Genomic DNA, 72089 nt, shown 5'->3' on the forward strand with positions numbered 1-72089 from the left:
TCCTCCTCCCCGCGCTTTCCTCTCTCCTTCGGCGATCTGCAGCTCCGGCCTTCTTTTCTTTTTCGGCCACCTGGTGGTGCAAGCTTGGTGTCAGTAGACTCGTCTCCTCCTCCTGGACGCGACTGCGGTGATGAATCGTCGATTTTTGGCCGAAAAACGGCGAACCAAGGCCGAGAAGTTTACTGTAGCAGTTTGGGATTTTCGTCGATTTCCGGCGATTCCGGCCATCTCCGGCCACCAAACCGGCGTCGAAGGAGCGGTTTTTCCCAAGGATCATGTTGCCCCTAGCCTTGAGCCACGATTTGCAGTGTGGAGGTCGAATCGAAGGTTTGAAATTCTGAGTTACTATTCATGATTCGGGTCCAAACTTCTCTTTAATTGTTGAGGTACTTCCGCTGATTTTCTAACTTGGTCACAGTTGAAAGAATTAATGGGTGTGTTGAGAAGGTGCTATTGCCAAATTTTGGTGGCAATCGGAGATGGTGGCGGTGGCGGCGGCGCCGCCACTGTGGGCTGCGGTAGCGGCGGCTAGGGTAGCTTTTTAATTTCAATTTCTGGCTAGTTAAATTCTATAATTATCATAGAGCTTGTATGTGAAGTTTGGTGAATTTTGGAGAAGCTTGGAATTAATTATGAATTTTTGAAGTTTAGGGTTTCGATTATCGAATTACGAGAATCCGACCGTTGGATATCTCTCGGTTCTGCCTTGGAACCTTTAAATTAACGAAATGGTATTAGTGGTATAATTTGGGTTGTATCCGAGGAGAAGTGGAGATGTAATTATGAGGAATTGATTTTAGGAATTGTATTAATTTGTCGAATAACTATTCACGGAATATAATTGTGTACAGGGCGACGTACCGAGCTACTGCTCGACGAAGGAAACCGTTTGTGTGGTCGCCTAAATAGTACTGTGAGTGGACATTTGTTTTTAAATTAATTCCGCATGCAGTATTATTATTATTTTCTTCCAATTGAGATTTAATTATGTTTTGAATATTTGAGATTTAGTTTATCGAGATTTATTTATGGATTACGAGATTAGTATTGAAATTCCTTCCCGTGGGCTTTTAGTAGATTTTTGAGTTGGGATTCATGAGTTTTTGAGTTGGGAAATGATTTTCGGGAAGTGACTGATTCGGAAAAATATTATGAGAATTATTGTTTTCGAATATCAGTTTTTATGAAGATATACGAGTGCGAGGGATTTTAGCAAATATTTGAGCATGATTGATTTATCGAGATTTATTGGGTTTTGAATTCCGCACTTATCAGACTTGGGTTAGATGGAGCTTTCTTTCCGAAAGAAATTATTGAATTATAGAGTATGTGATTATGCTTTCGAGGATTTATTGAGATGTTAAGGTTTGAGTTAGCGAGTTATTACTGAGTTATGCTTTCGGTGAATTATTATTGATTTATTGAGGTAATATCGAGTTTCTTTCCGAAAGCAAGTGATTGAAAGAGGTTATTTTCAGTTTCTTGAGGAGGCTATTCAGTTTATTAAGGAGGCCAGTTTTGGCGCATGCGTATCTTACCTAGTTGGCAGTCCCTTCTAGGTAATAGTCTGGTTGGCAGTCCCTTCCAGACTACAGCTCGGTTGGCAGTCCCATCCGATGCGTCACCTGGTTGGCAGTCCCTTCCAGATGACATGAGGTAGTTAGTCGGCAGTCCCGTCTACTACCTGTGGTTAGTCGGCAGTCCCGTCTACTACATGTGGCTAGTTGGCAGTCCCATCTATCCACCGCCTCCTATTCCGGTTGGCAGTCCCTTCCGATGCGTCATCTGGGTGGCAGTCCCTCCTAGATGGCATGAGATGACTAGACAGCAGTCCTTTTTAGTCATCAAACGAGCCTCATGAAAAGGATGTTTTTATAAGGATTGAGGATGAGATTTTAAGAGGTTTCAAGATGTCCTTGTTGCGTGATTGAGATTTCAGTAAAGAGGATGATTAAGAGTATTTTCAAGATTGTTACTGCATGCGAGGTTTTAGAGAATAACTTGGGAAAGCATTAAGTTTTACTTATTCATTTGAAATTACTTATTTTTCGTCCACTCACTCTAACGGATTTTAAATGTTTTCCCCTGGGCCCTTCTGTTTTAAATGCCCAGTTTGCAGGCCAGTTTAGCTTGAGGTCGAGCGTACTTGGGATTGAGGCATAGCTGTCATAGCTTCCGCATTATATAAGCATCGGTCATTTATCTTGCTTTCTATTCTCTTGTTCGCCTGTATATTAGATTGCTCTGATAACCTATGAGATTAATATTCTTAAATTCAGAATTGTTTATGAAATGAGATATGTGAGATGTTGTGATATAGGGAGCAGGGTGGCTCCAGGAGAATAAGGATGGATGATTTAGAAGTGTGGATGTTTTTCTACAGGTTTTGGGTTGTCCATTTTTAGGGGAAGTTCTGCCAAATTTTTTGGTAGAATTTCTTCTAAAGTGGGCCCTGCAGGGCCTCTTCGGATTTCATGGTGAAATCCGGGGCGGGTCCTGTCACTTTGACCATGGCGTTGTAGAAACGTGATACCCGTTGCTTATTTTGCAAATTGTGCAGATGGGCGTTGTGTCGTTTCTCCTCTAGGAGGTCCCTGTCAAGATTGATGCCTTCTCAGTTGGTTTCGGGGCAGTAGCCTTCGACCCTAGCAGTAGGTTGAGTTATCTCCATAGGTAGAACAGCCCACAGAATGGCGTTTCACCAGTGGCGGAAGTTGGGGTAGTCCTGATGGCCCACAGAACTTCCTCAAGCTTCTCCGCCCACTAACCCTTGGCGTCGTCGAGCTTCTTTTTTAGCAGCTTCTTGATTATCTTGTTTGCAGCTTCGACCTGGCTGTTGGTTTGGGGGTGAGCGATAGATGCAAAACTCATCTTGGTGCCCAGGTTAACGGTGAAAGATATGAGTTCCTTATTGTTGAATTGTGTGTCGTTGTCTGTGATGATTGTGTGGGGGACACCATAGCAGCAATAAATATTCTTCCAGAGGAAGTGAGTTACATTAGCGGTAGTTATTATCGTCAGTGGCTCCCCTTTATCCACTTACTATTGTAGTCAATGGCGACAATGATGTACTTGAACTGGCCTTTGGTGGTTTGGAATTTTCCCATCAAGTCCAAGCCCCACGTGGAGTGAATCCATGGACCAATGATGATCGACAGTGGTTCCGCCGGGGCATGTGGGAGAGCAGCATATTGTGCCGGGGCATGTGGGAGAGCAGCATATTGTTGACATTTGTGGCAAGATCTTGATACCCTCCTAGCGTCATCGCTGAGCGTAGGCCAGAAGTAGCCTTGTCGCATTGTGCGATTGGCCAAGGATCTGGCACCCGAGTGGTTTCCACATTCCCCACCGTGTATCATTGCCAGAACAACCCTTCCCTCCGTTGGGGTTAGACACAGGAGGTTGGGGTGGGTGAACCCCTGGCTGTAAAGCTTGCCATTTTGGATGTTGTAGCGGGTTGATCTCCGCTTGAGCTGTCGTGCTTCGACCTTGTCCTCTGGCAATGTCCCATCGCGCTTGTATTCGATGATCTTGTCCATCCAACTGGGATTGACCTCAATGTTGAAGATCTCCGCTAGGGTTTTTGTGATGCTTGGCTTGTCAAGACATTCCACCCTTGTGTTCGTTGGACTTTGGTGTGGCTAAGTGGTTGCTAGTCTGGCCAGTGAGTCAGCTTTGGCGTTCTTTTCCCTGGGGATCTGCGTGATGGTGTGGAATTTGAATTTTTTGAGGAGCGTCTTGACGTAAGCCAAGTATGCCTCCAACTGTTGGTCCTTAGCCTGGAAACTGTCGTTGACCTGGTTGACGACTAACTGAGAGTCGCTGAATATGTTGACACAGTCAGCCCCTGAGTCGATGGCGAGGAGTAGGCCGGCGATGAGCGCTTCGTACTCCGCATGTTGTTTGGAGCTTTGAAGTTGAATTTTAAAGCGTATTCCACGTTCAGTCCCCCTAGTCCTTTCAAAATGACTCCGGCGCCGCTAGCCTTGGCGCAAGCGGAGCCATCCACATGTTGGTTCCAGTCTGACTGTTAGGGAGCTGGTTCTTCAGCGGTTACCATTTCCGTGCGGGGTTCAACTTGTCGCTCGGTGAGCTCAGCAATGAAGTTTGCCACCGCCTGGTCTTTCATGGCGGTTCTTGGTTTGTAATCAATGTCAAACTCGCTGAGCTCGATGGCCCACTTGCTGAGGCGTCCCGAGTGTTCAGGGTTCTGCATTACCTGCCTCAGCGGTTGATTTGTTAAGACATGAATTGTGTGGGCCTGAAATTACTAGCGGAGGCGTCTAGCGGCGACGATGAGTGCGAGAGCCTAGGGGAGATATCTTGTTTCAGCCTCGTTCATGCCTCTGCCGGCGTAGAATACGGGGAGCTCATCCTGGCCGTCCTGCCGGACAATGGCGCAGCTTACAGATGACTGTGATACCGCTAGATATATATACAATGTCTCTCCCTACACAGGGATATAGAGGAGCAGAACTGCTGCTAAGTACTCTTTCAAGCTTTGGAACGCTGCCTCACAGTCTGGGTTCCCGTCGATGACCTTCTTGTGGGTTGTCTTTAGGACTTTGAAAAATGGGAGACATCTGTCAGTGAGTCTGGAAATAAACCGAGAAAGGGAGGTTAGTTTGCCCTGGAGGCTCTGAACGTGTTTCTTCCACTCTGGAGCCTTCATGTTGAGGATGGCTTGTACATTGTCAGGGTTGGCCTCTATGCCCCGTTCACTAACTATGTAACCTAGAAATTTGCTGGCAGTGATGCCGAAAAAGCATTTTTCTAGTTTAAGGCGCATACTGTAGGCCAAGAGAATGGCGAATATGATTCTGAGGTTTGCCACGTGTCCGCTGGCCTTTATGCTCTTTACCAACATATCGTCCACGTAGACCTTGATGATTTTGCCCAAATGTTCAGCGAACATAGCATTCATCAGCCGCTGGTAGGTTGCACAGGCGTTCTTCTAACCGAAAGGCATGACATTGTAGCAGTATAGGCCTTTGTCGGTGGTGAAGGAGGTGCACTCTTGGTCACCAGGGTGCATCTTGATCTGATTGTAGCTGGAGAAGGCATCCATCATGCTGAGTAGCTCGTGGCCAGTGGTTGCATCGACTAGTTGGTTAATGCGAGGTAGTGGGAAGCTGTCCTTGGGGCATGCCTTGTGAGGCCCTTGAAGTCGACACACATTTGCCACTTTCCGCTGGGTTTTTTGACCATGACCACGTTGGAAATCCACTGAGGGTAATTTACTTGGAGGATGAATCCAATGTTCCGGAGCTTGGTAACCTCCTCCCCTATTGCACGGTATCTCTCCTCATCAAAGGCCCTTCACCGCTGCTTGACAGGGTAGGTGGGTGGCTTGATACTTAATTTGTGTGTGATGATCTCGGGGGAGATGCCTGGCATGTCAGCGTAGGACCATGCAAAGACGGCGGCGCTGTCACGTAGAAACTGGGTAAGCTCAGCCGCTACCTCTGGGTCTAGCTAAGCGCCGATGCGGACTGTCCCCTCAGAGTGCTCGTCGGAGATGCTAATAGTCCTTAAGGATGTTTCTGGGTTGACAGGCTCTTTTTTGACATACTTCTTCTCGTCATCCTTGGGGTCCTCAAAGAAATTTGGTGCCGCTACATGATTTCCCACTGTTAGGATTTCATGACAATGTGCTGATCGTGCCACGGTTGTGGAATAGCACTCTTGTGCCAGTTGTTGACTTCCCTTTACACAGCTTGTTCCATTGGGAGTAGAGAACTTCATGAGGAGCATGTGCCCGGCGATGATGCCTTGAGCTTGTTAAGTGTCGGTCGACCAATGATGGCATTATATGAACTGAAGCAGTCCACAATGATGAACTCTGTATGGATTTCCCCAGTACGTGGACTGGCGCCGATAAATAGTCGCATATAGTCAGTACCCAATGGTTGTGTGACGTCACCGGAGAAGCTAAGCAATGGCTCATGATCCTGTAGTAGTTTTCTATTTTGTCGAAGTTTGTCGTAGCACCTGTTGAAGATGACATTTACAGCGGACCTGCTGTTGACAAGGATCCTTCCCACTGACCATTTATCGAGTACGCCGTCGATCAAGAATGGATCGTCGTGGGACAGATGTACTCCGCGCTCCTCCTCCTCTGAGAAGGTGATGGGCTCCCAACCAGATTTTGGGAGTTTAGCGGACCTCTCATAGCGGATATTGCACACCTCCTTGGGGTGGTTAGCACGTGCATAGCCCCTTTTTGTTCTGTGAGACATGTTGGTGATTGGAGCACCACCGTCGATGGTGTTGATACGGCCCAAGGGCTCAATGTTGGCGATCACAGGGGGTGGTTGGTGCACCTTGTCACGCCCCTGATTTTACACACAAGAAAATCGATATATATAACCCCATAATTATATATGCGTGAACGTCCAGTCATCAATACAAAATACCTGGAATCCTTTTCCCTTTAACTTACACAGATATTGATGCACTGAACCCTCAAAGTTAATATACACTCGCTCCATAGAGTTATATATTACAATGCTTACGAATTAAATTGTCAACAACAAAGTAAAACGTAAATGCAGCTCAGAGTAACTATATAACGGAAGTCCTTATCAACGGTAAAGTCACAAAGATGGCTTCCTACCGTAAAGCTGCAACAGCACCACCTCAGCTTCAGCCACGATTTCCCTGACCTGCAGGATTAACCCCTACACCATTCCATTGAATAGTGCACCGGGTTTCCACACAACAAAACCCGGTAAGCTTATGAAGCTCGTATGAGTAACTCAAAACCAATTACACAAATTTCACAAAAGCCTCCTGCTCATAACCTCAATCCTAGCATCCAATTACACAAATTCCGGTCAAACAAGACTTCCTCAAGCAATGTTTGACGCCATCCTAACGCACTACGGCGAATTTCATAATCACACTCGTTTCCCATTCCCCCCCCCCCTAGGAGCTTTTGTCATCAACATGACATCAAAGGTGAAAAACAAAGAGTCACCTTCCTATCCTCAACACAGAGTACAATTCGTCACCACTATGCTCTTAAGATAAATCAAACCATCAATCAATACAATCAAGGAGAAATCAAGGCAATCACATATCAAAACAAGCAAAACAATTCATAATAACCCCTGCATATAATTTAGTTCAGGAGGTCACATTAAGTCAACAATTCAAGACAAGTAGTCATCGAAGTCCCACACTCTGACGTCTGTAGGTAGCCCCAACCATCACAGCAGTCCTCTCGATCTTTGTTAACTTAATAACAATTCAGCTCCGCTACCGAGCAGTCATCACATTGATTATCGCACAGATTTCCACCGGTCATCACCTAGATTTACATCATCCTACTGATCATCACCTAGATTTCAAGGATCATCACATAGATTCACGCAGATATCTCCAATCATCGCACAGATAGCGATCATCACATAGATTTCGCTGGTCATCACATAGATAGCGATCATCACATAGATTTCGCTGGTCATCACATAGATAGCGATCATCACATAGATTTCGCTGGTCATCACATAGATTTTTCTATACAAGCTTTACATGACAATCATCACAAAGATTCACCATACTGATGTCATCGATTCATTACACAAATATTCCTACATAAGCTTTTCATGACAATCATCACAAAGATTCACCACGAAGTCACTAATACATGAATATATATGTATATATATATACCCCATAATATATATATATAGACACACATAGTCATCCACTCAGAAATGCCACTAATACCAACTACAGTCGTAGTTAACCTAATAACTCCAAGACAATAGGGTAGTCATGCTCATAACAAATATCGATCATATTCATAACAAATATTGATCCTGCTCATAACAAATATCAATCCTGTTCATAACAAATATCGATTCTACTCATAACAAACATTGATCCTGCTCATAACACATATCGATCATACTCATAACAATTATCGTGAGATTTCCCAAACAAACGATAAAGGTAATTCGTTCACTAATGAACCTTGTGAGATTACTCACCTCGAAACTCCCGCTGCGTCTTCAATTCAGGACAAGGCAGCCAATCCACAAAATAACCGTCCAAGGAGTACTACGTCACGTACCTAAGGAATTACAGCTCTCATTCAGTCAACGAATCACAAGGAATAATGTTCGAAACCCTAAATCGAACCAAAATTCCCAAGGTGACGCCAAATGAGGCGAAACCACATCCAAGGCCTCCCAAAGTCCCCGGAATACGTCCACGATCGATGTGACCAAACCACAAGTCGACCGGACGCTCGAATCCTCAAGGATCGAATAAATCGATCTGTATGAAACTGCAAAAATCATAACAATTCCATACGAACTCCAAAATTTGCATATTATATATCGAAATGCTCGTATCAATGAGTAGAACATATATAATACCAAAACCAATTCCTTAAGTGGCCGGAACACCGCCGGAACGCCACCACAGACGGTGGTGCACCGCCGCCGGCCAAAAACACATTATTTCACAAAACTCCCAACATCAAAAAGCTTCATCTAAGCATGCTTGTGAACTTTCATAACTGGATCGAAGTCAGAAAACAAGCCTAAGGGATCGAAAACTACCTCACAAGCCGTGAACAGTGATCCCAACTGAGTTGATCGAAGTTTCACGTGAATCGATCCAAACAAACACCATGGATCGATCAGCGAGCTTGCTCTGAACTCAACTAAGGAAGCCTGAAGCCATGAAGTCGCCGGAGTTGAGTTTTCCGGCCGGGTCTGAAAACACTAGGCTGCACCACCTTGCAGCGCCGCCGTGGAAGAGAATCGGCGATAGAGGGCACCACAGGGACGACCAGACGGAGGAGGCGAACCTGCTGACCAAGTTTCACGGCCAGAGACCACCGCAGTTGGCCGGAAAATCCGGGTCGGATCGACCGGGTCCGGGTCGGGTCAGTCGAAGATTTTCGTTTCTGAAGGCGCGGACGAGAGAGAAGAGAGAGAGACTATGGTTTCCGGAAAAGGAAAGTGCAAAATGAATATATTTTTCTGATTTTTCCTATATATACTAAAATGGAAACTTCTTTCCATAGCCATAACTTCCTCATACGAACTTCGATTCTCGCGTTCCACATGTCCACGAACTCGTATCGACGCGCTCTACAACTTTCGTGAAGGAAGTTTTCAGAGAATCCCAACGAATAAAAAGTCAACCTTTGGCAACCCCCTAAAACCATATTCTTCAATTAATTATTCGCCCGAAACACTTCCGCTCCATCCACGAGCCACGAAACCGTCCAATAGTTATAAAATTAATTCCGGAAAATCCTCGGAAAATAATTACGAATTTCCGGGGCATCACACACCTTGAATTGTTCCATCTTACTGTCTCGGTATAAGGTCTCAATGGCTGTTTTGAGGGCATTGCAATTGCTGGTGTTGTGGCCGCTATCTCGTGATATTTGCACCACTTGTCAGTGTTTATGGGTTTTCCTACCCTTGGGTATTTTCTTGGGGGTGATGGTGGGATCTGGTCCTTGTACTGGTCGTATATTTCCTCGTTTGAGGCCGTGAGGACTGTAAACACTGCATACCACTGGGATGACTCCATCTGTTTATTACGGTTATCCCCATGATATGAGCAGCTGCCCTTATTGTAATGTTGGTCCTTCTTCCGCTTGCTCTGGTGGTTGCCCTGTTGCCACTCTCTCTTTTTATCAGTTGGCGGTGAAGCAGAGGTTTTGCTGACGGTTTCCTGATGGCTGGCGGAGGGTTGGGCGGACTTTACAGGTGTTGGTGGTGGTGGGGTGGGGTTTCTCCATATGTGATGAATTCTGCCTGTGCATGGATGACAGTCTCGCTCATGACATGGTCGTAAGCGGCGTTTGGATGATTGTAATTGAGGTGATAGAGAAATGGCCCCTTGAGGAGTCCTTGCTTGAAAGCTGCCAGCGCCATTGTCTTATTAAGATAGCAGCACTGGGACGTTGCCACTCGCCACCTGGTCACAAACGCCTTCAACGTTTCCTCCGCCCCCTGCTTGAGGCTGAACAACTGAGTTGTACTGTGGTGTCCGGCCGCCAACAGGATGAACCGAGAGAGGAAAGCATTTGGACAAAGGGGTCAGTCATGCTGCTGTAATGTGACATCTTTGGTGTCTTTGCGAGCGTCGGACGGATGGCATGCAGGATCCTAGTGGTGAATGGTCCTGGTCTGGACATAAAGAGTGGATTTGGTATTGGCGTTGGGGCGCCTGCCTCGGCCCGGATTAGCCTTTGCTCTAGTTGTTGCATCCGCTCCAGTATTAGGGCGGTTGTGCCTCCAACGGGTCCCGCCTGGATATTCCGCTGAATCAACTCTGATACGTCTAAAAGATGTACAACTTAAACCTTGCACTCAAATATCATCGTTGGTAATATAGTGATCAAGCAAGGGTCATTACCCGCTGAAGATTGTTCCTAAACTGCTAAACAAATGTCACAAACTACTCTAAACCATGCTACTGAACAGTTAACGAAAATAAATTAACTAACCTAGACTCGATGTAATTTTCTATAAATTTTACAGGACACTAAAGACACATTTAATAACACGCATACAAAATTTCAGAACAATCAGAGTTGATTTAAGGGTCTTTTCCTGTATACCCAAAAAGCCTCGGTATTTTTCCCAACTACCCAACACTTTTGTATTACACTATTACTTTTGGAAAAGGCTAAAAGGGATAGGTCTCTTTACAATAATGCCTTTTGTATCCTATGTTGACCCTTGGCTCTTTAGCGATATTATTTGATAAAAAAAAAACTTTGTTCTAAACGACAAAAACAAAAACAAGACTAGCCTTCAACATGCCTAAGTTTTTCACCTAACGGTTACTTTAACAGGCGGAATCACTGCTGCTTGTCCTAATTTTTGGTTTTAAAACTGATTTTTTCCTGGTGAATAATACGATTAGAACTCTTGGATTTCTATAGGATGCATGCATCTAGATAGTGAAACAACTTTAATTAAGGAAATGTAAGGACAACTATATTTGAATAAGTGGGTGAGCAACCATCTGAATTTATTTATTCAAATATACATACATGCTAAACATTCAGAGCCTCATTCTCAGGTAAACAGCACAAGGCTGTTTAGCTATCCATAAGAATGAGAACATATACTTACTTGTAATGAAAGCACACTACTTCACACTTAGACAGGAAGGGAAGCACACTGCTATACCATTTGAGAGAATACTCTTCTGCTCAATTTTCTAATTCTATTTTTGTAATCTAGAACTGATATCCCAATTTTCCAATGCCTCACAACTGAAACTAAGGCTCCATATATAGGGAGCGGAACTCAAACTAAAATTCAAAACAACTAAATGTACAGAACAACTCCGTGGCCCTTCAGTTTTTCTGAGTGCTCCTGATGATGGAGGTCGGTTGGAAAAAGCAGAAAAGTCCTATGGTGAAGTGTCTTTTTCTTGACTTTTGAAAAAGCAAAAGTAGCTTTAGAAAAGTCTAAAGTTCTACAATTGCAAGTTTGGTGCTTATTCTTCACCTGTAGCTTCACATGTTCTCGTCTATTTCGGAATTATGGCTAAAGACAAAGGAGTTGTTGTCTGCCTGGGCCATGCGAGTGGTTGTGGCTTTATCTTCGACATTTGTATCAACATACATCTTGTAGTGGTTGTCAGTTTCAAGTTTTTCCACCCATTGTAAGCATGCCAGTGTCGAATCTATCTCTTTTCTGGTAAGAGATAGGAACAGGTCATTGCTAACTACGTCAGGATGATCGTAAGCAGTGATAATAGTTTTTTCTCCTGCTGCCAGGAAGGTATTGTTGACGTCTTCAGAGATGATCTTTTTGATTTATTCCAAGGCCATGGCTTTCATCCATAGGATGCTTGAGTTAGGCTGGCCATTGTATCCAACACAGGCTGGTTGAAGATATTTCCTTTGAATAATTCTCACATAATGATATGGAGAGATATACTCAACTTCTCCATTTGCTTTTTGACTCCATTCTGGAGAAGTGGATCTGAACTTCAGACGAAACGTACAGTCATTTTTTCTAATGTTCTTGACTGTATTGACAATGATGGGAGGCAACCTTTTTAGATCATCATTTGTTTTAGTCCACAGATTATGGACAAAACCATTTTCAACAAGCCAAACCTTGTGTTCTTGAGGATGTTCACTCTGAAAATTGACTAAGTATCTCCTAACATATGGTCCTGCAATGATAAAGAGAGTTGGAGGAACTCGGTCTTCAGAATTATGACTTCCTATCAGACGATGAAATTCATGCCAGTCTGATTTATTAAGCGCCATGATAGGGACCCTAGCACTTTCTGGGCTTTCAAGGAAGTGAATTTTTTCTTTTCTTACAGCACTCTGCTGTGTATGAAGTTCTTCAAACTGTGGTCTACCATTTTCATAGAGTTCCTCAGCAAGTGCAAAGAGTGCTGGAAACATCAAACCACTACTCATTTCCTGAAAACCAAACATGAGATTATCCAGAATTGCTTTCAGGTGGTAGGCTAGTCTCCTGCCAGTTCTGAACACAGGAGTATCGAATGTTTGAAGTTCATAATTAAAAACATTTATTACTCCAGTTGGAGTAGGTTTGCTTTTTGGCAAAGCAACAGCCTTCAACGGTCTTGATGAGCCTTTACCGTCTGCCGTTTGAGACAGGCTAGCCAATCCTTTACCCTGGGATTGATCAGTTGTGGCTAGTCCTTTAGGAGTTAGCAGAAACCTTTTAAGGATTTTTTCTTTAGTTTCCATGGGATCCTCTTCAGGTTCGTGTTCTTTCCCAGTTCTTCTGCTTCTGGGATTACGACCTTCGTCGTCATCTTTTCGCCTGAACATTGCCAATTCTCTGGTCAAGGCATCTGGAAGATAGTTCTTGTTTCCTGCAATTAATTCAATAACATAATCATATTGATTAAGAAATAATTGCCAATTTGTTAATCTTCCTCTATCAGCTGCTTTATCAAGTTTGAAATTTTTGAAATTCTTTACTCTAGCACAATCGGTGCAGACAGTAAAGGGTTTTTCAAGAAAAGCTGGAGAATTTAAAATTGTTTTCTTAACAGCCAAAATTTCTTTTTCCCTTGTGGAATAATTCAGTTCTGCAGGGCTGAACTTGTCGCTACAAAATTTACAGATCTTTTCAATGTTAGTTCCAGGCGTTTTTGCCAGAACAACACCGGACCAATAATTATCACTCGCATCTGTTTGGAGGATAATTTCATCATTTTCCTCTGGTTGCTGTAGAGGAGGGAGGTTCTTGCAGAGATTTTTTATCTGCTTCACAATTTATTTCATCATCTTCTGTGAACTTCCATTTTCTTTTGGAACTTGTCTTAGGAGATAACATTGCTGTTAACCCTGAGATTTTGGGAATGAAATCACTCCCATAGTTTATGACACCAAGGAATCTCTCTAGACTCTTAGCATCAGGAATTCTATCTGGGAATTTCCAGATTTTCTCAAGGATATGAGGTTGGAGTTTTATTACTCCGTTTTTGATGTTTATCCCTAGGAAATCAACTTCATCGAGGATAAGGAGGATTTTCTTTTCTCCTAGGATAACTCCATGCTGAATTATCAGCTTTACAACCTCATAGAGGTGTTTCATGTGTTCTTCTCTGGTTTTGGAGAAGACAAGGATGTCATCTATGTAGATGACGCAGAACTCCGCAACATGCTTGAAGATGTTGTCCATCTTTCTCTGGAAGATTGAGGGAGCTTGTTTTAGACCAAAAGGCATTACCAACCATTCGTAATGTCCTTGTGGTGTTCTAAATGCAGTGAGAGGTACACTCTCGGGGTGTATCTTGACTTGCCAAAAACCCGACTTTGCATCGAATTTTGAAAAGACTTTGGCTCCTCTGAGCTGGTTGATCAGTACTCTTACTTGAGCAATTTGATAACCGTCTTTGACAGTCTTCTTGTTGACATCTCTGTAGTCAATTACCATTCTAGCTTTTCCTCTAAGGTTTTCTGCATGATTTCTCACGTAAAATGCTGGAGCATGATGAGGGCTAGTGGAAGGTTGAATTAATCTCTTGTTCAGGAGATCTTCAATATCTTTTCTGAATTCTTTTTTATCTTCCTCTTTGTACTGAGGAATAGCTTTGACATGACAGATAGCATTCATGTCATGCAATCTCAATTCACAGACCACTGGGTCTTTTTCCCAAAACTTCTGAGGGTCTACATAGATATTTTCTTCGAGTAGTTTGTTGATTTTATCAAGGGTAGGAATTTTCTGAGACTCAAGCTTATTCTGAAAGTGCTTGAGGTTATGTTCATGGATGAAACTAGTTTCTTCATCTTCACTAGTTTCTTCGTCTTCTTCTTCAGAAGATTCTTCAACAAGTAATTCTTCTTGTTGCTTGATTTGGAGTATAGGCTCAAATTTGGGTTTGTAGAAGGTAAGATCACCACTATTCAGTTGCGATCTCTGATACTGAGTAGTAAAATGAAGACCTACGACACTTTTTGCATGTGTAAGTCGGTCTGCCCAGAACACCCGTTCTCCTTTTCTGAAGCCTATCGCTTCTTCATCCTGAATGAATCTCTGTTGGAGAATAAAATCATTTCCCAACAGGATATCTGATCCTTGGCCTTCAGATTGCCAAACATTATGGATGATAAATGTTCCTCCACCAATGGTGATATGAACATTTTTTGCTACTTTATTCATGGTGAGATGACTTCCGTCAAATGTGACACCAGTAGCTGTTCTTTTCTTATCTTCTTTCCAGAGTTCTTCTGGAATTGCAAATCTCTTTGCAACAGTAAACCCTGATCCATTATCTACAAAGGCATGTAGATGATATTTTTTGTGATCAGGGAATTTTAGTCCAATCTCTATGTAGTTGCTGTATTTACTAGTAGAGACGACTTTCGATTGTTGAAGCTCATTTTCCTGAGCTTGTTCCTTTGGAATGAATGGTTTACATTCTTCTGGAACAATTTCTGGTGGTTCAACCAGTTCAATAGCTTCATCAATTTTTTCTTCCTTTCTGTTGGAGGAAGATGGTTCCATGATTTCTTGGAACAAGGCTTCTACCTTTTTCTTTTTTTGTTCAGAGAAATATTCTTCATATTCTTGTTCTACCAATTGGCTGACAATGCCGTTCTTGGTTTTCCTTCTTGCTTCAGCTATGAAGCACTCTTTGTGATAAGTCTTTTTTGACTCTTCACAAAACATAGGGAGACCATCCTTTTCGTGAAATAGGCAGTAGTCACAAACGAATGTACCAGGGTTTACCTTATAAGAAGACATTAAGGATTCTGTCTTACTTTCTTCCCAATTTTTGATTTTCAAAACATTCATTTGTCTGGATTCGAAGTACTCTACTTCAGAATCTGTCTCAGACTCAGATGATTCTTCTTCTTTAGACCAGTCAGAGTAAACTGACCTGTCGTCTTCTTCATCATCAGAATAGGCTATTTCGTAGCCTTTCATGTTTGCCGTTTCTACTATCTGCTCATATTCTTCAAAGAGAGCTTTAGTAGATCTCTTTTCCTTTTCCGGACATTCATTGGCATAGTGCCCTTCAGCTTTACATAACCAACATCTGCAAGTTTTCTTGCTTGGTTGTTTATGTTGATGGAATTTCTTCTTATGATCTTCATCCTGTTGTTTCTTGTATTTGGAACTTTTCTTGAATTTCCAATCTCTTTTCTTATTACTCCTTTTGAATTTTTTAGAGTAATATATTTCTTCTTCTTTATGTGGAATTTGGATTCATGACATCCCCAGTTTGTTGGCATATCCAGTATTCCGTAACAGAAATTTTCAACTCCTTTGAGTTGTTTCTTGGCCATCTTAGCTCTAAGATTGGCTTTGCATTGCTCTTTCAGCAATTGCTGGATTCTGTCAGCAATTCCTCCAACTGAAAATCTTTCAATTGGTTTTTCAGCTATGTTTTCTCTCACAGCTGTTCTCCATGGTTCAGGGAGTTTCCTGTGCAAAAGGTTGACTAGATCAGTATTCTCTAGTTCACCAATCGTACAGTAATATTCTTGAAATTCATTCAAGTATTCTTCAAAATATCTCATGTCACAGATTTTGAGAGCATAGATATTTGATTTGGCCGTTTCTTTAGCCTTTTCACTCAGATTTGAAAGATCTCCACAGAACTGATCGTACAGGGGTACTGCAAAATCATACGGAGATTTCGAAGTTTTGATCTCCTCCAACCATTCTTTTCCTCTGGCTGTCTCTCTGAAAGAGAAGTAATACTTCTTTGCTACCCCAGTGAGAGTAGCTTCAAAGTACATCTGAAGATCAGGAGCTTCAAATTTTCTAAGGGTAAGAGCAGAGGCCATCATCAGGCTATCTACTTATTGGTCAAGAGTTTTTCTCTTGTTTAGAGCTTTATCCAGATCTAGCCAAATTCCATAGTTGGAAATTGGTACTCTGGGTATCTTGTCCTCTAGGACAAATCTTTGAGAATTTCTTTCTCTATTTCTGCCCGTAGGGGCCTTCTGTACAGGGAGTTTAAGCTTTCCCTTTTCTCTAATGATGGAAGTTTTGGAGCTTTGTCCTTCTTCCATTTCAATATCCTGGTAGGGAAGAAGTTTTCTTTCCTTTCCTAGATTGAATTTTTTCATTTCTTCGATTAGTTTTTCTAATCGTTCAGGATTTTCACAATTCTCAGCTTATTCATAAAGATCATAGAGCTTTTGTGCTCTAAGCATGTTTACTGGTCTGTTTAGATCAGCTTATAATTCTTCTTCAGTGATAGTCTCTGATGGTTCTACAGAGTTTTTTGTACCACTAATACTAGCTTCTTCTCTAGTGTTGTAACTTCTACTGAGAAGATTTTTGTTTATCCTGATATTTTCAGGACATACATCACTTTTCCTGTGATTGTCAAAATTTAGACTGATTTCTCCAATCTTTCTACTTTGCTGCTGGTAGCTTCGGACCAGATAATTTCCATTCAATAGGAAAAGTTACTTCATTCCAAGTAACCTTGTGAATCTATTGTGAATGGTTCTTTTGACTGGTGAGGAATCCAGTAGTAAGACCAGGGATGTTTGATATCCTTGTCTTTGGCTCTACTGTAGTACTCATCAGTTTATAGTACATTCTGTATACTATTGCCAATTCTTGCATATCTTTTTTCATGGATATGCCATCTGCCTTGACTCTCAGTCTTAGACAGTGAGCTGCATCTTTCAAGCTAGTTGAGAAGTTCGGGAAGCAGTTGAAATAAGCCACTCTATTGCATAAATATGCTTCAAGGGTTCCCAAAAGACTAGCTTGAAAATTTGTTAGTCTATTATCTTGTAAGACACATAGAACTGAACAGTTTATGCCTTCTCGAGCAAGAAATTTTATGCCTACTTGGACTGCTCCAATGTGCATAAATTGATAATTTTTTGCTTTTGCTCTGGCAACTTCATCAGGAGTGATCATCAAGAGATCTGTTTCTCCTGTTGTGGAGGGGGTTGTGAATTCCAATAATTTGAAATGATGGCTATCCATCAGGTCAAATGTTCCCCTTTTGTAGATTTGTTTGAAATCTAGCTTTGGAATTGAGGCGTTTTTTACCTCATGCTCGATTTCGTTGTATTCGAATTCTTCAGCATTTACTCCTTTCTTTTTTCCGAAGATGCTCATCATTTTGACATCTCGAGTTTCTTTCGGATTTTCATACCGAATACTAGTAGAACTAGTTTAAGGATCTAGAAAAATCATGTTTGGAACAGGATTCTTTTTCGGTCTTTCTAATGATTTGAACCCATTAGCTTTTTTTGTTTTTATTGTAGGCACTTTCTTGTCCTTCAGTATATTTTTCATAGAATCCAGTGTTTTTTGCTGTTCATTGATTTTTCTACTAACACTTGTTAGCTTTTCTTCTTCCGTTTTTGGAAGTTCCTTGATATAATCCAGTTTGTTTTCTAATTTTTCTAATTGGTGGATTAAAGCAGGTATTTTTTCTAGATGATTTTGACATCTAGTCAATTCTTGCTGCAGGTTCTGATATTCTTCATCAGAAGATTTTAATAGAGAATTCAGTCTCTCTATTATCAAATCAGACATTGTCCCCATTGGGGATTCCCCTGCTGAGCTCTTTACAAGCTCTAATACTAGTGATTTGGGGATCTAACTAATGCTCAAATAATCAAGAGGTTTTTGTTCCTCTTCCAGAACATATAAGAGATTATCAATATCTTGTTCTAATTTATAGATTCTGGTTTGAAGTCTATAGATGATATCCCAGTAGTTGGGAGTCTCTCTATTAAGATTTTCTCTATATGCTTTCAATTTTCTCAATTTTTCTCTTTCCTTTTGCAATTCTTTACTAGTATTTTTGCAAATAGCGATCAACACGAGTCTGTCAACGATCGAAATTATGAATAGTAATTTATACTGTTTACCTTTGAAAAATAGAGGATGACTGTTAACATCTGTATATTATTAAACAAACTCTGATGGGCCCATCACGTTTTCAACAAAACTCTAATTATGCAGACACTGAAAAAGACAGCAAAGAAATTTGCAACAAACATCAGGGAAGGGTATTGATGGTAGGAATTCTGATAAGATGGGTAGGTAGGAAGGAAATGGAGAAAAAGTTGTGTAGAGGGAAACAAAAATAAGACACTGGGGTGTATGAGAAGTATTTTCTTGGATTACGGGTGTATGAGCATTAACCCTTGATTTAATATATGAAATAATTCACGTAAAACTGAACACAGTAAGATAACAAAGCAGAAACAGATTTTATAACTTTAAAACTATTGATAGAAACAAAGCGAAGAACTCATTCTCCACCACCAAACACACTCAATCATATTAAAGCTCAGTTATGGAATCCTAATTCTCAATTGAATTTATCCGAAGTTAACTCACAAGCTCGAATTAGCCCATTACCCTTTCTTAGTTTCTCGTTAAGTGAATACAAGCTCACCACTTAATCTATTTCCGATTATGCAACCTAGACACAAGCTCGCTTAGTTTAACATATCAAAATCATTAAGCAATAAAAGGATTTGGATAAATCTAGGGGCACAAGTAAATTGGTAGTCTTGCTAACCCTAGGGTTTGAGTCACATGTAATTCAAGAAAACATTTTGCTACTCAATTGGAATCAACACACGACATATACGAATCTAGTGTTACTCCTAGCATTAGAACCCTAACCTATTCATTTAGTTGAGCACCTAAACAAACAATTGCAAAGATTCATCTTGTAGACACGGTGAAACCAATTGATAATATAGAAAACCAAAAACTAAATTGTCATCAATATGAATTGAACATGTTTGGGGCTTTGAAATCGCCCTTAGCTACAAAAGTATTTAGATAGACATAGTCATGAACAAAACAAAAACTAGAAGAAAGGAAGAGGAAGAGATGGCAGCTAGTTGATGGCAGAAGATGTCGTTCTTTCTTTCTCTTGTGCGGCCCTCCTCCCACGTCTATTCTAGACGTCCATTCTTTTATTGCTTAGGTTAGGAGATTTTCACTTCTTTTCCTTTTAGGAATCAGGTAGCTTCTCCTCGAAGATTCCTAATAATTTTCACCCATAAAAATATGTCATATATTCAGTTAATACTTGTCGGTGGGCTTCTAAAAGGAATTCGGGCCTCAAATCATGGATTTCCGTCAAAGTGTCAAATTCTCGGACTGCCCGACCTTGCTGTACTAAATCGGCCATAACTTTTTGTAGAAAAATGGTATGAATGAACCGTTAAAAATTCTGGAAACTAGACATCCGAAGCTTTCCAAGAATATAAAGTTCACTATCTAGTTCATTCTGAGATGCTCTCAGTTTCATGTCGAACTTGACTGATCTGCACAAGTAGATTTACTGATTTAGCTTCCTTTCTTCTACTTTGCTCCAAAACACCTACAAAATATAAAAATAAAGTAAATGACTCAAATAGATGAAAAACTAGCTAAGAAAACATGAAGAAATCAATACAAAATCATGTACATTTATGAGCTTATCAAGCTCTCGCCTGGGGACAGGTATATTACCCTCGGTTTGAGCCCTGATTGTCGAGCGACTTGTGTGATGTTGTTACTCAGCCTCCTGCTCCAACACTACTCGGGACGGGGGAGGTGGTCACATTCCCCTTATCTCTGGTGGGTTCAGCGGTACCTGCATCTGTATGATTGGTCCGAGTGTCAATCCGCCGGTGTTGGGTTGACTGCGCCTGGTGCTCCACAATTGCTCGCTCTGTGCTGAGTTAGCGTTTGCCTCTAGCGCCTTCTTAAGATCGTCTAATCTTGACATCAGCGTGGCCACCTGCTTTTGGGCCTCGTCCTTTTCTCTGCGCTCCTGCTCGCGCTCTCTATTTGCTTTGTGAAGGTCCGCTAGTGCCAGTTCATACATAGCGGCGAGGTCCTGCACCGGTGGGCGGCTGCCGCTCGGCTGAGCCTCTGTTGTAGTTTGGGTTGGTGGGATCTGGGAAGTATCCTAGGGTTCCCCGCTGGGGTTTACCGGCGTATTGAATAGTGCACGGTTAACGTTAATCGCTGGATTGACGTTGATCGCTGGGTTGGTGGGGTGGGGGTTGGTGCATTGATCCCTCTGCTCCTTTGCGTTTCCCCCGCTACTGTTAGTCATGGTGGATGTTGTGGTGGGATGGCCTTCTGTTCAAGGATTCCCACAGACGGCGCCAATGTTAATGTTTAAAGTTCAGCGGTAGCTAAACCTTTGTTAACGCTTGTTAACGCTGGTCCGATGGGCGGACCGCTACCTATGATATTCTCAGAGCTTCCGCTACCTGTCAAGTGAAATACAGAGGGCGTCAGAGGGAGAACGCGTTGGGCGGCCATCTCTTCTCCAATGCCTAAGTTAGTCAATGTATTTATGTTGACAAAGTAACAGTAGGTAAGTATTAAAATGCGTGATTAATGAGGAGAGAAGAGAGAACCTTTTATAGGTGAGGAAGGAGCTGATCTTCTTCATGTTTTCGATGTGGGACTGATATGCTTCAGTCCCCAGTTTCTGGAGCTTCTGATGTTGTCTTGGCGCGACCCGTGGCGACGCGTCAGCTGTAATCTGGGGGCAAGCCGGGGCTCAGGCGGTAGCCTGCTTGGCTGTGTTCCCATAGGTCACTCCTTTGGCGGGAGTCAGTACCGCCGAATGTAGCATGAGCGTGGCTCATTATAGCTAATTATGCTTGCAAATGCCTATGTAAGTACATATTATAGAATCACAAATGCATTACATAAAAAGTCCAAAGATGATAAAAATATATATATATATATTTCAGACAAACAAGAATGCCAAAAAAAAAAAACGGAGTAAAATTAATCCACTAGCACCATGGTGTGTGTTTGGTAAAAAAAATAAATAAATAAAAGAGTAGTATAGCTAAGACAGTAACGTGTTGATACACATCAGCACCATAGGTTTGTATTTGGGTTATGGTAGAAGACAAGGTGGCATGTTGCTACATGTGGCCAATCCCGATCCTTGGTACTGTATCAAGACATGGTGGCATGATGCTACATGTTGCCAATGTGGGTGTTTTTATTTGCTAGTATAGCTTTCGATTTTTACTAGAAACTCTGTTCTTTTTTTCCGCCAAAACTTAATACAAAAGTGAAATTTTGTATACCAATGCTTAACTACTTGAGGGCAATGCTAGAGGCCTCAAGTAAGGCCTTAATCTTTTGTGATACATCCATGGCACCATATTTTGACACATCAAAATTTTGCATAATCTATCAAGTAGTTGGAGACTTAATCGGTGAGGAAGACTACAAATTACTCACAATTGATAGTTCATATTATCACATAATTAATCGATAACAAAATCAAAAATCATAGGATAATTTATTGCTGGAAGAAGAGAGACAATTGAATTTGAACGGTTGACAAACTTATTTAGGTCCATAGAATTATCAAATGGAAAGGGTTCGTCAACCAAAACTGTATATTTTTATGTAAATATCCTTAAAATATTTAAATACTTTGAAAATTAGGTCAACCTTAAAGAGAATTGTGATGACTACAATATATGAAGATAATTCCTTTCTTCAAAAAATTGTGATGGCTACAAAATAATTTTAATAAAACAAAGGGTAAATTTCTTGTATGGTACCTAAGATATTGTTACTTGGATAGTTTGGAACTTAGTCAATAAAAGAGGAATAAGTTATCATATGTTAGACTATTTGGTATTTTGGTACTTCCATCCATTTTATCGTTAAACGCATGGACAATATTGTTTGAAATTAAGATTGAAATACCAATTATGCCCTTACATTTAACCCAAGAAAAAGTACCAAATTTTAACATAGGATAATTTCAAGTACTAAATAGTCCTATTTTATATTGAAGGTTATGGAAATGGAGACAATGAATGATGAAGAATCAGAAATGAATATAACGTACTAACATCAATATATTATAGAATCTCAAATGCATTACATAAAAAGTGCAAAGATGATAAAAAAAAAAAAAGGAAAAAAAAAAAAGTAGTATAGCTAAGACAGTGACGTGTTGATACACATCGGCACCATGGGTTAGTATTTGGGTTATGGTAGAAGACAAGGTGGCATGTTGCTACATGTGGCCAATCCCGATCCTTGGTACTGTAACAAGACATGGTGGCATGGTGCTACATGTTGCCAAGGTGGGTGTTTTTATTTGCTAGTATAGCTTTCGATTTTTACTAGAAACTCTGTTCTTTTTTTCCGCCAAAACTTAATACAAAAGTGAAATTTTGTATAGAAGTGCTTAACTACTTGAGGGCAATGCTAGAGGCCTCAAGTAAGGCCTTAATCTTTTGTGATATATCCATGGCACCATATTTTGACACATCAAAATTTTGCATAACCTATCAAGTAGTTGGAGATTTAATCGGCGAGGGACTACAAATTTCTCACAATTGACAGTTCATATTATCACATAATTAATCGATAACAAAATCAAATATCGTAGGATAATTTGCTGCTGGAAGAAGAGAGACAATTGAATTTGAAAGGTTGACAAACTTATTTAGGTCCATATAATTATTCATACTATTATCAAAAGAAAAGGGTTTGTCAACCAATACTGTCTTTTTTTACGTAAATATCCTTAAAATATTTAAATACTTTGAAAATTATGTGAACCTCAAGGACAACTGTGATTACTACAATATATGAAAATAATTCCTTTCTTCAAAAAATTGTGATGGCTACAAAATAATTTTAATAAAACAAAGGGTAAATTTCTTGTATGGTACCTAAGATATTGTTACTTTGACAGTTTTGAAATTAGTCAATAAAAGAGGAATAAGTTATCATATGTTAGACTATTTGGTGTCGGTGAGCCGTGGCCTGTTGGTTAGCTAGCCTAACTAACACTGTGGAGGTCACCGGTTCAAATCTCACTGACATCAGGGATGGAGTGGGGTGGGGAGTTACATTGTAGTCCAGAGTCAAAAAAAATGTTAGACTATTTGGTATTTTGGTACTTCCATCCATTTTATTGTTAAACGCATGGACAATATTGATTGAAATATCAATTATGCCCTTACATTTAACCAAAAAAAAAAAAGTACCATATTTTAACATAGGATAATTTCAAGTACTAAGTAGTCCTATTTTATTCAATGTATATTAAATTGCCGAAGTCTAATACATCAAGTACCATAAAAAGAATTTACCCTCAAACAAATAAGCAAAAGGGAGCTTCTATTCATACCTCCAAAATTATTATTTGGACCTCTTTCTTTTTCCAAGTTATAATTGACTTTGTCAATTTATGTCAAATTACCAATAAAAACATAAAAAGCAAAAAAAAAAACCTTCACCCAATTCCCAAATTTTAGATCCACAAAGTTATAAGCCAGAAATTGAAGTCATCATAGCTTACGCAATCAAAGAAATTTAGACGGTTTTAATTGGTAGTGGAGTCTCTCTCTGTCACTCTGTGCTCTCTGTAAAGGTTTGCCTTGTGTGCTTGGGAGTAGTTGGACTGTTGGAGTTAAGTCTTGTAATGGGATCCATGAATTAAAAATCAGCACTTGTTTTAGTTTTCTAATGGAAGCAGGACTTCTTTCCCTCTATAACTCTATCACTGCTTTTCTCCAAGTGATGTAGCTTTTCACACGGTAGACCTCCCATGCTTTCTCCAAGGAAATTAATAATCTGATTAATGATGGCTTCCTTGGACCACCGTAATTAATCATAGCAGAACTCTATCGAGAGAGAGACTACCAATTGCAGGTTGCAAGTGAAATCTTCAAAAATTAAAGATACATTATCAATTTTGGAGGTATGAATAGAACTTAAAAAAAAAATTATTGATTTTATTACACGATGGGCATTGTGGTAAAATTAGGGAGGTGTAGATAGCAAATTGGTTATTTGTAAAAATAAGTTAGAGCTCTATTAAGTAGGGAAGTCCAACTATCAATTTAAGAGGTATGAATAGAAGCTCCCTAAGCAAAAACTATCCTACACTCACAATTTTCTCCCACTTTTTTTGCAATAACTGTTTAATGACCTGCATAATATGAATGATATATATGAACAATCTAAGCAAATTAAGAGAAGCATAAAACAATTATGCTGGGAGAAGAAAACAATATGAACATTCTAAGAATTTGGATGACATACTCTTTAAGAATTTGGGCAAAGTTAGGGTCAGAGTTTCGAATGAAATTTCAAAACCCTTTTATTTCTCAAAAAAAAAAAAAAAGGGAAGCTGGCACCTAGGGTTGAAGTAGGAATTTGTTACTCTTTTGAGAATCTTGTTGGCAAATGTGACCATTGCAATATAATTTGAGGGAGACCAATGTCCTCTGCTCAGCAGCCATGCTGCACCGAGTTTGATAAGTGGTCCTATTGAACAGAGAATGGAATTGCAGGCCCTCCCCTGTGGATGGAGTTTTTAGATTTTAGGGTGTGCGATGCCCATATTACCATTTGTATGCAGGCCTTTGTTTCAGCCAAAAGCAAGCAGTAAAGGCCATAAATCTATTCTACTGCATGAAAAAATCGTAAACTACCAAGAAGGCAATGACACAACTGACCAATCATTGGCCTTAATATTGATTGAAACACCGACAAGTGCAGAGACACCGGTGGCTGCTTGAGAAAGCAAAACCTGCTGAGCCGAAAATGGTCACCAATGGAAAAGAAGCTTCTGAAGAGCAAACTGATGCGACAGTACCTAATGCAGAAAAGGAAAGTAAGTAGAGGTGACAAGCGCAGTACTCCTCCCTCTCCTACCAAATCCCCACAAAAGCTTAAAATACTGTTACTTGAGAGCTATTCAAGCCGCTTCTTGAGGATGCACCTACAAAGAAGCTAAAGATGCTAGAATTCACCAATAAATTCTCTGCCAGGTCATTGAGAATGAATGAAGCTCCTGGAAATGTCTTAGTTCCCAAGATGTTTTGCAGCAGAGCTCTGAACCAAAAAAGAAGAGGGGCAGAACATGGGATCCAAAAATAATCCCCCAAAGTTGAAGAAGGTTGCAGAAGCACAAGAACTTTGTTTAGCTTTTCTCTCGAAACCTCCTAGCCCAACTATTAAGGGCAAGGAGAAAATTTAAGTTTAGTTTTATTTTCTAAACCTAGCCTATTTATTATACTTTGTTTTCATAGTTCTTAGAGTCGCTTTAAAATAAGCGAGCACTGATTGTCTAATGAGTGGTGCTAATATACCACATCCTAAACTTGCCCTAGAGATAACAAGAGAAGGTATGTATCCGTGCTATTCTGGCCTGCGTTTGAATGAAATTGACTACTTTGATTTTAAAAAAATAAAAATAAAAAAATGATTTGGTGTATGTGTAACCTTAGGAACAAAAAATGCCTGACAACAAAACCTCCTTTCTCCTAGTCAGCGTGCTTTGATTCAATCTTGTTCAACTTATTATACTAGTTGGCTGCTTTTAAAAGGTTAAATTTTTTTTATTTTTTTTATTAATAAGAACTAGTTGGTTGGTTTGGCTCAATCGAACTGTTCGATCTTGTTGCGGGTGGATGGTGTTGAATCTTGAAGAAGCAGCTAACTAGAATTGCGTCAGATGAATTTACGAAGAGATCAATGTTGAAGTCGGCCAAATTTGATGCAGAGTTTATGGGAAATGGAGAACGTTGCTCTTGAATTGAAATTGAACCTCTAACTATCAATAGTAGTATATTGGTTCACCATTTGTCCAAAAAAAAAAAAAAAAAAGTCGGCACCATCTAGAGACTATATAACCAGTAAGACGATGCGACTCATGGGATAGAAAACATGTCTGGTATTCGTATGACGATCCTGAATGGGGTGGCTCTTGCATTTGTTCTTTCCTTGTGTATCCCCATGTGCACCGGTGAGTTCCGTTTCTACTTGTATTTGAACTCTAATGCACCAATATAAATATTTTGTGATCATTACGTACTTTTCCACGGTTTGTGACTAGTAGTTGGTGAAATAAGTGCAGATTGGTAATATGTTATTGAATCTAATCAGCTGCTCTTATATAAGTTTTGACATTCTTCCTTTCTGTTATTTTTTGTTTTTTTTTTTTCCAACACAATAATGTCTCTAGGTTCATATGATCATTTTAAATTTGTACAACAATGGCCACCGGCCGTCTGTGATACGTCTGGCTGCAAGAGATCGGGGTTATCACGCTTCACGATCCATGGCCTTTGGCCAAATAATAAAACGTATGTGAAAAATCAACCGACTTGTCTTACCAATCGGGCCAACTCAATTAAGGCTACGGTAATGCATTGACTTGCTCTTAATCAATTTTTTACTTATCTTTTCACAATGTATTTAGTGTGTTATTTCTACTTCTTCCATTTTTTATTTTATTTATTTATTTATTTATTTATTTTTACCTAGATACTCACTAGTTCGAATTTGGTAAGCAAGCTGAGCACCTCTTGGCCCGATGTGAAAAATGCAAATGATAATGATTTTTGGAACAAACAATGGGACAAGCATGGCACATGTTCCTTGCAGACATACGACCAAGCACAATACTTCGAGCGGTCATACAACATGTGGAAAGAAACCAACCTGACAAAAACCTTGGATAGCCTCATCAAACAGACACCGAGACAACAGAACGTCACAGATATAGAACAACTCATTCAAGGAGTAACTGCAACTGAAAAGAAACCCCTCCTCCGTTGTGAACAATCTCATAGTAATGCCAGTAAGTCTCTCTTGAAAGAGATTGTCATTTGCTATGCACACAACGGGATTACTGTGATCGATTGCGTCAGTCGACCAAAATCCACCTTCGAATGCTATGACGGATTTTGGTTTCCTTGACAGTCTTTTAGGTTATTATGTGAAATCAATCAATATCTCAAGTAACTTTAAAGCATGAACAATATAAAATAATAAATTTGCAATATCCATTTCACATCTCAATACGCATCTTAGAAATACTTATTTTTAGCTCATAGAAACTAGGGTTGGGATTGGGCCGAGCCCGTGTAAAATTTGTGGGCCCGGGTTATGACCATTTTTTTTCTGGCCAGGCCCAATTAATGAGTTTTTATTTTTAGGACCGAGTCAGGCCCGAACTGATTTTTACGGGCTGGGTTTTCCTGGCTTTCGGGCCCAAAAACCTGATTAGGGGGAAGAAAACAAAAAACAGCTAACTGATAAAGTGAAACAAAATGAACAAGAACAAGTTGTCCAAACTTCCAGTTTTCCACATTCCAACAATTCAAGTGAAACAAAATGAACAAAAACAAGTTCCAAGCTTCCAGTTTTCCACATTCCAACAATTCAAAGTCCAACTGAACAAGATCCACATTCCAACATAACAAATTGCAGATTAAAATCTTCCAAGTTTCAAATAAACAACTTCATAATCAAATAGTCCCAACTCCCAAATAAAGTAAAAAACAAGTTCCAAACATTGTAGAATGCTAAAGCAAACATAACCAGCAATAATGGATTAAAATTGCAAATGGACAGATCCACGGAATTCTAGGTTGCAGCTCCTTAATTGAGTTCATTCATTCCAACAGCCGAATTTCAGTATCTTCCAACAGTGAGTTCATTGAGCTTGGACAGAAGGCTTGTTCCCTGCAATTCGAAAACATGACCAGCAGCAATTCAAAAATGTGACCAGCCATTCAAAAACATGACCAACAATTACAAAAAAAAAAAATAAATAAAATAAAATAAAAGGAGCAAGATTTATAGAAAGAGGGAGAGATTGGAGGTATGCGTACCACGGTGGTGGTGTTGTCCTCCACGTCGAATAACAGCACTGTAGACCTTCCAGGTGATAGTAGAAGGTGCAAACCTTGACCTTCCCCGAATCCCTGCAGCCAAAATTGACAGCAGACGTTCCTCGCATACCAATCTTCTCACGAAGTCACGACCATGAAAGATTGAAAGGAAATCGCATCAATTTGGGATATTGGAAGAGGTGGTTTCGAATTCAATCCCAATAATGAAGTACAAAGAGAAGGTTTTACTTACAGTGGGACGGAGAGATCGAACCGGCAAGGGTGGGTCAGCGGTAGAAGCGGCGATAGGGTGGGTCCAAGGACCAAAATATAGAGTTTCGAGGAAATATCGATAGTCCCGAAAATGGAAATATTGAGAATATATCGATTTCGGTAAATAATCAAGAAAAATGATGGAAATTTGAAGAAAAACATGGAAATTTTAAGTGAAACTTTTAGATAGGTTTATTTTATCAATTGTCTGCTATATATAGAAAGAAAATCTTGAATAAACCTTGTTATATAGTAATTTGTAATAATTTAAGATAAAACGGTAAATGCTGAATCGCCGATAACTCTGAAATTTTTTTAAATAAACATCTAATTTTTTTTTTATGGCTAGAAACCCAATGGGAGGCTAAGCCATCACGCCTCATATACATTTTTTGTACTTATCATAAATTACACCTTGAATTACATGAGTAACTTAGAATCACGTAGAAGACCTATGAGGTACAAGGTATGAAGATTATTTGGTGCAAGGTATGAAGATTATTTTAAACTATTTATAGAAGTTATAATTTGAAATGTTGTTGTAAAATATTTGAACATTTAGTAAAAAAAAAAAAAATTCAATATAGTAATTAAGTTTTCAAGTTAGTTATTGATTGGACGTGTATCTAAGTTTTCAGATTCGTAGGCAAATGAATATATATTAGAATGTTGTGATTAATACATAAAGGTTTGTGCAGCAGAGTTAGCAAACCCTCTCAAAGGGTAGTGGGATGACTAAGGTTCGATCTTTGGTGTTGTTGTTGGTTTTTTGGATTGAATTTTATGCCAACTACTCATCCACCACACGTGTTGGGCCCACGGAGATTGACTTTGCATGTGAGAATTGTTGGTGGAGATGGAATGTATGGGGAAATTTTGGGAAATATCGAAAATTTCGGGAAATATCGGAAATATCGGGAAATATCGAAAATTTCGACCGAAATTGTCATGGTATGCTATGAATATATCGGGCCTCCAAAAAAACAAAAATTTCGGCGAAATTTTGCCGATTTTTTCGATTTTTCAGTCCTTGGGTGGGTCGGTGGTTCAACAAAAATGGTGGCCGAGAGAGAGAGTGAGTCGAAGAGAGGCTAAGTCATTGAGACTGAGAGGTTACTTGGTTAGCTAGGGTTAAGTGACTTAGGTCTTTAGTTGGGTTAGGAATCGCCTGTGCACACATATTGTAAGCCTAAATATCAATTGAAGTGCTGGTGGGCTATGTCTAGCACCTTGTTGTTGGCTATCGTCAGTTGAAGTGCTTCTCAGAGGATGCTGTTTTGTTTGGCCATATTATCCATCTATTTGAGAGCCTGGTGTTCAGCCTCTGTTGTGCTCACTCCAGGGCCAATCTAGAGTGCCGTGGCAAGGTTTGTAGTTGCCGCCATGACCATGGAGGTCCCTCTGTTGGGGTTGAGGAAGTAGAGGGTGCAATAGACCTCTCATGGCCAATCCTCGTCATTTGTGTTGGGGGTGCTGTTAGTCATTGGTAAAGTGTGGTGTCCTGCCAGCAAGGATCAGAGGGAAATCCTTCTAGCACCAAATTTTTCTATTGATTAGATGGGTGTGGCCTAATCCATCAGAATCACGGATGTCGTGCTACTATAGCTCTCGGTCTCGTTTATCTGTAAAACAAACAAAGGTCAAAGGGAAGACCGGCTATGCGGGCCTTCGACGCTCCGATGCCTAAATCAGTATCATTATAAGACAAAGATAATGGAAAGCGATAGTAAACAGTTACCTCTTTAGGGTGTTGGAGATGACCTACTTGTAGAGGATTTGGAGGGATGTGGTTCCCTTGCTTCCAATGTGGGATGCTTGGGTTCCCAATACCACCCTAAAGGGTATTACGACCCCCGTTTGGGAGTATCCTTGTTACTCTTTTGTAGGTAGATGAGCCTTGTGCTTATGATATTTGTGTCTGGGAGGTATATATACCAACATTCAACTCAACGATTTTGAATTTTTTATAAATGAACTCAATATCAATAATATTAAAGAACAAAGTTATCACAAGTATAAAAAAATCTAATACCTTGATAATTATTCCACAAAGAACTGAGCAATGAATTATGTTTGATTTAAATAACAATCTTCATTGCAAGATCAAAATTCAACAAAGGAAGTGACTTTGGAATATTTCAAGTTTGGAAGAATGGTTCAACAAAGGAAGTAACTTTGGATAGGAGTCTCATCCAACCATAAATCATCAATAGAAAATAAACTAGCAAGGTGAGCATGTCTATCTACAACACAATTTGCTTCATGGAAAGCATGCTGGATTCTAACTAATTGAAAAGCAGTCATATAATCTTTATAATCATCTAAAAACCTGACTTACCACCGAAAAATTCTTTTCCACACTTTTGAGAGCAGCTATCAAAATGATAGAGTCGCTTTCAATACATATTTTCAACTAACCTTGGTGAATACCATGTAGAAGACAGGCCCTACACGCCTCAGCTTTTATATTTAAGACCTAGTTTGCACGTAGATGACATCATATGATGTCATCAAATGATAAGAGGATCAGGGGCGGAACTGTGTAAAGGCCTGCAGGGGTCTGGACCCCCCCTACAATTATTGCATAATCAGTCTTACTAGCTAATATAACCATATAAGATGAGGAGAACTGTGTTAATTCATATGATTGGACCCCCCCCCCCTAAAAAAATCTCAGCCCACAGCTTCACAATGTAATCCTACATAAGTTAAAACTGAACAAAAAGAGGAAACTTATTTTGGTTGGTTAGTTCGACCAAAATACATGAAATGTTCCAAGTACAGTAAACTTCCCCACCGTTGCTTAGGGTTTGAAAGGTAAGTTTAAAGAGAAAAAAGCAAACAATAATCATATTTGATTCGCTATTAATTTCTAAGTTTTTTTTGGCGTTAAAATGAATTTCGTTTTTTTTACTGTTGAATATTTAATTGTGGTTATGGGACATATTCAATAAATTTTTCTTAATGATGAAATACTTTACATGATAGGGTACTTTTGATTAAAGAACTCTTTTAATTTTCCAAAACAAAAAGACTATCAAAATTACTGTTATACGTGTAAATTTAGTTTATAACTGGACCCCCCCCCCAAGATACAAATCCTGGTTCCGCCCCTGAAGAGGATAGAAATGTTGTATTCATTGTTATCCATGTAGATGTTGATCTTAGTTCTGTTTTGAGTAAACATCGTTGGTATGATCAATTTTAATTAAAAAAATAAGATACACCTAAATACATAGCACTAAATTGATTCATTGCATAATTCCATCTATGATGTAATCAATGAAGCAGACACGGGAAAAAATATAAAGTTACGGATGCTTTGACAAATGTAGGCTTAACTTCTCCTGATTTGGCTCGTTGGTATTCAATACCGTTTCCTTATTGATCTTTGTAGTTCGGGTCAACTTGGCATACCACATTTGTTTTCTTCACAATTGTTGGCTAGACTTAAGAGCAACTCCAATAGCTTCCCTATAATTTCTGTATAATAGAGAAGCAAAAGTCAAAACTTTAGCATATTTTTCTTTTCCAACTCCAACAGATTCTCTATTTTACAGCAATCTCTAAAATCTCCATATTCTTCCTTAAATTTTAGAGATTGCTGTAAATATAGGAAATTTGGTTTTCTCTTTCCTCACTTTCTCTAAAATAGGGATAATTATAGGGAATCTGTTGGAGCAAAAGAGACTCATTTTTTCCTAAAGTAGAGAAAAATCAAAATTTGGGGAAGCTGTTGGAGTTGCTCTAAGTCTATTTGTACGTCCGTCATTGGAGGCCTCATATAAAAATAGGCAACTCTGCAAGTGTTGTGTGGCTGCAAAATGAGGTGAAACTTGAAATATTATTTATTTATTTTGGTTAGTTCTCACCCTCAATGTATTTTGGCCTTCCATATTAGAATTTTCTGACCCCAGGATTGGGTCAGAGCATATGCCTCCTCCTCTCTCTCCCAGCCTTGGCTTAATTGGGACTTGACCCGCCTCAATTTTGTCTTTTTTCTCATCTATTTATCGTATTATGGATCTATTTCTTTCTCTTTACATATTGTACTAAACTATAAGTGAAAGTAGAAAGAGGAAAAGAGGAAAACGGAGGAGAAATGGCGCAGTCTTCCAAATTGGTGGAAGAGATGGTCGCACAATTCCTGTCGAGATTACCATCTAAAGCATTGATCCGATTCAAATGCATTCGTAAGTCGTGGTACAATCTTATAAATAGTCCAAGTTTCGTGGACCAGAATCGTTTTAATTCCATGAACAACAAATTCACCTCTTCCACTTGCATCATTACCAAGCATACTGTTCTCAAGGATAGTAGCATTACAGATAGGAATGAAATTTCTAATATCCTTGTGTATGGAAACAATGATAAGAAGCAAACTTTGCTTTCATCACTTACTCTTTGCGACAATCTTGATGGTGATGACCAAGAGCTTTATTGTATTATTGAGGACGACCTTATTGTTCCTTTTCCTCTATGTAGAAATTCCTATAATTTTTATATTGTAGGTCATTGTGATGGGATTATTTGTCTTAGTTCATTTCTTTGCGATGACAGGGATATTGCTTTATGCAACCCTTCAATCAAGGAATTCAATCATCTCCCAAAATCCTGTATTCATCTCCCCCCCAAAGATGAAGATGATTATGTACATGAATGTCACGTGGGATTTGGCTATGATTCCAAAGCCAAGGTTTACAAGGTTGTTAGAATTGTCGATTTTTCTTCGTCACATCGTCCAAGAGTAGAGGTGTACACCTTAGGTGCAGATTGTTGGAGAGAGATCAAGGCATTTGTACTGGGAAATATCTGTTGCCAACGTTCTTTACATACGCACTTTAAGGGAGTTTATTATTGGAGTGGGTTTACTTATATTACGACAGAGCTACAGTTAGTCTTATTTGCATTCGACATGAGTGATGAGCTATTTTATTTGGTATATCCACCGGAGGCTGCATTTGGAAGTGACTGGAATCTTGCTGTGTGGAAAGAATCCCTTCTTCTTATCACCCATAGAGAAGAAGCTCCTAAATGTTTCGATTTATGGCTAAATGAAGACTCTGATTTTTTGAAAGGTTCATGGACAAAATACTTCACTATCAAACCTATAGAAGTTGATATTCCGTTAGTATTTTGGAAGAGTAACGAGATTCTTATGGTGAATGTTGATCGACGTATAGTTTCCTATAACCTTGATACCCAAACGCTCAAGTGTCTGCCGATTCATGGAGCGGAAGATCCTATATGTATTTATGCTATTAATTATGTAAATAGCATTATTTCAGTAAAGAGAAACAATAAACTCGAGTAGTCGAGTGTGTTGAAACTTATATCTGATAAAATAATAATTATACTGGTAGAGGCCAACAAAATAAAATTAATTGCAGGAGAAGAATTATTGTGAAATCTGTTAGTACAAATCAATATTAGTTAAGAAGAAGAAAACCTTTAATTGATGGTAAATGTGCGTATATTTTATCATAACACTAATATTTGAGTATATCAATACAACGTCGCAACAGTGTCTGAGATGCGGGGTATACTATGCAAGTCTATAGTGCTTCTCTAGAACTTCGATGCACTCCACTTCATGTGAAATCCGACCCAGTTATATTTTCATTCAATTTGTTAAATTAAACATTTGAGATTGAAGCACACTCATATTCTATAGTATCAAGAATGTACACAGTCAATAGCTCACCAAATTATACTCAATAACTATTAGATTCATTGTAAAAAAATTCATGATTTACTCCAAAATAATCTCAGTAAATTACATTGCTCATCAGAGCAATCCAAACTGTACCCTACATCTCCTAAATGTTTCGATTTATGGCTAAATGAAGACTCTGATTTTTTGAAAGGTTCATGGACAAAATCCTATCAAACCTATAGAAGTTGATATTCTGTTAGTATTTTGGAAGAGTAATAAGATTCGTATGGTGAATGTTGATCGACATATAGTATCCTATAATCTTTATACATATCCAAACGCTCAAGTGTCTCCTGATTCATTAAGCGGAAGATCCTACATTTATTTATGCCATTAATTATGTAGATAGCATTATTTCAGTAAAGAAAGACGATAAACTCGAGTGCATGAAAACTTATATCTAGGAAAATAGTTATTGATTTATGTACTGGTAGTGGCCAACAAAATAATAATAATAAATTTATGTAGCAGAAGAGTTGTTGTGAACTTGTGATATCTGCTACTGCTAGTGCAAATCAATATTAGTGAAGAAGAAGAAAACCTTTAATTTAAGTCAATTGTGCGTATTTCTTAAGTAGTGTTATGGTATTTGAGTAAATCAATACAACGTCACAACAGTGTATGAGATGCGTGGTATACTATTCAAGTCTGAAGTGCTTCTCTAGAACTTCAATGCTCTCCGCTTGAAATCATTCACCCGGTTATATTTTTATTCAATTGGTTAACCAATTGAATATTCGAGATTGAAGAACACTCGAATTCTTCTTTTTCTTTTTTCTTTTTTTTTTAAAGGGAGTTTGGAACCCAGCCTAACTAGGATGCTCAGCCCCATGTCCGTTATTATTATTAATAGAAGAAGGATGATTGTAAAGCGAATGTCTCCCATTACCTACGCCTCAAGTAGTAGTATAAGAATCCTTATAGAGTACATCTTGGATAATCACATGAGTCTTATCTAACCAATAATCATCTAAGTAAGAAACACTAGCAAGATGCGCCAATCTATGGGTTACACCATTTGCTTGCTTTACGATAAATAGGTTGTAAAGAAAAAGAAGGAATAGCATTCATATATGTATGCCTTACAATCTTCAACAATGCAACCTACCTCAGAGAAATCCTTCATGCTTCCATTAAGTGCATTAACCACCGCAACACAATCGGTCTCAATGTTGACCTCTGTCATGCCTTGGTGAATAATTAGAAGGAGCCTTGCTCTCATAACCTCACACTCCATATGGAATGCAGATCTAACCCGGGAAAAAGGACGTGCAATTGCACCTAAACACACACCAAACTCATCTCGGATGATTGCCCCGATTCCACCTTGACCCGTAGCCGCTAAAAAAGCATTGTATTCTAAAGCATCATAAATGTTCACATGGTTAGTAATTGATCAAATTATACTCAATTACTATTAGATTCATTGTAAAAAATTCATGAGTTACACCACAATAATCTCAGTAAATTACACTTCTAATCAGAGCAATACAAATTACAAAAGATGAAAAAACTGACTTTCAATGTAGATTGAAATTTGAATATGCACAAGTATGTGTGACTCGTCTTTCAATGGCTTGGACCTCTCTTTTGGCAACAATGGATGTGACTAATGTGGAATGGAAGAGTTTTTGGCCACACAAAAGAGACCTGGTGCAACATAATGGAAGGCATAAGATGAAGGTGTAAAAACCATATACATGCTCACAACATATGCACACAATCATAAAAGGGATCAAGGCTTACCTTCAGCAATCACTGGCATGGATTCCATCTTATGCAGCTGCTAAACTTGATCACTGAATATGGTCTTCTGTTACTAATCAACTTGCTTCTCAATGGACAGAACTTATGCAAATAACGTGGGTAGTAATCAGGGACCAATTCATCTGTATATATATGAGACTTAAACCTCAAGAAGCTTCCCATTAAAGCATTCCTTGTCGGTTTAGGTTTCATTGTTAGATTCCTAATGTATCACAATCTTGTAGCCTTTCTTGTAGACTAAGCAATAGGATTACTTACCTTAATGAATAGATACACTCTTCCATTAAGTTACAAGTATTGATTTACAGTTTGTATCCATGTTAAACTAGGTTTGACATTTAGCTAATCATCAATTACTTTATGATGATATGTGTTAAGTACATATTTCATCTAACAATCTCCCTTTTGGACTCACACATATCATACTCGATGATTTGCACCAGAGAACATCAAAACCTACTTAACTTACTGAAGTGCTCGCCAGATGACAAACTCAAATTGAAAATCCATTCCAACATAGTCAGATCACAGTTACTTATGCAGAGCAAGAAACAGTATACATTTTAACAAAAATGCAGAGTTTCAAAACCACAAACACAAGCTCCTGCAATCCACATATGTCAAACCAGAAGTGATACAGTATATGTTAATGTGTATCAACAAGTAAACATATATTAGGTCCTACTTTATGTTTCTAAAACCAGAAACTCAAGCAAATTTACTGAACACTGATGGCTTAAAATTATTGCTTGAACCTTAACATCATGCTATACATGATTTAAGCCATCTGATAGCAAGTATGATATTCAAAACAAGATGATAATTTCCAAAACAAAACAATAAAGCTGCAGCAAAATCATAACTGGAAATACCTCAAAATTTTATTGATAATAAAAACAGTCATTACAAATAAGTTGTGATAAACAAAAATAAAAGATCACAACTAAAACACAAGAACTCAAAAAGCCTTAGAATTTTAAATGCTCCAACTGGACTAACTCTCTACTGAACCTAAGCATCTAAATTAGCTAAAATTCCAATGCTTGCTGTATGCTTCTGGAATGCAACCACTGACAATGCCTTGGTGAAAGGATCTGCTAGCTGTGAATTTGTGTCAATACTCAAAACAGCTATTTCACCATGCTTTACTCTTTCTCTAACACTGTAATACTTTAGATCAATATGCTTGGAATTATTTGACCTTTTACTGTTCTTGCTAAAGAAAATTGCAGCCTCATTGTCACAATAAATCACAAGTGTGCCCGCCACAATGTGACTCAATACTTTGGTTTGCATGAGAAAATTCCTAATCCAAAGTCCTTCACACACAGTTTCATATACTGCAATAAATTCTGCTTGCATAGTAGAAGTTGAAACAAGAGTTTGCTTCATGGTTTTCCAAGCAATAGCGCCTCCTGCAAGCATGAACACATATCCACAAGTCGACTTCTTAGAGTCTGGATAATTCCATGCAAAATCCGAGTCTGAGAATCCAATGAGTTTCAGATCCTCCACTTGCCTATAAATTAGCATGTGACTTTTAGTTCTCTGCAGGTATCTCAACACTTTCTTCCCAGCTACCCAATGTTCATGGCCTGGATTAGATTGGAATCTCGACAAAATCCCTATTGCAAAAGACAAGTCTGGCCTAGTGCAGACTTGTGCATACATGAGACTTCCTACAAGTCTGGCATAAAGTTTTGACTCTATATTTTCTTTCTCAACATCACTTTTGGGACTTTGCTTCTTAGTTAGCTTATCTCCTTTGGACATGGGGACTTCTCCAGCTGCACACTTCTCCATACCAAATCTCTTTAGAATTTTGATAACATAATTCTGTTGAGACAAACCAAGTAGTCTATGTGCCCTATCTCTTTTAATCTCAATACCTAGTACATATGATGCTTCTCCTAAGTCTTTCATGTCAAAATTCCTTGACAGAAAACTCTTGGTATCTTTAAGCAATTTAATGTTACTGCTAGCCAAAAGTATATCATCCACATAGAGTACCAGAAAAATAAAATTGTTCCCAACTGTTTTCAAATAAACACACTCATCAACAAGATTTTCTGTAAATCTAAAAGTAGAAATCACATAATCAAATTTCTTGTACCACTATCTAAAAGCTTGTTTAAGGCCATAAATTGATTTTCTTAACTTACATACTAAGTTTTCACTTCTAGCTTGTACAAACCCTTCTGGCTGCCTCATATAAATCACTTCATCTAGTTCACCATTCAAGAAAGCTGTTTTAACATCCATCTGGTGCAGCTCCATATCAAAATGAGCCATTAAAGCCATGATTATCCTAAACGAGTCTTTTGTAGAAACTGGAGAAAAAGTCTCAGTAAAGGCAATGCCCTCCTTCTGTGTAAAACTCTTGGCAACTAATCTTGCTTTATGTCTCTCTACATTGCCATTTTCATCTCTTTTGGTTTTGAAAACCCATTTACAACCTATAGGCTTCTGGTTGGGATCAGGTTCAACTAATTCTCAAACTCCATTTTGACTCATGGAATTAATTTCTGCTTCCATTGCTTGCTGCCATTGATGAGATTCACTACTTTCAATGGCCTGATTAAATGTAGTTGGATCATTGTCCTCTGCACAGTCCATTTCAATTTCTGCTTCTTGCAAATAAACAATGTAGTCACTCTCTTCCCCCCCCCCCCCAATAAGTTGGTTTTCTTGCTCTCTGTGATCTTCTAGGCTGAGTGACTGGAGGATTTTGAGGTTCACTTACTTGACCAGTTACTGGCTAGTTACTTGACCAGGTACAGTTACTTGGTCAGTTACATGGTCAGTTACTTGACCAGTTACAGTTACTTGGTTAGTTACTTGACCAGTTACAGGTACTTGATCAGTTACTTGACCAGTTACAGGTACTTGATCAATTACTTGACCAGTTGACAGGTACTTGATCAGTTACTTGGTCAGTTACTCGACCAGTGACTTGATCAGTTACATCTTGTTCTAAAGGCAATGCTACACTTATATTCTCATCTGACACAATTTCATCAAAATCAGAGGTTAAATCCTCAAGGTTTGTACTGTGAACTTTTTCACTTAGAAACTTTACTTGATGTGTTTCAAAAATTCTAGGTGAATGATGAGCAGAATATAATTTATAGCCTTTAGATTTATCTGGATAACCTATAAAATAGCAACTAACAGTTTTGGGGTCAAGTTTATTCAAGCTTGGATTATAAATCCTAGTTTCTGCATGACATCCCCAAACATGCACTATGCCAAAAAGGCCTTCAGACGACAAAACTGTTCTGTCGTCTGAACGAACAAAAATGTGTCGTCTAGTACGGTGTCGTCTCTTGGGGGCATCAGACGACAGAAGTGTTCTGTCGTCTGAAAAATCAGACGACATAAAAAAATAAAAGTCTTGTGTTGTCTGATGAGTTTTGCATTTTGGGAACATTGTGATCTGTATCTTTAAAAGCATTCAAACAACAGTTTTGTATTGTCTGATAAATAAAACAACCACAGTATTTTTTAAATACTATTGTGTGAAGCATATTTGCAAGACTTATTTGTGTGGTCTGAATGCCCTTAAATAAGAAATATGAAGACTCGTATGTAGTGTCTTCTCTCATAGAACAACACTTAAAGATTGTGCTAATTTACTTTAAACGACAATTATATGTGGTTGTAAAGAGCATCAGAGGACAATTAAGTGTCGTTCGAGGGTAGGTTTGTATGACATTTAAGTGTTGTGTGAAAGATTTTGAAATTATACATATGTGATGTTGGAAAATGGTTTAGACAATAGATATCATATTCTTTCTGTTATGTCAGTCTCATTACGACGACAATTTACTGTCGTTTGAGATTATTTAGACGACAAATATTTGTGGTCTGAATATAAAAAGGACCACTAATAGTACGTGTTTTATATTGTCTGTGATCACGTCCAATCACACTTATATGTTGTTGTTATACACTTTAGCCAATACTTTCATCTAACTTATGTTGTTGTTTTGCCTTTCAGACTACAATTTTCTGTTGTCCCATTGTTAAAAAGACAATAGACTTCTAATTGGTTTTTGTGTTGTTTTTGTGCAGCTACAACCATACATTTTGGTGTGCTTTTGTTGTAGCTTGCAATTTGAGACAACACATATTAGTAGTCCCCTGTCACAATTGGTATGTATGCATTCTGGAAATTAAAATTGCCCATTAATGAAAGTATGAAACCATAAAATCCACATCCAAAATCATTCATTGCAATTTCCATTAATCCACCATTGTCTCATGTACACAAAGCTAATCATGAACATTAGTTCAAAATAACCCATATCTACTAATCTGGATCTACAGACAAGTTCAAATGCTTAATGAATGAAGAATTTCTACTAGACACAAGTTAATAAAGGAACTAGCTAGGTGTACTGTTGTACCAGTTTCACAATCTGATCATGAATGGAATCACCCGAATCATAGAAGTGGTCATAGAAAACGGAATGGCCAGTGAGCTTGCAGAGACCCAAACCTGCTGACCCATTGGCGCTCCACCATAAACAACAGCCACCTTTGCTCCATTCTAATAAGCAAACTTCTCAGCTTCCTTATATATCTGCCACAAAAAAACATTTTATAGCATCAAGCCCCGAACAAAATCAACACCAAAACTATAACACATCAACACCTCTAAGTCATTGAAATATGAGAACCTCATTAGCCAACTTTCTCGTCAATTAAGATGCCAATCTTGCATAAATGAACTAATATAACATTACCAAGCATACTTGGGGTACTCATGTGCTTATATTTAGCAAGTGTGAGAAGTAGTTTAGTAGCGGGTCTTATTGCCATGGCTTCAGAAATTTAAAGCAAAAAAAAAAAAAAAGTGAAATTACTGATAACAAAATAAAAGAAAATGATAACTAGGGGCAAAACCACTACCTCCCCACAAGAGCACCAAGATGTTGATCCAACTCTATGCGATACTTGTGTAGATAAGTATTTAATTCATCAGTTCCATCCTAAATTCCTATGAGATAAATCCACAAGATAAGAAAATATTTAGCATTCTAGTACCATGAATTTTCAAGGTAATAATTAAAGGAAGCAAGACATAATTTCTACAAAGAAGACCAAGTTAGGCATAGTACTATCTTGTTTTCCGGTTTTATAGGAAAATGCCACAAAGCTACTGACTTGTGCAGATACAGTAGCAGTCTCAGATATCTGAAAGTGATGAGTAATTTGGCTCTTAATGGGATCTGACCGACGTCTAGAAATGGAACTAGGGAAATGATCAAAGGCCTCCATACTTATGGGGTCCAATTTTTCTTCAACAATTGCAATGGCTATTGATGAAGGGATTTCTCTAGTTCAATTTGTGGTCAAGGAAAATAAATGTGATATGAAACAGGCAAACCTTGTAGGTAAGAATAAATTTAACCTGACAACAACAAGAAATAAATAACAAAAAAATATGATCCAAGGAAGTCAAGTTCTCCATCAAGGGACTCCACAAGCTCTTGTGGTATGGGTCTCATATGCTTGATAATTTTCTTGTCAGAGTCGTATCTGTATGAATGCAAATAAGGTGCCAGGAATCAGTAATGAAAAAAATACCAAAAGTTAAAAGCCTTATCACTAAAGTAAGCTATTCTCATATTACTCACACTTGAGCATGCTGGAAAATTGCAGCTGCTTCTCTAAAAGATCTGGGGTAATCTTCAGGCATTTGATTGCCCTTCTGCAATTTCAAAACTGATAGAGCCTGCAACCAAAAGTAGAAACATGAGACTTGATCTCAGTTCTAAAAGAACAAGAAAGCAAAACAAAATAAAAAAATAAAGTTTCTAAATAAGCAAAATTTTATAAGAAAACAAAAATGACCCTATATGTCATTGCCCCCAAAAATTTTAAGCTTGTCACCTGTCCTCCTTCAGCATTATATCATGCAACTCACCACAATATAATGTCTAGAAAATAGAGATCAAGTGAAGTCCTTTACAATGTGTAAGGTTACATCAACACCCCTAAGTCACCAAAATCCGAGAACCTGACTAGCAAACTCTCTCGTCAATCAAGATGCTAGTCTTGCAGAAATGAACCAATATAACATGACAAGCATATTTGGGGTACTCATATGCTTATATTCAGCAAGTGTGAGAAGTAGTTCACTAGCTGGTCTTACTCATAGCAAAGAACTAAATATCATAAAAGAAAAGTTAAAAGTTCCTTTCATATATGCGCAATCTTTCAATCTCATAGTAGATGATATTCATTCACAAAGAACACACTACGTACCAAGAATAGCTTTGATAACAAAAAGGTGCAGTAAGATTCCTTGATATCACTTAACAAGCTGCCTTAAACATTACCTACCCTTACGACTAAAAGAACAGACAAAAAGAGTGTTGTATACTCTGCAAAGTACAAGCTTGTGTGTCTCAAAAGCTTTAGTCCTACAAACGATATCTTGATGCTAAGGTTGCACATATTTCTGAGTTCCTGCCAAATCACACCTTTTTGATAATCTGAACAATATCCTCATCTTCGAGCAGATGCTCCTGTTGCCAAACCAACACAAAACATGCATTTGATTGACACAAGGAATGTTTATTAATTTTAATAAATTAAGCACAAGCAAACGGAAGAGATAACATGCTGGATTCAGAAACTAGAGCACTGGGGCTTGTGTTTTGCACTAGACCCCCAAACTAGAGCACTGCAACAAAAAGTGTGATGTTAACTTTCATGACTAAAGATGGGGTATATTGATAGCCCCTAACCAAAACTCTGTCAGTTTTAGTGTTCTCATTACTATTTTGGATACCTAATAGTGATAGTCCTCAATGACTACAAACTATACCTTCTATTTAATATCATTTTATCAATTAAGAGAGAAGTTTGACTACCATAGTCTAAGCGGATATTGTATTAACAGTAATCTGGTACCGCAAAATCGGCCAGCAATATATAGGTTATGAACCAAAAGATAACAACAGAAATGAGGCCACTTTGAACTTTTGCATACGATATGAACTAGATATAATGCCCGCGCTTTGCTGCGAGATTTCTTATTGTTAATCATATTGTATGCAAGGTTTATTGATAAAATGTAATAGATTACAATATAAATTTGGGAACGAACAATTATAAATTCCAGGTTAAGCAAACGATGACCGATTTGTAAACAGATAAAATAACAAAAATAAAAATCTAGTTATAAATGTTCAAATGCTGCCAAGGATTTCCTATTTGTGAACGTTTTAGATGTAAAAAGGAATCACAATGGTCATCAACATAACCCAAAAGGAGGTGATATTTGACCAAAGTGATAAAACACTATATACCACACATCAACCTAATCAGATATACATATGGAGTAAAAAAACAAAAACAAAAAAAATTAATAGCAACCAACAGCCTAAATTACATAAATATACACAAAAACAAAGCTCAGGACCATACAGTCAAGCTCAAAAAATAGGATCATGCTTTTACTCTGTCACACACTCACCCCATTACCTGCAAACAAAAATAGAAGGAAATAGTGAAATTAAGTGTGAACCAGGTATGTAAATGGAAAATCTACACGAAGTCATGGACTAAACTATAAGTGTGTAGTTTTATTTTGGAGATTGAAGTTCACTGTTTTATTCACACTTCATAAGAATTAGGGGAAATAAATTTGTGTGTTTACAGCTTAAAGTGTTAGATTTCTAGTATAGATGAATCCTTACTATTATCTTTCTTTCATTGACGTCAAAGCCTTTCACAGATTTTACCAACAACAAATCACAACATTGCTCAATCCAAGCTGAACAGTATTAAGCATACTATGTTTGACAGGACCCACCCCGGATTCCACCCTGGAATCTGAAGTGGCCCTGCGGGACCCACTTTTAAAGAAGGTTTACCAAAATTTCGGCATGACCTCCCTTAAAAATGGACAACCCAAAAACCTGTGGAAAACAAATTTCACTTCTAATAATCCAACCACAAACTCCTGGAGCCACCCTGCTCCCATCATTCAACCAACTCAAGCCCAAAAATAATAACAGTGTATCAAGTACTTCAAGTCTAAGAAACTCCAAGATTTAAGATACTACAATTCACAAAGTTAGGTCGTAGACCTCAAATATAATTCCATACAAGTCTGGGTCACAAATCCCATAGTAATCAGAGCAATCTAGGAACGTAAATTAACATAGAGTACAGTAGGCTAAACAGGTAACCTACAAAATATGATGACGGAAGCGGATGCGGTCACTATGGCTCACTCCTGAACGCCGAGCAGCAACACTGAAAACTGGGCATTTGAAACCGAAGGGCCCAGGGGAAAGTACATAAAAACGTTTGCGTGAGTGGACAAAAATAAACAATTTTAAACCAAATGGATTTTATACTTTCCCACATTTATTTCTTTAAAAATTCCCGATGCATGCAATGATTAACAAAAATAAAATAAGAGGAATTCCTCTCATGAAAGCCGACTAGCCCCGCTAGTCACAGACAAATAAAAGAAAAGGTTGAAACTCTGATACTCAAGGAAATAAAACCAGCCCTGCTGGCTAAAATAAATCGGACTAGCCCCGCTAGTCGAAAATAGTATAATGAGTAGGGGAAGACGATAGCCATACGAGTGAGCCTCCCAGGCTCGGGTGATAGCCTCCCAGGCTAAAGTACTCCAATTACTCCTGTAATATACCCTTACGCCACTATGTGTAGCGATAGGATACTGGGCTTCAGAATTACTGTCAGAGAGACAGTAACCAGCGCCACAAAGGCGGAGGGCTTCGGTGATCCCATCACCTCACCACAAAGGCGGAAGATCAAAGCTAGCAATGATAAGTCACCCAAAGTATGGCAAAAGAAAATCCGAAAACCTCATAAATCCATAAAACTTCCCCAACTCTCGTAAATAAATTTCCAACGACGTGTCCCACACGCCAAGATAATCTCGAGTTCAAAATAAATAGGAGATAAATAAATATAAATATTTACTCCATCGAAATCTCATTTCGAAAATCTCATAAAAATCTCAAATCGCCGAATATAAATATAATATAAATAGTATAAATCCGAAAATCACATCGGAAATAAATAAATAAAAGAAAATAAGCATAATCCAATGACGTGACCCCGCACGCCATAAAACCTTCAAATAATCAAATATCCAAAACCATTCCTAAAATTAACCATATGCTCGGGAAATTAATATGATAAACAAATTATAACTTCGGAACCAATTAAATAAATGCATTCATCATTCTTTGAAAAATAAAAGTCCACTCACAGTATATGATCAATCCTGACGTCGCTCGGTATTTTCCTCGTACGAAGACTCCTCTCGTCCTGTACAAATAGCACTCGTAAAAATATATTTACAGGACGGAAATTAACTTTACGATAATTAGATATTGAAATTCATAAAGTCCCCCTTCAAAATTCAACTCCTTAATTCACATCGAATCCATCCATAATACTCCAACAATATTCATTCATCGATATATAAGTTCTAAAGTGAATTCGAAAGAAATTCGGCGATCGAATTCACGTAAATCAATAATTAACCATTTATACTCAATTCGTAATTCCTCCAATTTCCACCAAACTTCATGTATAAAATTCTACAATTATTATAGGATTTATGGAGCCAAAACAGTAATTAAAACTCAGCTCTACGCGCCACCACACGCCACCCACAGTGGCCGCGCGTGGGGCCCACGCGCCACCGGCAACCACCACCAATGGCCACCAAATTTTGGCAGCACCACCTACTCAACAGACCCAATCTCTTTCTCAACTACAACAAGTTCCAATTTTACCTGGAAGAGCTCTAATTTAGCCGGTGAAAAATTTCCAAAAAAATTCAAGAACCCTAGGATCGGGTTTGATCAATTCGACCTCCATACTGCAAATTGGAATGCAAGACCATAGGGGAAATGATCTCCAGCAAAAACCCGACCTTCGACGCCGATTTGGTGACCGGAGATGGCCGGAATCGCCGAAAATCGGCAAAAATCACGAACTGCTACAGTTACCTTCCCGGCTCAAAATCGAGCTCCTCCGGCCAAATCTTCACAAAATACCACCACAAATGCGTCAAGGGGCAGGAGACGAGCTTGGGGATAGCCGGATTTCGTCGTGGGTCGGCCGGAGGAGGAAGAAATCGAAGGAGAACAAACTCAGGCGGAAGAGGAAGGAGTCGAGGGAGAAGAGAGGGAGAGTTACCGTGGGTTTCCGAAAATGGAAACCTACAGTGGTAACTTTCCATATATATATTTTTATTACCATGAACAGTAACTTCCATATTTTTAGCTATAACTTTCACATACGAACTCCAATTTTTACGTACCACATATGCACGCGCTCGGTTTAACGTCCTCTACAACTTTCATGAAGGAAATTTTCTCAAGTTGTTAACCCATAAAAAAGTCAACTTCTAGCCACCCCCCTAAAAGATAAAACTATAACCGCAAATGGTAAAACATACAGTGATTCGTGTAACTCAGTAAAAGGGGTAAATTGGATGTGGGGTGTAACAATGTTAATATTACAGAAGGTTCACCTTTGTTACCTAACTTGTAGAACTTTTCTTCTCTGAAAACAATGACTAAAATTTGAGACTAACCTTCTCTATTTCTTTGATACGATGCCTGACCAAATGAACACGAATATTGACCTGAATGTAAAATTTGGCAAACAGTAATTAGATAGTTGATAAGAACAATCATTTCAAAAGCTTAAAATAACTTCAATATTAAATCAACTGCAAAAGTTACCTGCTGCATTTGTATTGCATGTATTAACATTTCCATCTGCAAACAAACTTTGGCCTTGCATGACAGTAAGATCTTTCTGATTATTTCTCACTCGTTTGTCACGATGTTCATCCAGATTGTTTGCTACTTCATCACTTTTAAGTACGCTGACTATTTTTTGTGATTGCTGGTTCAGATGCTATAAAAAGAGAAATAAAGGAACATCAGTTGGTTTTATTTTGTAAATGAAAACATAAATTGAATTGAAACTGTTAACTCAAATTAACAGTCCAAATTCAATAACGTGTGCTTACTTTGTTTCCAGCTTCTTGATCGAATTTTAGAATTTGTTCCTCTAGTAGAAAAAGTCCTTTCAGCTTCAATTACTGAGGCAGAAAAACTATTACCATCGCAGACCTCTTCCATTCTTTTTTCAGTACCTTGACCTTCATCATGATTTTCTTCTAACAACCTTTTTGTTCTTGTCCATTGGATTCTCGGTGCCATAACTACATTCAAAAGTATAACAGAATTACAATTACAAATCAAACAGAAACATTTATATAACCATTCAGCTTATTTAAGGCTAATAAAATCTGGCCATAAACAATAACAGAAATGTTGAAGGATATCGACATAATGTGTGCCTCTACAAACTAGGGTTAGAGTTGTAATAGGAAAGTACCCTAGGTATACTAATTGTATTCCGATTTTGTTACCTTTTGTGTACTCTGTAAACTCCCTATATAAAGGGCTCCTATTATCAATAATAAACACAATTCTATTCTCCTACAACACGTTATCAGCACGAGTTCTAATCCTAGCTTCAGAAGATAAAACCCTAGAACTTCTTCACTGCCGCCAACCCAAAACAAAAAAAAAAAAAAACAACCCAAAAAAAAAAAAGAGGAGAGGTCGACTAATAGCAGCGCCCCCGTGCCCACGTCGAACTGCACCAGCAGCCCAGCCTCCTGCGCAGCCTCCCTGCATCCTGCAACCCACACACCACTGCTGCCCCAACCCTCCTCCGATCAGCACACCGCCTGCTTCCCTGCACCCATACCACCGGCGAAACTGCAGCAGCAAGCTCACTGCAGCAGCCCTCCTCCGCATAGCCCAGCAGCCCTCCGCCCTGCCCAGCAGCCCCGGCCTCCGATCTGCAGCAGCCCAAGCCTCCCTGCCTCAGCTTTTCAGCTTTCCTGCCGAGCAGTCCAGCTGCCTCGCACACTCGCAGCCCAGCAGCCTCGCAGCCGCCGGCAGCACCGACCGATCTCGACCCGCCTGCAGCAGCCCACTCCAGCAGCCTACACCTCCGCGCCCCCCATCTGCAAACGTCCCATCGCTGCAGACCAGAAGAAGAAGACGCAGCAGATAACAGAGGAAAGGAAGTAAGAAGGAAGACCAGAAAAAAGGGGAAGAAGACCCGAAAGAAAAAGGAAGGGCCCGAAAAAAAAAAAAAAAAAAAAAAAAAAAAAGGAGGAGTAGGGCTGGGCCCCGAAAAAAAAAAAGGAGAGAGGAAGAAAAAGAAAAAAAAAAGGAGGAAGAAAAAGAAAAAGGAGGAAGGGAGAAGGGCAGCCCACCAACTGCCAATTTCCAATCAAATTACAGCAATTCTAATTTAGCTACACGCCTGCATCAACACGCGCGTGTATAAAGAATTGTGAAGCAAAACTTCAAATTATCAAGTAAGTTTTTACGATTAAAGTTCCTGCTTTCTTGTATTTAAATTCATTTTATTTTCTGCATAATATTGGAATATATGTTGCCAAATGATTTTGAGTACTTAACAAAGCGGAATTGTGGGGATTCACGCTTAACGAACTAAGAGTGTTCGTATGAACTAAGAGTGTTCATAATTAAACGAACTAAGAGTGTTCGTGTGAACTAAGAGCGTTCACAATGCTTGGACTAAGAGCGTCCGTAAGCATCAAATTGTGACCATATTAAAACATCATTGTTGGTCTAATCCAAAAGAGATTCTTGGAAATTGATTTCTTGGTAGCATAGCTCGGAAATCTTATTATTTTAGTTTTCGTGGAAGTTTAGCTCCGAAACTAATATATCTTCTCTTCTTATTTTCAGGATGTCGAATGAACCTAGACTCGACTTTCCCATGCTTGACTCAACAGGCTCGGATTACCACAGTTGGGTAACCGATGTTGAGAACCATCTCACTTCAAAGGGAATATTACCCATAATCCAGGCACCTAACCCGGATATTGAGTTCAACCGAACATCTACAAAGCATGCTCAAGCAGTTATCTTGATGCGACGCCATATGGATAAGACACTCAGATTGGAGTATATGTCGATCAAGAATGCAAGAGAGCTATGGGTAGCGCTAGAAGAGCGCTTTGGCAATGTCCAAGATTCCCTCCTCCCTGACTTGAAGGTTCAATGGAACAATCTGCGCTTTGCTGACTTCAAGTCTGTTGCTGAATATAATTCAGAAGCTCTTCGCATACAGTCCATGTTGAGGTTTTGTGGACAACCTGTCACAGAGCAAGAGCTAATTGAGAAAACTCTCTCCACCTTCCCTGTTTCAGCCATTGTGGTATCAAAGCAATACCGTACTGAAGTCAATGCTGGACGGATCACGAGGTTCCATCAGCTTATTAATATTATATCTGTAGCTGAGAAGCATGATAACATACTCATGAGGAATTATAATTCAAGGCCCATTGGAACTAAGAGCGTTCATGAGGCGAATTATAATGCACCCAAAGGAGGGCGCAAGGAGCGGTACCCTAAGAATGGGGGACAAGAGGGACGTATGGGCCCATATAACCGCCCTAACCAGGAAGGAAACTGCAAGTTTGGTGTGGATACACGTGGTGGTAATGCCACACGTGGGAGAGGGGGTCGTGGTATCCCTAGCCGTAATGGTGGCTCAATGGGTCGTGGTGGTGGCACCAACCCTCCTAGGGAACGCCGGCAACGTGCACAACGTGCACCTCAATTAAAGGGAGGCAGCCGTAATGATGAGTGTCATCGATGTGGATCAATTGAGCATTGGTTCAAGCAATGCAAGGCAAGCGAGGAACTAGCTGCAAGCTACAGGGCATATAGGGACCTGAGAGAGCAAGAAGTGTTCCTTGCAGAAGAAGAAGAAGATGGTGGAGATGTCAATCTCACCATAGAGGACTTCAAAGCTGAAGATGAAGTGCACATGGATGCAACAGACTTTGATTAGATTAGTCCTTTTTATTTTTCCAAGAACTTTTGTAATGGCAATTTGCCTTAGTCAATAAATGACAATTGTATTAACTCTTTCTGTGGCAAACCCAATAAAATGTGATGTCTAGGAAAGTCATTGAGATTCTTGGTACTTAAGAGAGCCTCGCTCCACCAACATCTCTCTCTACTTTCCTGGTCATATTTGATTGGAGTTACCAAACAGATAGAGTACTACAATGTGTCTTAGTTGATTTTATTTTGGATTAGACTTTGGAAACTTTGATGTAATCATTGGCTATTAATAAAGTGTCAATTCTTTTACTTAATGTCTTGGACATACCTTAATTCGAACTTTATAGAGCCAATGGTTTTCATGTGGAAACACATTATGAGAATGGACAGAGTTCCTTTGCATCACCTCTAATGACTACGGACATAAACGAGTATTAGAGAAACTTATGTGTCGCTCTAGTGGGTTGTATGCAACCACTATTTGAGTTATTGAATCCAACTATGTCATGAGAGACGACTTATGAGATTTTGGCACATATAGGCTTTGACATGATGATCCGTGTATTAAAGACTTACATGGACATCCATTTTCAGAACAAAGAAAAGTAAGAACCAAGAATTGGTTCGAGGAGCTGCACATGTGCCTCATAGCGCCATGATTGTGCAAAGACAGGCCATACATGGCCAGTGCCGCCTACCCCCTGCGGCAAATACATGGCATTGACGCCATAAACTCCTCTCTACTCCTCAAGTCTATTGTGACACTATGGCTTCACCAAAACCTTTATTGGTTGATTATAAAGCCCATGTTTCATTCTATAAAGCCTGTTATTTAGGATTGAGACCATCCTATGCAAAGGAGATTGAGGAAATAATTCCATTCTCACAAAGCCTCTAAGGGAATTCTATGGATTTGATCAACCAACTTGCGGACCATATAGATGTTTTATGGTGTTGGTTGATACGCAAACACGCTGGTCATGTGTTGTGCCATTATCCACTCGTAATGCTGCTTATACTACACTCCTAGCACATAACATATGGCTACGGGCTCACTACCCAGATCATCCCATTCAGTCAATTTGACTTGATAATGCTAGAGAGTTTACATCGACAGTTTTCGATGACTATTGCATATCATTGGGTATTGATATCAAGTATCATATTCCCATGTACACACCCAATTGGTCTCGCGGAAAAGCCACCATTAAATGACTACAATGGTAGCCCGGACATTGGTAATGCGCACCAATATTTCCGCTTGGGTTATGCAATAACGCATGCAGCTATGCTAATTCGTCTACGACTCATAGCAGCCACTCAATTTTTATTTGCGTTACAGCCAGTGACTGGGTTCGAGTTTAATATCTCATATTTATGCATATTTGAGTGTGCGGTTCATGTGCCAATTGCGTCGCCACAGCGCATCAACATGAGTCATTGCAACGAATGCATATATATATTTGTTGGACATGAGTCTCCAACTATAAGTCCGCTATGTAGAACCCTTGACAGGCGATCTCTATTTCGCTGGATTTGCGAATTGTCACTTTGATGAGACAGTCTTCCCGTCGTTAGGGGGAGATTAGAACGTCAATGTTCAACAGGAACGACAGGAATTGTCATGGTCTGTCCCCACTATGTCTCATCTTGATCCCCTAAAAGTGACGAGATCACATATACCTGCTGCAAACATGCCTGCAAGGATTGATGTCCCCACAAGAGGACATGGTGCCACCCAGAGAAGATGGGTACTGCACCACTACCATGGATGGTAGTATGGTGACGCCACAAAGGTGGCATAATGGCGTCATAGGCCATGGGTTCCGCTAGAGAGAGTAGGAGACCCATAGGTTCGATGGATTCTCACCCTAAGAAGAGAGCGAGTTTGGCACAACTTGATCCATTGATCATTGATACTCATAATCCGTCTCATGAGAATATTTTGGATTGTGGTTATGTCCAAGAGACATCGTTGGGGGACGCCTCAATGTTAGAACCAATTCCTGAAAATATAGAGATCTCTACGAACTACACTATTGTACATGAGGACGTGGAATTATTGAGACCAATGACATCGAACCTTACTCCGTTGAAGAAAGCCAACGTAGAGAAAATTGGCCTAAATGGAAAGATGCGATCCAGGTTGAATTGGATTCACTAACGAAGATGAAGGATTTCGGGCCTGAGATGCCAACACCTCATAACATAAAACCTATTGACATTAATAGGTCTTCGTTAGATAGCGTGATGAGAAAAAGATATGGTAATCTCACCTTATGGCGCAAGGTTTCTCACAACGCCCTGGAATCGACTACGAGAAGACATATTTCTCTCGTAATGGATGTCATTGCACTCCACTACCTTGTCAGTTTGGTAGTTTCCAAATAACTGAACATGCAGCTTACGAATGTGGTCACTACGTATCTTTATGGGGATCTAGATACGGAATATAATGAAAGTTCTTGTGGACTTTATTTATCCAAGTCAAGTGGCTCTAGACCACGGAGCGTATTTGCAACGAGGTTGAAATGCTCACTAAAATGACTACTTGATTGGGAAGGGATATGATGAACTATGCCCACGCGTTTCCATGACAAGTTCCAGATTTGCAATTGTCGCGGTTTATAATTGGAACCCTTGAGAGTTAAGGGAAACCGCTGAACACCTAAAATCCGAGTTTAAGAGGAAGGACCTTGGGAGAACACGGTTTTGTCTAGATTCAGAACTTGTATACCGTGTCAATAGACATTTTTGATAAAGTCAAAGATGCACCATGGTCGTCCGTAGTCTTGGCCCTAAAAGGGATCCGTTTCGTCCCAGGGATGATGACGAAGACGTGTTAATAGCAGAAGTGCTTACTTATGTACAATAGGCGCATTATTGTACTTAGCACAATACAAGACCAGACACCTCAATTATTATGAACTTGTTGGCTAGACATAGCCCCGCGCCAACGCAATGCCATTAGATTGGTATAAAGACAATCTTTCGATATTTGAGAGGTACGATTGATATGGGCTTGTTCTATCCCTACAGAGAAAAGAGACAACGGAAATGTAGGATCGGACTCCACAAGGCAAAATGCCACCTTCCGTGCTCCTCCTCCTCTCTATCAAAATGACAACAAACACTTCTAAATACTGAAGTGAACCAAATCCGATAAGAGGATAATGTAGCGGACTTATTTACTAAGTCGTTACCAAAATCCACCTTCGAGAAACGTGTGAAGAGCATCGGATTGAGAAAGTTATCCGAACTCCCATGATTGTAGCAATCAGGGGGAGATATTGACATCAGGGGGAGGCATGATGTCTACATGTTCGATCTCGAAGAGTGAAGGACGTGTTGTGCTCTTTTTGTCCTTCGACCAGGGTTATTTTTGTCCCACAGGGTTTTTGTTACCTGGCAAGGTTTTTAACGAGGCAACAATTAAAGCGTCATCACCAAGTTTGAGCGGCACAAGGGGGAGTGTTGAAGGATATCGACATAATGTGTGCCTCTACAAACTAGGGTTAGAGTTGTAATAGGAAAGTACCCTAGGTATACTAATTGTATTCCGATTCTGTTACCTTTTATGTACTCTGTAAACTCCCTATATAAAGGGCTCCTATTATTAATAATAAACACAATTCTATTCTCCTACAACAAGAAATACACTGAATTTATCTTTAAAGAACTATACAGAATACACCTGAACAGAAGACAGTTAAACTTTCTAGTAACACACTGTTCCCAAAATCTGTACAATGAAACAGCGAGACTTAAAATTTTATACTGAAAACCAATAAGAACAACTTCCTACATTCTATTTTTGAACAACCATACTCTCCATCCCACAGTTCTTCTCTCTCAAACTGAGAAGCAAGAAGCTGATCGAAATAGGTGTGCTAGACTATCTATCAGACAATTTCACAATATTCTGATCCATTCTTCAGTCATATTCATACATCAGTTGCTAACTATAAAGTATATACAACTTGTAACTCACAACCTTATCACTTATCAGCAGAAGAAAATATTTTACTCATGCAAGCTAGTGACAATTCACTAAACAATAACAAAGATGAGTAAGATTAAAAACAAAACCTATTCCATTTCTTTTCAACCCAATCCTTTTCCCTCAGAATCTTAAAAAACATTGGATTTGAAACTATTGAAAAGTTAAAACCCAGACTACCAAACAAAACCAAAACCATATACTGGTGACCCCAAAACCATATAGCTAAACCATATATCTATGGTTTCCCTTTCTAAAGCATTAAGACAAACAAAACAACAGGTGCAAGAAAGAAATATAAAATAAAATGCCTCACCCTTGACTTTAAACTCTAGAGCTTTGACACTTTAGCTAACATTCTGTTTTAAACCTGCACAAAAGAGGTCAGTTAGCTACAGCCTTTAGTATTTTGTAATACAATTGGGCTGCAGTATCTTTATGTTCACAAAGAAATCAAAAGTATTTTGTGAACTAAACAAAAAAGAATGAATGAGTGGTGTCATTGCAGATTAAAAGGGGAAATCCAATTAAATGTGCTGCTATTTAATCATTTGCAGTAGCCAAAAAAAAAAAAAAAGAGCTGAAGAAGAGAAGTTGTTAGCCGTGGCATCCATGTCTAAATATGAAATGTCAAGAACGCAATTCCAAAAGCAGAAACAGAGAAGAAAAAAAATGTTCTGATAGTTTAATTTGAAGCTATATCCACATGTTCTGATAGTTTAATTTTAACAAATACTAGTCTTACCTCTAAACAAGTTGTCAATTTCATTATTTAATAGACTATATATATCGAAGAAAGATCAGAATAAATAATAGCAAAGTTTGAATGGGAATAGAAATAGTGGACAGGGATGGAGGAGTAATTAAGTACCTGAAACAGTGGGAGAGTGTAGGAATGTCGGGAGGAGACTTGGAATGAATGATAGAGCGAAAGGACGAGATTCTACGAGCAGACAAGGATTTGAGAGAGTGTCGTACTCGTAGCCCAGCGATTTGAGTACCCAATCCAAAGCCAAAGACGAACCCAAAACCAAGTTGGGGTTGGTGGCGGCGGCGGAGGTCGCGGTCTCGCAGCCGTAGGTGATTCGAGACACAAGAGCCACCACCATTAAACATTATTTGGAATTCGCTCACTCCCTCAAAACTCAATCCACTCACTCCTAAGTCACAACTCACAACAAAACCTTTTCAACATTCGTCCCCCTCAAATTGGACGGCGGGGAGGGTGTGAGGGTGGCGGAATTGGACAGCGGAGATGATGGGTGGGGAGAATCGGTGGTGGGGAGTGGGGGAGAAGTGAAGGAGCGGAAGAGAGAGGGGAGATGAGAGAAGAAACGATTGGCTTCTAAGAGGTAGACACGAATACAGAGGACTGATTTCACAGGCCAGTCTCACGCTCCTTTTCAGTCCTCTGATTTCACTAATGGTGTTATTTCAACTGATTTCACGGTTCCGAGGACTGGATCTGAACAAAATTTCAGAATTGAGAGATTCTAGGGATTTTAGGTTTCGGGGAAGCAAACGAGAGGTGGAGAGAGAAAATGGGGATTTTATGTGGCTGAAAGAGTGAGCCGAGATGGGAAGGAGTAAATGTGTAGTAATGCCAAAAACGACTGGGGAAAAAAAAAAGTGAAACTCACCTTCTTCACACAACACAATTGTGTTGTCTGAGTATCACCCTCATTGACTAGTCAGCTAGGGTCTCAGCATTTTGAGAGGGAAAGGACTATAACTTTTTGGAGGGAATTCCAAATATTCTCTTAGGGTTAGATTTGAAATATCCCCATAATTTACAACAACATATAAGTGTTGTTTGTATCTAACCATATTTTCAAAATGAAACGATCTTTGAGATAGGAAATCATCATCTTTTACAACTACACAAATGTGTCGTCTGAATGCTCACCATTTTTTCAAATTGAACGAGTATGGTTTTAGTCTATATTCAGACAACACAAAAAAAATTTATGTCGTCTGAGTTTATTTATGTCGTCTGAAAAACTCAGACGACATAAAACAAAACTTATGTCGTCTGAAGTGTGTCATCTGAAGCACATTTTGGCATAGTGATGGCAGTGATGAAGACTAGGTTTCCTGCCACACCAAAGCTCAAAAGCAGTATTTTCTATGGCTTTGCTAGGTGTCCTGTTGCAAATATAATTTGCAGTTTTTAAAGCCTCAGCCTACAGAAATTTAGTCAAACCAGTTGTACACATCATACATCTAACCATGTTCAAAAGAGTCCTATTCTTTCTCTCTGCAACACCATTCTGTTGTGGATTATAGGGTGTTGTGTATTGAGCTTTAATTCCATTGTCTTGCAAAAACAAGGCAAATGGACCCTGTTGTTGGCCGGATTCAGTGTACTTTCCATAGAACTCTCCCCCTCTATTTGACCCCACTGTTTTGATTTTCTTTTCTAGTTGATTTTCTACCTCAGACTTAAAGATTTGAAAGGCTTTCAATACTTGTGCCTTTTCTAAAAGTAGATAAATATAACTGTATCTAGAAAAGTCATCAATGAATGCGATAAAATACACATTCCCATAGATAGTTTGATGCCCAAATGGACCACATATATCAGTGTGTATGAGTTCTAGTAAGTTTTGGCTCCTATATGCAGTCTTCTTTCTAGTATTGGTTATTTTTCCCTTAAAGCATTCCACACAGTCTGTTAGATCAGAAAAAATCTAGTTCATTTAGGATTTTGTTTTTCACCAAAATTTTCAGTCTCTCTTTTGAAACATGGCTGAGCCTTCTATGCCATAAAAATGCAAACTTTTCATTTAGTTTGGTTCTTTTAACACCTGTTAAAGTGCTAGTACTGTTTGTGTTATTTTCAACAATTAAAATTTCTTGTTGAGCCATTGAACAATTTAACTGTAAATAATCATTCATAATAACACCAGAACCAATTTGGACAGAATTTTTAGAAATAAGAATTCCATTACTATCCATAACAAGTCTACAACCAAATTTTACTAAAAGAGAAACTGAAACCAAATTCCTTCTCATGGAAGGGACATAAAAAACATTGTCCAAAACTAACAATTTTCCTAATCCTAAATCGAGCTTTAAGGTTCCAATAGCCTTGACTACCACTCTCATGCTATTGCCTACACACAGGTTCACTTCATCACTTTTTGGGATTCTCCTCCTTATGAATCCCTGCAAAGAATTAGTAATATGAATAGGTGAGCCTGAATCTATCCACCAAGACTGTGGTTCAACATTTATAAGATTAATTTCTAAAGGAAAAACTGTATTAGAAAAAATCTTACCCTTTTTGGCTAACCAATTTTTATAGGCAATGCAGTCCTTTTTCATGTGTCCTACTCTTTTGCAAAAGTAGCACTTGAACCTAAATGGCATGTTTTCCTTGGCAACTATAGCTGTTGAACTCTTAGTTATGGCTTTGATAGGCTTGAGCTTATTCTAGGACTTTTTCCTTTTAGGCTTCTCAATGAGGTTAATGGTTGTAGCAGGTTCCTTTTCTTCCTTGATCCTAGATTCTTCATCCACACAGATGGATATAAGTTCATCTAGAGTCTAGTTTCCCTTTTGAGAGTTGTAACTGGTCATAAGATGACTAAAACTGTTAGGCAAGGAATGTAGGACATAATGCATTATCTGCTCATCCCTAACCCCCATTAAGAGTTCCCTGAGTCTGCCGTTTATATTGATCATCTTCATCATATGCTCTCTAACTCCCCCTAAACCCATGTACTTCAAATCATGAAACTCCTTGGTTAGCTTAGCTGCTTCTGCTTTTTCACATTCTTTAAACTTAGCACCTATGAATTCCAGAAAATCTGATGCTAGCTCAGGCTCTTCTATACTTCCCCTGACAGTCTTGGACATAGAGGTACGAATGAGGTTCTTAGCCATTCTATTGGATCTATGCCACTTCTTGTAAAGGTCAGTTTCTTTCTTGGTGCTCTTTTCATTCAACTCTTCAGGCTTTTCCTCAGTAAAGCAATAGTATATATTCTCATGCATTCCCATATAATTCTCTACAGAATCTAGCCAAGCTCTATAGTTGGTTCCAGTTAGCATCAAGACACTGTTCAAGTTCATGTAAGAGTTACCTAAGGAGCAAAACAAAATTCATGTGAGTTCTCAATTTGTAAAGAAAATAACTTTAAGTTTTCTGTGTTTTATTAAGCTTTAAGCAACCAAAACAAAAACATATAGAAAACCTAAACAATCCATACTTGCATTCATGTCAGTCCATAACAAAAACAATGTTAAGCAACACTTTTGAGCAGAAGCATAACATCCTGGAGTTCTTTATCAATATACCATGTTCAATGAAAACAAGTTATCCAAAGAAATTTATCCACATCTTTAGACAGAAGAAAAATTTCTAAGTATCCATATTTATTTTCATCAAGCATGCATACTGCTGTTTGTATTCTAAAACCATACTTGACCACTTCTTTGGAAGATAAAACTGAAACATAGTTTTAAAACACAAAACACAATTTCAGTTTTGTTACTCGATCAGGTACAGTTACTTGACCAGTTACAGGTACCTGATCAGTGTTTTCTGCCAACATCAATGAAGTATCCTTTGTGCATCATAATCACTTATGCCAACAGAAAACCACAAAACATATGAGCTCTTTTACTTTACATTCTATCCAGATTCATCCTTGTAAGAAAATTAAGCTCTTGTATCTGTCAACTTTAACAACGTGTAAACAATTTCTGGGAGATTTTTTTGTTCTTCATATAGTTTTACACAATCACAGATACAATGCCATACAAGCAATCAATTCAACATGCATATCAAAACATACACATTGAAGCACAGACAATTGTTTCGATTCCAAGAAACCACAGAACAATCAAGAAATTGTAAATTTCATCTGGTCACCATCTACTCTAACCTAACGCACGTCGGGAATGCAACTAGTGTTCTTCAGCACAATCAAAAAACTCAATTATCATGCTATGAATCGAAAACAACTTCTCAGAAAAACCTGTTTTTGCTTCTTCTTCTTTTTTCCCCAATTTGCCACTAAAAATCACAGCGGAAGCGTGAATTTAATAATTAACCAGATGCAGCAATCGACTTAAGTAACTTACCTTGATCAGGTACCTAACTAGTTACTTGGTCAGTTACCTGGTCAGTTACTTACTTGGTTAGGTACCTGATCAGTTACCTGACCAGTTACTTGGTCAGTTACCTGATCAATTACTTGACCCGTAAAGCAAAAATCCTCCTTTTTTTGTGTGTGTTTGTTTTGCAAAACCCTAAAACGATTTTGATGCCAAGCAAAAACTGGATTCATATTTGTGAGCCTATGCCCTGATACCAATTGTAAAAACCATATACATGCTCACAACATATGCACACAATCATAAAAGGGATCAAGGCTTACCTTCAGCAATTACTGGCATGGATTCCATCTTATGCAGCTGCTAAATTTATCACTGAATATGGTCTTCTGTTACTTACCAACTTGTTTCTCAATGGACAGAACTTATGCAAATAACGTGGGTAGTAATCAGGGACCAATTCATCTATATATATATGAGACTTAAACCTCAAGAAGCTTCCCATTAAAGCATTCCTTGTCGGTTTAGGTTTCATTGTTAGATTCCTAATGTATCACAATCTTGTAGCCTTTCTTGTAGACTAAGCAATAGGATTACTTACCTTAATGAATAGGTACACTCTTCCATTAAGTTACAAGTATTGATTTACAGTTTGTATCCATGTTAAACTAGGTTTGACATTTAGCTAATCATCAATTACTTTATGATGATATGTGTTAAGTCCATATTTGATCTAACAGAAGGGAGCCATCCACCTCATTCTTTCAGTTTTTGTGTCTTTGCATTTTCATGTACATAACTCATCGACACGTCGTGACTCGTGACAAGATAAGAAGAGAGAATATCACGAACGTTTACTCAACTTTTACATGTTCGACACTTTGATCACAAACTTTTTAAATATATCATTTTGATCACTCAACTTTAACTCCGTTGTTCACTTTAGTCACTCTGTTATTATTTTTTTTTTTTACCACAATATCAAGAATAATTTCATCCAACCAATCTTCAAAAATTGAGAAGTTTGAATTGAAATAACTTGGAGAAGTGACTAAAATTAAATTTTGACAAAATTACATATTTACAAAATTATTATATATTTAATTGCGATTTTAACAGAAGATTTAACAAATTGACTAAAATAATTGACAGAGTAATAATTGAGTTACTTGAGTGACATTTGAAAACAGAGTGATCAAAGTGTTAAACGAATCATAATTGAGTGACCATTTGTGATATTCTCCTAAATAAGTATTAGAAACACAAAGACACCAACATGTCACATAATTAAGTGACCATTTGTGATATTCTCCTAGATAAGTATTAGAAACACAAAGACACCAACATGTCACAATGGTACGACAACTTGTATATTACCAAAGGACCGCAGATTATCGAAATGGAGATTATAAACGATGAAGTACCAGGAAGAGAATATGGCGTACTAACAACAATATATTGTAGAATCTCAAATGCATTACAAAAAAAGTGCAAAGATGAGAAGATGAAAAAAATGTTTCAGACAAACAAGAATGGCAAAAAAAAAAAAAAAAAAGACTAAAATTAATCCATTCATAAACTCAAAAGTCTGCTAACAAGTTTTGTAATAAAAGGTGTTCCACATCCACCCCACACCACCACCACCCCTCCCCCTCCTCTCTCTTGGTTGAACACGGGTCGTTGAATTCATTCCCACTAATAGCTTCAGTTGTGGGATAAGATATCACCTGCCAACCAGAGATGCACCAAGTTACAATCTAGAAGCAAATGGTTCGACGAAAGCAAAAACTATACAGACGACAATATTACAAGAAAAACAAAGCATAAGGCAAAAGGACAATACCGTGACAAACTCTTGCTCCTGCTCCTGCTTGGACTTCGGCTGGCACTGCGCTTCTTCGGACTTTTACTTGTGTCTTTCTTCGGGCTTTTACTTATGCGCTTCTGATGATGCCAAAGAAATAAAACTTGATATTAGAAAAGGTGAAATCTGTATCCAATGTCCAATGAAAATTTCCAAAGAGGCCATCCCTTAGCAGAGAAATTAAATGAACTGCCATGTCAACAATAACCATTAGACTCTATCACAATCAAGGAAAGGAAAAGACCACCGTAAGTATGCTTCCCCATATATCAACTGCTGCAATGCAATGCCCCTAACATCTTAATTTGACAGCATCACATAAGAACCTATAAAATGGAGTGAATTCTCATTCTGCCGGTTATTAGAAGTCACTAAATGGAATTCCACCTCACTAGCATTTTGTGTCCCTTGGGAGGTACCAAATAATTGACTACACAAACTACTGACTTCATTATTACAATGGCTGAGGTTTTTAATCTATCTAACCCAAAATACTAGAATCAAACAATGTGTAAGAAAACCTTCGCAATGAGAGGAAGAGAAGGCTTACTGAAGGCAGTGGAGATCTGCTTCTTGATCGTGATCTGCAAAAGTTCCAGAAACAACCCAATTTAATACCATGTTCCTTTACCAATTTGATCCAAGGTCCTTGATGCCTCTTCCATGTGAGAGTTACATATCCAATAAGGATACAAGAAAAATAATTAAACATTTGCACTTCAATCATAAGGAAAATAAGAAGTCTTCCCCACCAAAACACAACACAAATATAGAAACAAAAATATTGATAAATTAGGAAGCAGCATAATTATTTTTAAGACACCAGTGGAAAGAAGAAGAGCATTCTTCCCTACTATAACACAAGAATGCGGGGAATCCAGATAGTGCGCCCTATTAGCTTGGCAAAATGTTGGAGCAGGAAATGAAAATCAAATTGTCTCTACTGCTCATTGTTGATGACTTCCAAATCCAATGGCACTTAGTTCACAGATATCCAGCTTTATTATTGCAATCCAAGACCTCCATAGTTCCCAATCTAGCACCCATGGACATTTACAATGCTCGAAGCATTAGAACAATGGCACCATGAAGGTTTCCAAAGCTGCCTATCTAAATAACAGCATACCTCCACAGAAAAAGTTGTAAGCAATTCACCATATCCAATCAAGATCCTAATATCCATCCCCCAGTTTGCCGCATACATCCATATCTAAAAGAAAAACAAAGGTAATTTTCACGCAAGCAAACAGGGAAAGAAAATGAAAAGTAGGCGGATATCTACTTCCTTGGCAACCCCTCAACTGCTTAAGCACTTAACAAGCAAATCATGGAACGAAGCAATAAGAAAATAAAATAGAAAATCAAAGGACACATGAACTTTACAATTTCAAGAAGACATTTGAATCTGCAGACTTTAATAATATTCGCATATCCAAAAACCCCGTTAATCTGGTGAGGAGGACAGGACAATCCCCCAGTCTGGCAGTTTCTTTTTACAAACCGATACCCTCAAACAAAAAGAAGCAAAGAGGAGAAATCTGAGTCACTGTTTAGATGTCAACGCAGCGATTGGACAAATTTAATGCAAGGTCCAATATAGCATACCAGGGTAACTCAATTAGAGTTCCATTAAATAATTATTGCAATGCAATTTCTTCACTTCAGGGAGCAATGTAGACCCAGACAACAGGAATATCAACAACTACATAGATACAATGGAAAACTGAGGAAAGATATGCTTACCCTGACGGGGAGCGAGACTTTGATCGTGAGCGGGGTGGAGACCCAGACCTTGATCGAGATCTACCAGGCGAGCGGCGTGAAGATTTAGGTTTAGGAGACTTGCTGCAATTAAGGTTTAGGGTAAGCATGGGAGAAAAATTACCCACATTTTACTAAGTTGTGTAATTTAAAATGGCCAAACCTCCTGCTTCTGCTCCGGCTATAACTTCTACTACGACTGCGACTGTAGCTTCTACCTCTTGAATGAGATCGACCACGACCGGGGCTCATAGACGAGTCCCGCTTCGCATCATATTCTCTCACCTATAACAAGTGACAATTGATCAAAAAATGGCAAATACAAGTGGGGAAGGTAACTACAATTTTCAAATTGTAAGATGTCATACCCGAACAGAAGACCGGGAAAAAGCATTCCTGAAGTCAGAGCCATCAAGCTTTTTTATCTGCAGCGAAAGTTTCATCGTAATTTGAGTTCCATATCCTCTTACTAAATAAAAACTTCAATATCCTCTTACTAAATAAAAACTTCAGATACATACATGATTAACAAAAATCAAATTGAGCACCTACCACTCATGAGGTTTTACACAATTTCAATGTCTGTAAGGTATAAAATGACTTACTGCATACTTCATGTCTTCATAGTTAGTGTAGTCCACTACTCCTGTTGTGCCTATAAAAACAATCATGGTACAGAAGCTTAAACAGTCAACATTCTGATGTCTAATTAACTAGGCCTTTAAAAATACAAATATTGAAATAGTAAGAGAAAACTCAGTCCAAACATCTTATGCAATTTTGTTTAGTAGCACTTTAACAGTGTTTTTGACAACTTTCACTTGCACCATCTCTCATCAGAAACTTTATTCACCGAGGTAACAAAATCAGCCATAACAATCAAACTAGATGGGCAAAAGATAAAAATCAAGGAACTCTCTACAGCTGCTTAAGATATGACATTCTTCCAAATACTTTCACCCTATTGCAAAGGTCATGAATATCATTCTATATTCTGATACTAAAGTCGCGAAACAATTATAATATAACACAAAAACACCCATCAAGTATAAAAATCTTACCACTACCATCACGGAAAACTTGGGAGAAACAGACATCCCCAGCCCGTCGCATGTGATCCTGATAGAATATAATGTATGTGTCAGACATATAGTGACGGTCGACACAAAGAGACGGTAATAATGAAGTATCTCCAATTGAAATATGTAAAGCTCACCTTAAGATCTTGCCATGAAGCTGAAGAGGGTAGTCCACTGACTAACACTGTGTATGGAACACAAACAGGTTTAGAACATATCAAGCGCATTCTACCATTAAAAAATTAAACAAATTGCATCTATCGAATAGAATACACACCACGATAATCGGAGCGCCTAGACATTCCACGTCCACCTCGACCACCACCACCACCACCACCACTATCTCTATGACGATCTCCCCCAGAAGAATGTCCACGGCCACCATGCGCAAGTTCAACCTATAGAGACGTACGTACATTATGATATTATTGGAAGGAATTAACATGAGCACAGGGAGCATGAGAGAGAAGGAGCCTGCCTACCCTCAAGCGATTGCCATCAAAATCATAGCCATCACGGCCGCGGATTGCATCTTCAGCATCACGAGCATCTTCAAACTGTAAGGTAAAAAACACTTGGTTTTAGTGTAGGACATAGAAAAACAATAAATCAAATCAGCCAGACAAAACGGAAGACGCCAAGACCTCTCACCTCAACAAATGCATAACCAGGAGGCCTTGGGGGCACCTTGAGGTCAATGTGGGCAATGCGTCCATACTGCAAAGGAAAATTTACACAAAACATCTGAGGCCACTCGCTCTCTCGAAGAACAGGAATGCAGACGCAGTTCAAACAAGTCAGAAAATCGAAATGGGATTACCTTGTAAAACAAATCTTCCACCTCTCTCTCGCGTATATCACCGGGGAGGTTCCCGACATAAAGAGTTCTGCTGGCACGGCTACTCATGTCTCCTCCTGACGACCAAATTCAAACCCAAACAATTTACATAATAATCAGATTCAAACCCTAATTGAACAAATACTCAGTTACCCACACACACAGATCGTAGAGGTTTACCTGCTTTGCTGCGAGATGAGATGAGATGAAATTGGGATCAAAGGCTAGAAGAAGACCTTTTGACTCGATTTAGGGTTTTGAAATAACAATCAAAATTTTTTTTTTTGAGTTATGGTGTTACGCTGAGTACGCCAATATATACGACTCCAACAACCTCATTCCTTATCTGTTTCTACTTATTTGCATCTCGTCCGTTGAAACCTGAAACCCAACCGTGTCGACTCGACTCGCACGTGCCTCCTTTATTCCTTCATCCAGCACCCGATATTTATTTTTTCGTTTTTTTTTTTTTTTCCTCAGATCTGAGACCTTCAAAATTCAAATTACATATAGTTTTATGCCTCTTCAATTTATTCCTTCTACATTACCAAGATATGTTGAGAAAATGGCGGACAGAATGAGAGATGGCGGCCGCGAAGGAAATTCAGTCTAAAAGAACTGGAAGCAAGAGCTTAGCAACCTACAGGAGAGTTTTGAATCCACTCGAGTCATACGATATAGCAATAACTTCCGGAAAGACAGGAAAATAAACAAAGAAACTTGAGAAGAAATGGGTTTGTATTCCACAAGTCATTTTAGTCTGGAGAGCACAAACAGCATTCTAGTACACCAAGCAATTCAATGTACAAGGTGCCGCTACTGCAAAGCAAGGGTAAAGTGACCATTATCTTATTGCATAGACCAGCGCGGGCTACACTCGTCATTCCAGGAGAAACAAAACAGATAATCAAGTAAAAATGCCGGTCTGGAAAAAACAAAATACAACATCTGATCTCCACACATTTTATTAATTCTCGAGTTCAGAAGAGGATTGATTTCTGCTACGAATGATGGTCATTAACAACTCCACCCTCCTTGGCCCGTGCAGCTGCTCTTAGTTTTCGCTGCTCCTCCTTGTAAATTCGATTCCTCCGTTGAAACTGCAATAATGTGAATCAGTATTACAAGGCAGTATAGCAGTTGAAAGAAAGAAAAAAGCAGTCAAAAATGTATATGCTGAACAAATTGTATCGGTTACAGCATTTGGGGAATTCGAATGAGAGAATGTCAATACCAATTGGGTTATGTCCCAAAACAAAATAGATTAGTGAATTTCGAAATTATGTACTTGTCATTCAGCAAGTTGAGCCAAAAATGGTATGAAGTACTTATATAATACAATGTGAGATGAATGACACATGAGTCCAATGAAAGAAAACCATTGCACATATTTTCAATGGGAGATCTAAATCAGGTGAGAGATGACATTGCCATCTTCATTCAATAGTTCCATATGTCTTTAAAATCAGGCCATACATGACTTTATATGGTAGGGTGTGATACCATCCTCAAACCACCCATAATTGAAAAGAATGTTGAAGAACAATAAGAAATTAAGATGAGAATAAAAAGGCAATTATTGATCAAGTTCAGCCTTTTCCTAATCCCCTGGACCTTCGTTCACAGTATAAACCTTTCTAGAATATGTCTTGTTCAAATTCTATACTTGTACCATTTATACCTTCGTTTCACTATTATGTTTGACCTCCTATTCTCCAACGGTTACAGAAAGAAGTATAAGTCACTGAACTCGATTTTATGTAGCATTTGATTATATCGCAGTGGATGAAACTTAAAACTAGCATCATTCACATTAACAACAAAGAAAGGCAAGCTTATAACACGATAGACAACAAAGTAAACTAAATCTAAACACCTCCTAGGTTTGCATCTTCCAAATTGTTGATACATAGACTGCAACACGCATTCAGAGTGATGATTAATCCCAAGTGGTTTTACAGTTGTCAGGTTTACAAAATAAACTCAAGAATAGGAACCAAAAAGGTAGTTTAAAATGCATATAGATCCTTAAGGTATTTTATGACTGATGATTCAAAGCTAATTTCACTTTGAAACCTAGGCTAATTATTCCTGCAAAGTGTGAAACTAAAATACAAAGAATGTGGACCCTAAAAGGTGGCAGTAATCATGGAGAAATGGAAGCACTGCCAATCATAATCCAAATATACAAAGTTCTTGTCAAGAAGTTAGTGTCAGGGAGCTGCAGGAACTCCAAAGCGCCACGGCTGTTCATCTTTGTCAACAACACAGGAAAAAGTAAATGAATTCCACCCCCCCCAATTGTCTATATAGTGATCTTACTCTTGTCTCCAAAAACTCATTTTTCTAACAAAAGACATATCCAGCAGTTTGGAACACTAACACATGCCTGATGGTACTATGATCATATGAGACAGATGACCAGCGTGCTAAGCATAAGAAATTCCAAGCTCCTGTGAGACTTATCAGTTATAACCTCTACGGGTCAGAATGCAAATATGGGTGTCAGTATCAAAGTTGGTTGCATTTGTGTTCTTAGAAGCATACCTCACCTACACCGACAACTAGTTAATCTCTAACTAAAAGAAAAACTTGTTTAACTTGGCAATGTCTGATAGGCAGCATTTCAAAATCTAAGTAAACAATTGCCAAAACCAGAACAGGCCATAGTTTTCTTAATGCTCACAACAGCCAGCAAATCAGCAAACACGGAATCAAAACGAACGAGATTCAATAAGAAACACCACAATTCGATCTTCACCATCAGTACTTGACCAAATATAACAAAACCCTAAATCAGCCCTAAAATGCAGGCTTGGAATTGAGCTGCTGCTACATTGTGAATCAATCTGAGTAAACAGATATGAAATTGAAAAGAGAATTGGAAGTGAAAAAAGGAAGTGACCTCTTTGGAGTGGTGGAGGCACTCGAGGTAGTCCTCGCGGAGGAGAGAGCAGTCCTTGGGCTCGCGGCAGCGAGACATGCACTCGCTGAAGTCGACCCAGAAATCGTAGCAGCGCCCTTTGTTCCCGGTGATTCCCCAGCCGGAAGCCATCTCGAATCGGCGGCGTCAACGGCGATTAATTGATGGGTCACAAACTAATCGGGGGTTTGGGTTTCAGTGGTTGCTTCGCTCTCTGTTGGCGTTACCAATCGGCAATGGCTAGTGTATATTGTATAATGTAGACTGATGGAAATGTTAAAAACAACAAAAATAATTTTTTAATTATAAAAACATAAATTGGAATTACTACAAATCTATAATTTTGGTTTTCTTTCTTTTGTTACAGCATAACACACATTCGTAAGTCGTCAAATGTACAAAAGCTCATCACCCAAGTGACTCTTGATCACTCAGGCAATCATATTCTAAAATCTAAATCACTTGGTAATAAAGCAAAATTAATTTTACCTACGATTAGGGCTGTCAATGGGTCGTGTCGGGTTAAGGTATTTGTCGTGTCACAAAATATAAACCCAAACCCAACCCATTTAATAATCGTGTCAAAAATTTAAACTCAAACCCAACCTATTTATTAAACGGGTTACCCGTTTCCAACCCGCTTAACCCATTTAATAAATAGATAGTGTCTTGTTAGACAAAATGACTCATTTAAGTGTTAACAATGGAACCCATTTAACTAAAAAAATACATAAATTGATTAAATTCACTAAAAACTCTACAAGACGAAGATTATAAATAATTTATAAACAATTAAATCCAATAATTAAAAAGCGAAATATTTCAAATTGTCTAATCTTATGAAGAAATACTCCAACCGTCCAAAATTTCAAGAAGAAACATAGCACAATCGGGTTATACGGGTTCACTTCGTGTTGGCGGGTTGACCCGTGGCCGACCCATTTATTAAATGGGTCATGGCGGGTTGACCCACCGCCGACCCGCTTTTTAATCGTGCGGGTTCAACCCGCTTTATTTAGTGCGGGTTTCGAGTCGTGTTATCGGGTCATGTCGGAATTGACAGCCCTACCTACGATAATTATATAATTTTTTTTTTTTAAACATTTTTTTTTGTTACAATTTTTAAAACATTTAACAGTGTCAATTCATTAGTCCATTATGAATAGAAAAATATATTTTACTTTCTTTTCGAGAAGCAGCAACGACAAAAGCTATGGCAGTGTTGGACGAGGCGGCAAGGGGCAACGGCACTTGATTAAGATGATGTCCTGGGCCGGGTTTGGAGCAGTTTGCTAGGGTTTAGGTGGAATTGCCCTTGGGTTGTTCTCATTTGGGCCCGAGTAAATTAGGATTGGTTGTTTTAGGCTTGTATTATGTTAATAGCTTAGTTTACTTTCAATAATTCCTAAGTTTTTTAGGGATCTATGCACTTTTCATGCTTCTAGTGAATCTCCTGAAGTGGTACCGAAGAAGGATTCATGTTATTTCAATGTATTTAATGTCAAATGTGTGACCTAGTTCTATGTAGCAATGTGGGTATTAACACATCTTTTTGTCTGCCCCTAATTGGCAGCAAAATGATATGTAAGGGTTATGATGGGCTTTGATCATCAAAATATAAAGTAATCATAATAAAAATCATAATCTCCTAAAATTTGGTAATTAATAACTTTGCATGTAAGTATGTAACATTAAATTGTCAATGTCTCATAGTATGAATAAATCAGTTTTAGAGAATTTAGTCACAAACTACCAAATCCAATAATAAGAGGAGTTAATTACATATAAGTGCATATTTGAATCTTCTTTTAGCCATAAGGCCACAAACTATTTTTTTCCCTCATAAGGCCACTAGAATAAAAATGTGCTAAATTTTAAATATAAAAATTAAGATATTTACATAAATGCCACTAGAGTAAAAAGTTGACAATCATCCTTTATACCCTAAACCCTAACCCTAAACCCTAAACCCAACAAAAATAAAACCCTAAACCCTAAACCCTAAATAAAACCCTAAAGTAATACCCTAAACCCTAATATAAAACCCTACCCTAAAGTAAAACCCTAAACCCTAAAGTAAAACCCTAAACCCTAAAGAGGCAAGTGGACAAAACAATTTAGGTGGCCTTATGTGCACAAAACAATTTGGGTTAGTTTTCTTAGGTAGAAGGGTAAAATGGACAGAGAAAAAATAATTTAAAGAGGCGAGTGGCCTTATGTGCACAAAACAATTTAGGTGGCCTTATAACTAATATAAGTCTCAAAGTGACACTTGTTTGTAATTTTCTATAATAAGAAATTAAGGTACAAGACTGATAAACAAGCCTAAACTGCCTTGCTGAAGAGAGATGCGTCCGTTGGACGGTTGGAGCGAAGGCAAGGTCATCCTAGATCTCTGCCTCATATTGAGAAATGTGGAATGTGGTGAAATTGCAATGGATTGATCTTCCAGGTTCCGAGGGCTTAATGGCTTGCTCTATGTATATATGTTTTCTGTCTTATATATAGATTATAGTGGCTGCTTGCAAGTTTCTACCACCTGAAACCAAAATCAACATGCAGTGGTTTTTGTTCACGGCCGGGTTGGGTTGTTCTTATATATGTATAACAGAACCAACAATGTATGTATTTGATAAAGAAGAGCCTTAACTTTTAAGGTGGGTAAGGAAGAACACCTAGAATAATGACAGAAGTTTAAGAAAATAATCTAAATATCTAAGATAGGCTTTAGTGGAAAAGGAAAATATGCATCCTTGTTGGGGTTCCTCCGTCATCGCCAACGCAACATCATATATATATATATATATATACATATATACATATATATATATATATATATATATAAGGGATGTGTATTTAAAAAGAAGGGTTGTGTATATAGAACTACTCCATATTAAATCTTTTTCATTCTTTTTTTGTTTTTGTTGGTGGTGGGTGGAAAGCCTCCGCTGTGGTGGCTAAGACTCACGGGCAAAGCAAGTTGTTTTGATAACATATTAAACTTCTCCAACTATATCTTTTTTCATTCTATTTTTATTTTTGTTTTTTCCATGAGTAGTATTGCACTCAAGTTTCCATAACATACATCATATAAGTAGAAGATTATATGTTGTCACGTGTTATTTACAGGAATAAGTATTACACTATATTCTAAATAATTATGTGAACGAGAACTATATTACTTTCAAGAAGAAGATGAGAAATGAGCCAAAAGAAGATCTCAAACTCCCACACGTAGAGTACGAGAGCACATAGTACGACTAAACAGTCATATTACACAATTTTCAGGAGATATTATCTACTGAAACTTCTCGAATATTCTTTTATAAACCCTTATGAATTTTAATTTTACTTAAATATTTGACTAAATGTTCATTAAATACGAGTTCTCTACTACAATTATTATAACTACTATGCATTTGATAGCAGATTGAACGTCGAACTTCAAGAACAACGAAGAAGTTGCTGCCAAATGCCAACCCTAAAAATGGTCAAAATCTCCAATATCAAACCAAGGAAACTTAATTATGGCAAAATTCTATAGAAAGAAATGGTAGCGTAGCCAAATCCTCAATACGATCATCCTTTCCATTTCAATTATGAGGTCATCGATGACTGTCGAAAACCCACGTCCAAATACACGCACCCGGGGGCCCCGACCCGCAACAGAGATTCCTACAGTGCCCAATACCGGGACCCACGCCTCCAAAATTAGCGTGCTAAGGAAGGTCTCGAGGCGATCCCACGTAACCCGCGTCCATCTTACGTGCCCTAAACCCTCACACGATTGGTCCAAACTAGGCAAAAGTCAAAGATAAACAGAAACACCATTGACTCAAAAGTCTTCACGAGTCCCTAACGCCCTACCTTCTCAAGCCCACGTGAACCTCACCGTCTCCGATTTTTGCTCCCCAAAGAAGGACCGAGGCGAGAGTGACCTGAGCGACTGACTCCCTTCGCTTTTTCTACACCAAAAGCGGTACTACTCATTCCCCAAAATTCCAAGCCTCTCTCAGTTTCGTTGTCAGAGAGAGAGAGGGGTTGTGATAATGGCGTCTCCAACGTCCCCAACGTCGTCGTGCAGCTCTGCGCACTCGTCGACATTTGCGTCGTCCAAATTCTCGGACCTTCCGGTGATGGCGCTCCGGGAGAAAATCCTCGAGAAAATCCTCGAGAATCGTGTCACTCTGATCGTCGGCGAGACCGGTTGCGGTACATTTCTTACTCTCTTACTTTTCGTTGTTGCGGTTTTAGCTTCTCTACTGCCTGAACCGTTTTATTAGAGATGAACTTTACTGTAGTAGTAGTACTCCGTTGTGTATTTGCCGTTATGCGCTGTTTTGTTGCCGTGAAAATTTTAATACTCCGTCGTGTATTTGCCGTTATGCGATGTTTTGTTGCCGAGACAATTTTTGATACTCCGTTGTGTATTTGCCGATATGTGCTGTTTTGTTGCCGTGAAAAATTGTAATACTCCATCGTGTATTCGCCGTTATGCGATGTTTTGTGGCCGAGAAAATTTTTCATGCTCCGTTGTGTATTTGCCGTTATGCGCCGTTTGGTTTCCTATTGATGCTGCTTCATCAGAATTGTTACACATGGACTCGTACACTCTTACTTGATTTTTCTTGTTTTGTTTGTTTTCTGATTACTTGTTACTTGTGTAAATCAAAGGGAAAAGCTCGCAAATACCGCAGTTTCTTCTGGAAGCGAATGTGAAGCCAATTCTATGTACACAGCCTAGGAGGTTTGCGGTAGT

The 72089-nt window shown here is 38.7% G+C and overlaps 5 protein-coding genes and 1 long non-coding RNA gene across 8 annotated transcripts in view; 3 read left to right on the forward strand and 3 right to left on the reverse strand.

Moving 5' to 3' along the window:
• The first annotated feature begins 26191 nt into the window (after nt 1-26191).
• LOC112171624 (ribonuclease MC) lies at nt 26192-27249 on the forward strand. The gene is made up of 3 exons (XM_024308784.2): nt 26192-26247; nt 26467-26645; nt 26769-27249. Exons 1-3 carry the CDS (start codon nt 26238-26240, stop codon nt 27201-27203), a joined length of 624 nt encoding a protein of 207 aa, XP_024164552.2. The 5' UTR covers nt 26192-26237; the 3' UTR covers nt 27204-27249.
• Nucleotides 27250-32299: 5050 nt separating this feature from the next.
• Nucleotides 32300-33802, forward strand: LOC121049646 (F-box/kelch-repeat protein At3g06240-like). The gene is made up of 2 exons (XM_040507494.1): nt 32300-32586; nt 32954-33802. Exons 1-2 carry the CDS (start codon nt 32579-32581, stop codon nt 33705-33707), a joined length of 762 nt encoding a protein of 253 aa, XP_040363428.1. The 5' UTR covers nt 32300-32578; the 3' UTR covers nt 33708-33802.
• A 6486-nt stretch (nt 33803-40288) lies between these two features.
• LOC121049845 lies at nt 40289-41612 on the reverse strand. The gene is made up of 3 exons (XR_005801441.1): nt 41519-41612; nt 40791-40878; nt 40289-40461 (listed from the first exon to the last, which is right to left on the reverse strand). It is a non-coding gene; the product is annotated as an uncharacterized LOC121049845 (long non-coding RNA).
• An 18690-nt stretch (nt 41613-60302) lies between these two features.
• LOC112170212 (serine/arginine-rich-splicing factor SR34) lies at nt 60303-64745 on the reverse strand. Of its 3 annotated transcripts, none has more exons than XM_024307412.2 (14): nt 64588-64745; nt 64390-64484; nt 64221-64286; nt 64052-64126; nt 63847-63967; nt 63707-63753; nt 63552-63609; nt 63096-63145; nt 62859-62915; nt 62654-62775; nt 62473-62574; nt 61280-61313; nt 60709-60809; nt 60303-60592 (listed from the first exon to the last, which is right to left on the reverse strand). In XM_024307412.2, exons 2-14 carry the CDS (start codon nt 64474-64476, stop codon nt 60589-60591), a joined length of 924 nt encoding a protein of 307 aa, XP_024163180.1. In that variant the 5' UTR covers nt 64477-64484; nt 64588-64745; the 3' UTR covers nt 60303-60588. The 3 variants fall into 3 exon arrangements, 2 of the variants coding, with proteins under 2 accessions (XP_024163180.1, XP_040364121.1); XR_002925033.2 differs by lacking the exon at nt 60303-60592 and adding an exon at nt 61856-61939 and having other exon boundaries at nt 60723-60809; XM_040508187.1 differs by lacking the exons at nt 60303-60592; nt 60709-60809; nt 61280-61313 and adding exons at nt 61579-61765; nt 61856-61939.
• A 382-nt stretch (nt 64746-65127) lies between these two features.
• LOC112170213 (NADH dehydrogenase [ubiquinone] iron-sulfur protein 5-B) lies at nt 65128-67581 on the reverse strand. The gene is made up of 2 exons (XM_024307414.2): nt 67313-67581; nt 65128-65507 (listed from the first exon to the last, which is right to left on the reverse strand). Exons 1-2 carry the CDS (start codon nt 67460-67462, stop codon nt 65409-65411), a joined length of 249 nt encoding a protein of 82 aa, XP_024163182.1. The 5' UTR covers nt 67463-67581; the 3' UTR covers nt 65128-65408.
• A 3666-nt stretch (nt 67582-71247) lies between these two features.
• The window catches only part of LOC112174119 (DExH-box ATP-dependent RNA helicase DExH8), a 6880-nt gene continuing 6038 nt past the window's right edge, over nt 71248-72089 (forward strand). Inside the window, exons 1-2 of the mRNA XM_024311829.2 lie at nt 71248-71542; nt 72005-72089. The exon at nt 72005-72089 is cut by the window's right edge and continues 93 nt beyond it. Of these exons, the coding sequence (XP_024167597.1) occupies nt 71380-71542; nt 72005-72089 (248 nt within the window). The 5' untranslated portion in view covers nt 71248-71379. The remainder of the gene's footprint in view (nt 71543-72004) is intronic.

This window comes from Rosa chinensis, chromosome 6 (genome assembly GCF_002994745.2).
Source record: "Rosa chinensis cultivar Old Blush chromosome 6, RchiOBHm-V2, whole genome shotgun sequence".
NCBI classification, from domain to species: domain Eukaryota; kingdom Viridiplantae; phylum Streptophyta; class Magnoliopsida; order Rosales; family Rosaceae; genus Rosa; species Rosa chinensis.

What these genes read in the sequence shown, in the direction of transcription:
- LOC112170213 (XM_024307414.2), bottom strand. Translation starts at nt 67,462, where the DNA reads ATGGCTTCCGGCTGGGGAATCACCGGGAACAAAGGGCGCTGCTACGAT. An exon ending in GCCTCCACCACTCCAAAGAG is followed by an intron (nt 65,508 to 67,312) that starts GTCACTTCCTTT and finishes ACATTATTGCAG; the next exon opens with TTTCAACGGAGGAATCGAAT.
- LOC112170212 (XM_024307412.2), bottom strand. Translation starts at nt 64,476, where the DNA reads ATGAGTAGCCGTGCCAGCAGAACTCTTTATGTCGGGAACCTCCCCGGT. An exon ending in TAGGCGCTCCGATTATCGTG is followed by an intron (nt 63,754 to 63,846) that starts GTGTGTATTCTA and finishes TTCCATACACAG; the next exon opens with TGTTAGTCAGTGGACTACCC. An exon ending in GCAGATCTCCACTGCCTTCA is followed by an intron (nt 60,810 to 61,279) that starts GTAAGCCTTCTC and finishes TGGCATCATCAG; the next exon opens with AAGCGCATAAGTAAAAGCCC.
- LOC112171624 (XM_024308784.2), top strand. An exon ending in CCAACTCAATTAAGGCTACG is followed by an intron (nt 26,646 to 26,768) that starts GTAATGCATTGA and finishes ATTTTTACCTAG; the next exon opens with ATACTCACTAGTTCGAATTT.